The sequence below is a fragment of the Protopterus annectens genome, chromosome 10.part0, assembly GCF_019279795.1.
Source record: "Protopterus annectens isolate FY-2018-M chromosome 10.part0, PAN1.0, whole genome shotgun sequence".
NCBI classification, from domain to species: Eukaryota; Metazoa; Chordata; order Ceratodontiformes; family Protopteridae; genus Protopterus; species Protopterus annectens.
The window spans coordinates 1,523,796,796-1,523,868,884 of NC_056744.1; positions in this window are offsets into that span (position 1 = coordinate 1,523,796,796).

Sequence of the window (72,089 nt, forward strand, 5' to 3'; positions counted from 1 at the left end):
TCCAGTAATTCGGCCATTAACACTCTACCTGAAATGCTTTGGGTAGTACACCTCCTATATTGCCTTTGTATTGATTCCTACTATTACATGTTATATTTATTTTAGCACTATGTTCTTGTATGGCAGTCATGGCTTAGTGGTAGGTCATACAGACTAGTGTTACCAAGGTCCTGGGTTCGCGACTGGCAGTTGGAATTTATTTTTCTTTCCAGGTTTTCAGAATGAGTACAGGACCTGTCAATCAAAGTGCCATAAAGGCACTTTTAAGCACTTAAAACCAGGTCTGCGCTCGTTTGCGCGGAGCTCACGCATGCACACTGGCGGTGAGCTCCGCTAACACACGCGCATACCCGCGCTATTTTCTTTGAAAGAAAAGAAAAAGGGGTGACAGGAAAGTGGTGAAAAATGGGTCACAAAGATGGTAAGACAGTAGGGAAACAAGAGTGGGATTTGCAGGAAGGATGTGGGTAAGGCCCATAGATGCCCATGTCTTTAGCAGCAACAGCTGAGTATTTCTATGAATTTTGGTGGGACATTTGAAACCTTCCACCCCTGAGAGAGGTGTAAGGACAACATTAATATTTGTTGTAAAGCCAATTGTAATTAACAGTTTCAATGTCCAGCGGACATGTGTGCGACATGGACAGCTATGTATGGGGCATAATTTTTTTGTGGGTACAGAGTGCCCTTTTTTTTTTTTTTTTTTTCAGGTGAGAGTGGTATGTCAGGTGAAGGAAGTCGGTATAGCTGGGGAGGTAGGCTGGGTAGGTTAACTGACAAGACAGACAAGACGCATACAGGGGCGGTGTATGACACAAGTGGGGGGTTAAACAATTGACGGGGACGGAGGTTGGGATATCCAAGGCGCATGAGCCCACAGATGGCAACAGTGGAACTGATATCCCCACCCATAGGCAGTTGCCACTGTTCCTTCACAGCCCAGGATGGGGCTGTGCTGGGGGCTGTGCAGGCGGGACTACGGCCGTGGCCGTAAGCTGTGCCACCCGAGCCTCGAGCTGACATAGGGGCCCAAGAACAGAGTCTTGGGTCTCCCTTCGCACCACAGACCGGACATCTTGGAGGGTGAGTGGACGTACTCCTCCGGCCACGCTTGCAGAGGGGGGACGGGCCCCATCCCCTGCAGTGCTTCCACCCAAAGGTGGCACAGGGCCACCGGAGGAGGGTCCAGCCTGGGCACTAGTGCCAGGTGCAGTCGCCAGCTGAGGTGGGAGAGGTGGGTCCGCTGGGACCTGCCTTCCCAAGCGTTCTAGGTTTGTGGGTATGTTATGTTAGTTTGGGTTAGTGGCATATTATTCCATTCCAATTAGTTGTAACAGCATGCATTGGTATTCCCATTAAACAAACACCCAGATATTAACACCATTGAACAACGGGCATATCAATATCACATGCATTATTTGAATGGAAATACACAATCAAACAACATGCAGGGTTGATTAATGGCAACAGGCCATCAGGTTTGCAGGTATGAACAGGGCACATGCACAAACAGACATGCATATATTTGTGAACAGGACAAATGTCCATGGTTAATGAAATGTTCACATACCAATATTTAGTGAGTGTTTTAATTTCCAATTATAGGGTGGGGTGGAGAAAGAAAATGATGACACATTCATAAGTTACACATTGATATACATTTGTAATAGGTATACAATTAACTTGAGGCTGATGTTTCAAAATGATTTTTATTTGACTGTCATGCTAGACCTGTTACAGTTACATCACTATCCTAGTTATTTTGAATTTGATCAGATACATCATCCTGCTACACTTCGATGACAGGACAGGGGACAACTATGGCTGTTTAGTTTGTCAGACAATCATTCATTCTATCTGCAAATTGTTTACTGTCATCACCATATACAGATTTTGGCTTAAACATTCAAGATTCAGACACACTGAAATCAGTTTGGGATGTTAATTTGTAATTCCCACATGCATTTAGTTCTGTGGAGACACACTCAGGCTTATATATTCGGGGTTATTACTACTTTATTTATTGATACATGACCCTTTCTGTCACTCTCACACATCCTGCAATTTCACAGTTCAGGTTGGTACTTCTAGGCTTTGTTCACATATTAGACCTGTGGTGATTCAAACACTTTCCAGCAGCCTCACTTCTGTCATGATTCAGCATTTCAACAGGGGATAAATCTCACATGTGATTACCTCAGATTCTGAAGCTGTACTCTTGAGACTACTGTAGGTTATACTATATTTAATTAATGGTTGGACATCTGTATTACAGCACTATTTATTTCTATCAATTATATTTCCAGTTACACTTGCATACTGCTGAACTTGTTGCAGCCATACCTGCAGACTTTTACTTCTTGCTTGCACATTATATTTCTTTTGATCAATACAGTGCAGTGCTCTGATACGTGCTACACTATAATATTTATTTACAAGTACTATGTGGGGTTACTAACCTGCATGGTGGCGCAGCCACACCAGCCTGGTCATGCCCTTCGGTTCACAGAGCGGACACCTGCAGCTGTAATACAAAACAAGTAATATTGGAATACACATCTCCATGGTATCAGCTAGTTTAATTCCTTACATACATAAGTAAAATGTAACTTACTCAGTAGTGGGGCGTTGGGCATATTCCGGGCCTCCTGGATCCATTGGGTCAACTGGTCTTGCTTACGCCACTTCAGGTCCGCATGGTGGTGATGGACCTGCTCACCAGTACGTGGAATGCCAGTTGCACTGGTCAGATCATGAGCAAACTGGTCCCATGCCTCCGCCCTGTACGCTCCCCATGAGACCTGGCCCTGCATGAGTTGGGCCTCATGATGGTGAACTAGGAGCCAGACCATGTATCTGGACTTCTCAACGCCCCACCGCTGTGCTCGAAAGCAACGTCCCTCCCCTACTCCACTCATTCTGCCTGCAGGTCTGTTCTACAATCGGTTCTGCTGTGTATTCCCGCCTATGGGGCTTATATATGCCGATTTTCCTGCACATTTCTATGATTGGCCATTTTGGAATTGTATCTACTTCACAGAAACTGCTTTATCATGCTCCATTCTGGATTATATCCTATATGTATGCTATTTCTGCATTTCTAAGTACTGCTGTCATGACCTAGTGGTTTGGTACCTTGACTCTAGTGCATGGTATCCTGGATTCGAATCTGATCACTGATTTTTAATTTTCAAGACTGTCTAGACATTAATTGAGGACCTGTCAATCAAACATGCCAAAAGCACTTTTAAGCACTTAAAACCAGGTCTGCTTCGTTTGCGGAGCTAACGCATCGCACTGGCGGGTAGCTTGTGGGAAGCGGCGCCAAGCGGTGTGCTGGGATAAACCTTAATTGGCTGGTGACACACATGTTAAGCTGAGCACAGCTAGTTGCACACAGTTTGAGCCTGTTAAACCAGTGCTTAGCTACGGGCAAGCAATTTGCAGCTTTTTAAACACTACTCAGCTACAAGCACTCTGTCTCACTGCAGCTTAGCTATCAGTACATTTCTAAATATTTTTATTATTGTGTTACTTCAAAATATATGCTCCATTTTATTCCATTTTACAAAAGGGTATACTTTTACATTTGTACAATACTGTCAGGGGCCTTTTTAGTGCTTATTTATAAAAAAAAAAAAAGGTTGTTGTGTGGGCTCGAACCCTGCCTGCTCTTAAGCCGGCAACTCTACCGCTAAGCTATTTCTTTTTGGCTTACTTTGCATATTTAGTTCTCATATCCTTCTCCACTGCCTGCTAACTGCAATTGCGCTAGTAGCACACCACAGCCTAGCTACACAGTAGCACACATTTACGGGGTTTTAAAAAATAAAACAGTTTTTATTTTCATTTTATAGCCTCTGTTCACTTTGTACACTGATGGTCTGTGGGGGAATGTGTTGTGTAGTGTGTTTATTTACATTTCCATGGCCTCTCTCGTGGCTGTTTACTTTCAGCCATTCTACACTTCCGGGGCGTGTCCGCATGCAGGGCTTAGCCTACGGACACGCCCTCTACTCTCTTACATGGATCGTGTAAGAGTTACAGTGTGATTCAGCATGCCTCATGCACCTCATGCATATGCATGACATGCTGACATCACACCGTTTAACTGCAGCCTCCGTGTAAGAGTTATAATTCTTACACGGAGGCTTCCTGAATCTGGCCCAATACCTAAAGCATGTCTTACATACTGTCTGTATAATCATGTGTGCTCCCTGCCAGAGCTATGTTTAACACAGACCACAGAAATCACATATCATATACTTTTGCCTAAAAATAGTCATTAGACATAGGTATTCCATCTCCTTATTTTCCATGCTGTGATACATCATAATTGCTAAATCACTATCTACTTTGCTGTAGTCTCACAGGCTATAGTGAAGAATACTGGACCCTAAGTAAGTGTGGGTCTATCTACTCTTCAGTAATTTTTTTCCAGTGTCATTACAGCACCTAACAAAGAAGAGTGTTGCTCAGTAACTGCTTTTTTTCACCCGATGTGGTACAACATTGTATGCTTTTTTTTTTAGATAGACAGCTAGGCAAACAAACAGACAGACAGAAAGACAGGCTGAATAGATGGAAATTTCCCTGCATGATCCAGCATTATTTTTATTTAGATAGTTACGTAGATAGACAGACAGACAGACAGATGAATAGACAGGATACACAGATAGGACAGATAGATATGTTGTTACATTAATTCTATTCATGGGGGGAGTACTACTCCTCCATTAACTATTCCTGCACTTAGCATATTTTAAAGATGTAGAGTGGGGTGTTAAGGGAGGCACCGCTCCCCATTAAAAACAGAACTTAAAAGAAGATATGTTCTTATCATAACATTTCATCTGTTTTCCATCTTCATTTTCATTAACCTGTGGGTAATGGTTCGATCCTTGGATCTGACTTAGATGCATTTTCCAGACTTCAGATCCTAATCTTGAGCTCCTTCCTCTTCCCATAATGCACCACACTACCTCTAACTCCTCAGATCGAGTTTGCAAATAACATAAGATCTAAAAATTTCTATCCTGTATAAATACAATCATCCAGGACGATAAACAAAGAAGTCAGGAGCTTAACCCAAAGGAACAGAGGTTACTCTGAGAGTTCCACCAGGTCTCCCAAAGACTGGACAGGGGAAGGGGGGGCGGATGGTTAATGAAAATGAAGATAGACAACACAGATGGAAAATTACAGCAAGAACGTAACTTCTTTATTCGATGTTCATCTTCATTTTCATTAACCTGTGGGACAGAGTCCCCAGCTACTGAAAAATTCTGGGTGGCTCTCATGGAAGAATATTCTGGAATATGGCACAGCAAAAGGCACTCCTGCTTCTGGATAAAATATCCAACTTATAATGTGAAACAAATGTCTGAGGATTTGACCAGGTAGCTGTAGCACAACAATCTTCAAATGAAATCCTGGACCAAAAAAGGTTTTGGAAGTCATCACAGACCTTGTAGAATGAGCTTTAATAGGACCTTGCAATAATATGATTCTGGATGAATAAACAAGGAAACCCAGTCTCTCAACCATCTAGACAGAGTAATCTTTGTAATGGCTTTTTCTTTTTTTCCCTCAATGAAGGATAGGAACAACTCCTCAGATATCTGAGTAAAGTATATGTATTAGCCATATGTCTGGTAGAATGGGCTCAAGGAAGAAGAAGGAATTAAAGGCCATTTGGGGAACATGAGGGAAATTTCAGTTGGTAATCTATTTGGCCAGTATAGTCCTGAAAACTGCTTAACATGAGCAGACAGCAGGACAAAAGGAGATAAACAGCTGGTTAGACCTGCTGTACTGTTTCATCTCATGCCATATGAACCCGGGCCGGCCTTAGCTGAAATGGCACCCTAGGCGAAGTACTACTCCAGCTCCCCTTAAGCCCCACCCACACCAGTGCCCCTTAAGCCCCACCCACACCATACTCCTGAAACACCCCTATAAGGCACACCCACATGAAGGTCACGTCCCAAGAAAGCCACTCCAGTCATTTCCTTCAATTATTTAAATGCACAGGAAGAAAGGATACTTTGTAATATAGTTAAACTGCAAGTGAAGTGGAATTTGTTTTAATAAGCCTGCTTTATCTGTTGCTCCTTCACACATTTTACTGTAAAAGTCATGTCCTCAGAAAATACAAGCCCATGTGCCTTCTTTCAAAGGGATGCTTAAGTTAATCTAAACAGTTTAATTTACTTTGGGTAGGCGAGCAAGCCTTACAGCTCAGTGAAAGTAGAATAGCAACCTCTCTCCTCCCTGTGTACAGTAGCTTAAACTAGAACAGCACAAACACAGATAGACTTAGCATACGCAGTAAACTTCTCTGTCATTGAAACATCATGAAAACCAACACTCATAGAAAATGTATCTGAATAGTGGAGGATTAGGTTTACTTTTGAGTCGTTTTCAAAATAGACTCCTTGCACACATTTTAGGGAAATGCATACATGAATTTGTTCTTTTATTCACCTTCTTGATTGTATTAAATTATATTCCTTGTATAATACAGCACCACTTGTTAGAATGTGTTTTAAAAATTGTAGTGTAAAACATTTTAATAAGCAGTGAAACAAAGTATAAACCAATGACAAAATTACCCATTTCAGAAAATTTCAACCATAAAAGGTAACCCAGACTTCTGTCATGACAATCCACCAATATCACTCGATACACAGTCTCTACAGAAGTAAAATCATTGGAATAATTCCACATTAAAAGAAATCTGTAACTAATGAAGAGGAATGAAGATGTTGCTAATGGCAAACAACTTTACACCTCAATGTTTCATATACAAATTCAGTGTATATTGCCCTTGCGTTAATCTATATTACATTTAAAAAATGGTAAACTGGTAATATTGCAATAGGAAATGACTAAAATCGACAAGTTCATAGTTACTAGGCATTTCATACAAAAGGAGGAAACTCAGGAGTGTAGAACCCCTATTGCTCCTTGTAATACATCAAATAATCTGCAATCATATGGGTACTGCGATATCAGCACTTCCTCTACATGGCGTAGGAGTAGAATCCACAGCCTTCTGCACCAAAGGCAATTATGCTACTAACACTGCTTTCAAATTCTACAACAGTATGCTATTTGATAAAACAGTTGCACATTGAAAATGGACTTAGCATGAGCAACAGTAAACTTTCTTTTGAAACGTAATCCCTTGAAAATGCACCGAAACTCAATCCCTTGAAAATGCACTGAAAACTCCATTCTGTGAAATGCACTGAAACACAAACTCCTTTCAGTCAGCAGACTGGTAGATGGCGTAAAGCAGTGGTTCCCAAACCTTTATGGACCAAGACCCACTGTTGAAAATGGTAATTTTCATGACCCCATTACCCATATCAGTATGTGTAGCTCTCCTGTTCCTCCTTAAAAGAGAGGACGCCGGCACCATGGAGTGTTTTTCTGGGATTTAAAGAGGCCATGTAAACTACTTTCATACTTTATTAGCAGAGAAAATCATAGTCAAATGGGACCCTAGGCAGGGTAATAGATTGGGGCCTCCCGAGCAGCCCCTCTTGCAGCAGCCCCCTCCCCAGCCATACTAGTATTTTGTTACTTGGCTATTTCTCCCCAGTTACTATGAACAATGTTCAAACCTCAGTGTGTATACAATTAGGTATTTTCTGCCACTGAAACAAAATTAAAACCTTCATTCAAATGAAATGCATCAGGAAAGTGGAAAATATTTACCTTTGGGCTATTTTCAAATTACAGGCTCCTTGAACACATTTTTATGGCCATGCATTCATGCTAGTATGTATTAAATTTGTAATTTTGAACATTTTTCCAGCAAACGATGAAAAAATGCATGACCCAATAATGATAAAACTGCCCATTTCAGAACATTTTAACCATAAAAGGCCACTCAAACTTGTCATTACAATCCACCAGTATCAATCAATATGGAAGGACGACCGCGGTGGTGCAGCAGTTAGCATTGTCGCCTCACAGTAAGAGGTTCTCCGGTTCAATCCTTGGCTCAGCTGGGGTGCCTTCTGTGTGGAGTCTGCATGTCCTCCCTGTGGTCATGTGGGTTTCCTTCAGGTTCTCTGGTTTCCTTCCACATCCCAAAGACATGCTGTAAGTGGATTGGGCATGCTAAATTGGCCCTAGGCGTGAGTGTGTGCGCGCCTTCCGTGGAAGGTTGGGTGCCGGGCTGGCAACTCGACACCATAAAACTTTACTACCAATCATGAGTGGACATGTGATCTGCTGTGGTGACCCCTAACTTCGAAAAGCCGAGAGAGAGTATAAATCAATAAGCACAATCTCTGCAGAAGTTAAATTCATCCAAATACTTCTACATTAAAGAGATCTGCATATCCACAGGACAAACAGTACCAGAATTACCCATTCTAAAGACTTAAACCTTGCCTGTGATATAAACAGGACCTGCTGGAGAGATAGGTATGTATCCTAGAGACTACCTTGTCTATGGAACAGGCTCCCCATCCATGTAAAGCAGAGTTCCTCCCTAACGCAATCCAAGTATAACTTGGATAATTGGATGGGAAACTGGAAATTCATTCCTGGTTTGGCACCTATGTCCCTGATGCAAACAGGTAACCTGTAAATGGTTCATCTCCCAGGACCATGCTTACACTTATCAAGTGTATCAGAACTCGTCAGAGATTTGGGATTTATGGCTAGGCATAAAAAGGCCCTTGTGGTCGTTAGCCTAGTAAACACCTATGAACCTATGAACCTATATGAACTCTAATTCCTCTCCAGAAACAAACACATTTGATAAGTTGCAAAACATGCCTAAACCTTGTGTGGAATCCTTGTAAGCTCTAAGATCTAGAAAGGTTGTTATAAAAGCTGAATTTGTAGAATGTCCTATATGAAAGACAATACCAACTGATCAGTAACTTGCTCCTCACCAAATAGTTCCCAAGTTGATTAATTGTAATTTCTAAAATGTTATAGATAAGGAGATACTAGAGTAGAAGGAGAACAACTTTCAACTGTTTAAAGGAACAGAGGAAGGAAACCCAGCAGAAGGTACCCAAAAGGCCTCTCTGTAAAAGGTAGACTCCACAATACAGTACGACATCACCTGCCAGCCCTTCCAGAATTACTTTCATAGCAATAATACCCCACTTAAGAACTGCAACTTGTCAGCATCCTTCATTCAGCAACAGGGTGCTTTCACATCTGCTACCTGTAAAACATCTTTATCAGTATGAGCTATGAGCTATATGTCCTTTACTCTGGACACTTTAAGTGCTATCCACTCACTTTCAAAGAGCACATGTTACTTTCTTCTAGGGTGTATACACAGGTTATTCTGATGCTGATATGGACAGATAATTTAGAACATTGCTATTTGTTTCTTCAAAGTGAAGGTTTAACTTCATGGTAACATTTACTTAGGATAAGTGATCACTGCAAGATATAATATGATCTTGTCCTCACATATGCTCCCTCCAAAAATGCTAATATAATATAATATAATATAATATAATATAATATAATATAATATAATATAATATAATATAATATTATAGTAACATTCCAGTTGTGCAATGCTGCAAAGCTTGGCAGAGACAGCTTAGCTAGTTTGCTTACTTTGTATCCTGTATGTAACACGTCATTCTTTCATGCCTCAGCTTCATAAATATACATTACTTAATGATTTAAGGACAATTTTCTCATCCTGTCAACCCATAACTGAATGAGACAATAACTGACTGTTATACAGTATAATGTAATTATGCACCTGGCTAACACATCCTCCACTAACAATTAAAGATACTGAAGCCTCCCTTACATGTCCATTTTATGTTTTACAACAGCTGAAAGTGTAGTTTGGTAGTACATAGCCTTTGCAAAAATCATTTGTAAACAGTTCAAAAATCTATGAGCAACACCTAAAGTTTAATTCACAATGGTCGACTATAGTTTACATATACCTTTGGCCTTTATCCCACTTATTTATGTTATCACACACACACACACAGACACACACACAGACACACACACACACACACACACACACACACACACACACACACACACACACACACACACACACACACACACACAAACACACACACTCGTCTTTAAATTCCGCACACTCCTACTCTGCACTCATAGAACACACACACGCACACACTTTTCTCTCATACAGAAGTGAGCAAAACCACTAGTTTAAGTTATGCACACACGCTAGTTTAAGTTATGCACACACACTAGTTTAAGTTATGCAGACACACATCTAGCACAGCAGCACATGCATACAATGACTCTCTCACAAAGCAACACACAGACGTACACACAAGCCCACACCATAAAAAAGCTACTTGGTAAACTTAAACCAACCTGTCTTGGCTGCATATCACACACTCAGCATAACAAAATGGAACCTCGTATACACACACTCCTTACCTCAGCCTGCATAAAAACGAAGCTTCCTTCCAGACCAGTGCAGCCTGCATAAAAATGGAGCTTCCTTCCAGTACATGAACACCTCAACCTGCATAAAACAGAGCTTCCTTTCTGCGTACTTTTGTGTTTGAATGTTAGCGTGCAATGCACACATGGATCCTATAGGTCTTACTGCTGTAAAAGTGGTGGTGGGGGGTACTCGCTCACTCACTCACTCCCTTCCCCCTCCCCTCACTCTATGGTTCTGGCGCCCATGCGTGGTGGATGAATCGTGCTTTTAATTACGGAAGTAAGGGAGGGCGCAATGCTACAGCTGAAAAGTGAAGAGAATTAAAGCTTGCTAACTCACTTAATTTGCGCCCTTTATGATGCCGGCTTTTATGGCGCCCTAGGCGGTCGCCTAGTTCACCTATGCCTAAGGCCAGCCGTGATATGAACAAAATTGTTATTGGATCTCAAGAAGATGTAAAAAGTGTTAGCCGACAATTAGAAAAATTAGAAATGGTAAAGAGCAGAGTAAGGATGATTAATGCTTGCCTCTGTGGCTACCTTGATTAACAAGGAGGGATAGGTCCTGACGAACATCCTCTATTTAAGAAAAAGAATGTAAGGAGGCGGGTCTATTAGACATGATCGAAATTTCAGAAAGCTGAAACCCATATGGATGAGACCATATGCTCGACTTCCGCAATTTTGAACATGTAAAACAAAACAACAGTAACTCACTTTCTAAGTGTTAGCAGGGGGGCTACACCCCCACAGTTCCCGCAACTTTAATATACCAACTCTGAGATCGCACTACAGTGCGGAAATGGAAATATTTCCATCCCGCAATGCACAGAGATGTCCATTACACATGGTTGGGATTTCAAAAGTCGAACATATGGTCTCGGCCATATGGGTTTCGGCTTTGTGGCATTTTGACAATGTGTAGAGGACCCAAGAAGGCCTGGCAAACAAAGTCTCAAGCTCTGAAAATCAGCTGCCAAAGTAACAGCACTCAGGAAAAAAGTTTTCCATCATGACATCAACCTCTTAGGCCAAGGTAGAAAAACTAGGAAGTTGTTAGAGTAAGAGGATTTATGTTGACATACATTTTCTGAAGTATTTGATGTCTGAAAACTCAAATGTATGTCATTATTCTGTGAGTTTAAACCTCAGATCATCCCAGTGATTTGTCAGAAAATCATAATTTTTAAGAGAACTGGCAAAAATTTGAACATTCATCAAATATCCAGAAAGTTGAGAGGTATGCCCAATAAATAAATAGATTTTAAATGTTGCTCTAACAGTGAGATTGTCAGTTTCAAGAGAAGCATCGCACTCGAAGGAAGTGTTTGATTTCCATAGAATGTGTGCTGTAGTTAGAAAGCAGTTTACAGAGAACAGCCATTGTCAAACTTTCATGGCCTCTCTTTACAATGGGTAGGATCATGTTCCTCCATTTGTTGATATATTAAGATATTGACATGTCATTGATGTGCACTGCAATAGATGTCAGAGGGAGGGCATCCTGAAAAATCTGCCAGCATTTGTCAGATTCCTTACTTCTCTTTTTTTTTGAACCTGCACTGGCTCAACAGTTCGGATCCTAAGGTGTTGTGATACAAGAAATGCATGAAACTTACTAGTCGGATCCTACACCTAGGATCTGAGGAAGAAAAAATTAGTTTGTTCGGTAAAGAAAAAAACTGTTAACCTTCAAATCCTGGGATCTCTGATCTGAAAACAGACTTACCAGTTCAAAACTTTGGTTCCCAACAAAAGAAACACCTCAGCTGCCTGTGGGAGGCCTGATGTATGTTGGAACCCAGATCTTCAGATCCGAAAAGAACAGGATTCACTACAAGCTCTGGATCCATGTGTACTGAATCCCAGAATGGTACTGCCCCATAGCACATCAAAGAATGGATCCCAGAAAAGATGTGCCAGCAGATCAGATCTGAGATGAAGCATTTTCGAAAAGCATGCCTCCCCAGAAGAACTCCAGTCAGTCAGGTCTGGGAACTAGGATCTGATGATGGAGAAGGTAAGTTTGGAGGCTGATTGTTTCTACTCTTTGGATCTGAGGGAACTTTTGATATGAAGGTAGCTACCAGATGCAAGATGATTTGTACAGCTCACCATACCTCTCAATGTCTTACAATCAGAGAATGTATGTTTCCTCTGTAATGTGAATTGAGCCCCGAAGAAGTCAATAATGAGCCTATTTTATTAATTTTAAATACATAAATTTGAATTCCGTACCCTTGCAGATGGAGTAGGTCAATGACAACTTGGCTCTTTAGTCCTCTTGTAAATCAAGGACTTATCAACATTAAGCAGAAACCAACTTCCAGTCCATTCAGAATTAGATAAACACATTTAAATAATCAAGAACCACACAAATAAACACCAGCAGTCCACGACATACCAAGTCCCGATAAAGCCAATAACTCAAAAACATCTTGTACCTACGAGGCAAAAAAACAACCATTAAAACAGCCAAGTTCACTGTCACTGCTGCTATGACTTTGAAACTCTTTACATTTAAGAAGCACACAGTTCTTGGGTGCTGCCCTGCATCCCACTTAACGGACCAGTGCATTGCTTCCCATGGACATATCAGCAGACTGAAAGCCACAAAGTCTGAAACTTTAAAGCCTGTCAGAACTTAGAGAGAGAAAAACATCAAAACGTTAGGAAAAAGAAAAGAGGGGAAAAGAAAACTCCACACAGTCTAGAGAAAGGTCTGCGACAACTCTTACAGTCTCACACAGCCATAAAAAACAAAATCAATTTCTTATAAATATTACTAAGCTAACTGCCCGTGGGCTACTATAAGCCTAACCAGATCCTTCAAAAAAATAAATAAATAAATAAGTAGTCAACAATTTCTAAAAATGAGAGGAGGTTCGATGACTGAAGGTCAGTAAAACTGCATAGGATACACTACACTAGAGAGAGCAAGCATATGATAAGAAAAAAAAACATAGCTCTCAACACCAAGGGAGGAAAGGAGAACAACAGAGTACAGGTTAAAACAAATAAAACTAGTTAAAAAATTAAACAAATGTAGCTGAAAAAAAGGTTCTCACTGCTCGAGATTTGGATTCCACCGTCTAGCCATGACAGTGGCAAACAAGTTCTGAGGAGTAAGAGGTAAGGTAGTGCATTAGCTGAAGTCTAGAAAATGAGGTTGAGTTTGATCAGAGGATCAGATCCGTTACCGTAACCCACAGGTTAATGAAAATGAAGATGACAACATCAGATCAAAACATAGGCTTTATATAGAGCCCATTGTGTTTTCTTGCCAGGAAATCATGCCTCCAGTTGACATACCTGTCAGAATGACATACATCTGTCAAATAATGCTGCCAGTGTAACATCCTGACAGCTATAAAGATTCACTAGTAGAAATCCAATGTTCTCCATCTTCTCCATTTAATACTCATTCAGGATGTTTTTCTGTTCCACGTAATAATGTGGCTGCTTTTCAATTCCTCACCTCAAACGTAAACGACTACTAATTCAAATTTTCAGAACTCTCCCAAATCACAGATTAAACAGAGTTTGTAATAAATCTACAAAAAAGCACCACATCAGAAATGTCCAATTTTATAAAACTGTACCTATAGCAAGTTTTAACTAATGGTCATAATACAATGTTAGCAGAACTTGTTCTCTCAGTCTGTCAAGTATTTTCAGCTGCACAGCTGTTCCTTTCATTAGAAATGCTTTTACCCAAGTTTAGTTCTTTAGATTAATGAGATTAAATATTTCTGATCTGTTTCACCCTCTCTTAAAACCACCTGCTTCTTCTGTAGCATGCATTACCTACAGTGTTGTGTCATTTGCTCATCACTGCCTTATTGTGTAATGAATGATAAAATAATTAAGCATTAAAGTACTGCAAGCATAAGCATTTGATGGCTTTAATTTCACAATTGCAGAATATTTGGAGATAGGCCTCTTCTTTGGTACTATGTTAATCAACAGCTAAGCCACATGCTTCTGATGTCAGAATAAAGGAAACATCAGTTATTTAAATAAAAATGAGTGATGTAAGGTGCCATTCATTTACAATCTGTACTCAATAAATTAACTTCTTTAACTGTCAAAAAAATTCACAGCAAGAGGTTCTCTGGTTCTATCCTCGGCTGGGGTGCCTTCTGTGCGGAGTCTGCATGCCCTCCCTGTGGTCGCGTGGGTTTTCTCCGGGTGTTCCGGTTTCCTCCCACATCCCAAAGACATGCAGTAGGTGGATTGGACGCTCTAAACTGGCCCTAGGTGTGAGTGTGTGTGTGCCTTCTGTGGAAGGTTGGGCACCGGGCTGGCAACTAGACACTGTAAAACTCCACTACCAATCGTGTGTGCGGACTGATGATCCGCTGTGGCGACCCCTAACTGGGAAAATCCGAAAGAAGAAGAAGAAGAACTGTCAAAAAATCTGATTGAAATCAATTAGGACTGCATCTCAAGTATTACGCTGTGTGTTATGGAAGTATCATTAACCATTCACAAGTGTTGTTGTTGTTGTTCTTTTGGCTTTTCTCAGTTAGGGGAGGCCACAGCAGACCTCTGGTCTGCTAATGATTGGCAGTAGATTTTTATGGTGCTGAGGTGCCAGCCTGACACCCAACCTTCAACGAAGGCATGCCCATTCACGCATGTCTTTCAAACACCAGTCAACTGCAGGGAGGATATGCAGACTCCACACAGAAGGTGCTCCAGCCGAGAATTGAACGAGAGAACCTCTTGCTGTGAGGCGATAACGCCACCGCTGCACCACCGTGGCTTACTAACCAATCACAAGTGTACAACCTACTAATGCCATACCAGTTACAAAAGTGCCTCAGTGCTATATTACATCAACATAGGGCCCTACCTAGACAGCTCACATTCTAAATGAGAAGTGAAACTGACTAATCAGCTTACCTTTCACAGAAGCTGACCTACAATTCTAGTGAGTCTTTGATAACTTATCATGCACCCAAGAGCAGCAGGAGTTTAGAAAAGGTTCAGGCAAATGATTGGACTTCAAAATACCACTGTCCACTTTTACAAAAAATAAATCCAATCTAGATGATACGGTTTCTTTCCTTATTAACTGTGTTCCTTCTACATTATTTTAATTGGCCCTGAATATTAATATACTAGTTTTGGTGAATAAAGCATAATGCAGTGAATAAAGTATAATAAGTAGCTATGTATTCAAAATATGAGTATAAAGAAATTCACCTCAAATGAAATGAAGTTTGAGAGGTGAATCTTGACATCCCTGTCAACAATGTATAACACAGCGGATTATGATTAGATCTCCAGTCATATTTATATGTTTAACATATGTATGTCAAGAAATCACTCACAAGGTGAATATTGAATTACATGTCAGAAACACATAACTACTTTGTTACACAACCGAAATTATAATTCTCTGTAGTACATGGAGCTTCATATGGTCTGATTTACTAGTTGTTAGAGAAAAATAAAGGGAAGGCGTGCAAAGTTCTTTACAGCTTTGTTCATAGGTTCATAGGTTGGTACTAGGCTATCAGCCCTAGGGCCTATACAAGCCTAGCCATAACAATTCCCTGGCTATTTCTTCCCACATTATTTACTTTCCTGGACCCCTGTCTAGCAGGGCGACTGACGTGATCCCTGGGGTGAATTTCCTTTCTCCCATCCAAGCGTCAAGGTTCCTCTTGAAGAGGTCCAAAGAGGCACTCTGCTTGACATGTATGGGCAATCTATTCCAGAGTCTGGGGAGTCTCTGGGTCAGGAACCTATCCCTCCAGCATGTTTTGTTTATTGTGATGACAAGGTTTAGATCCCTGGAGCGTGTAGCTCTGAGGGATTGGGATTTCTTTAAGTGTAGCATGTCCAACAGCTCTGGGTTTGACATGGCCTTGTATGTTAAGCAGAGATCGCCTCTGAGTAGACGATATGCGACAGAGTATAGCTGGAGTTCTTATGGTTGGAAGCCATAAGGCACTTAAAGGTGCCACACATACAGCGGACAGAAGTAAAGCGTCCCCCTGATAAATGAGTGGCTTTAACAGCTTTTAGACACATACATTTTCCACAATTTTATTCATGTATTTATGTGTGTGCCACAGTGGTGTCTAGTAGTTTTTAAAACTGCAACAAGAAATGTGGATGCTGTTCTGCAGTGACTGTTGTTGTTCTGTAGTTCAAGACCAGAGCTTAACAGTGTTGAAAGGGAATTATTTTGTTAAGAACTTTTCTTATATCAGAAATACATATAATATAGTCACAGAGCATGGAAAATTGATCATGCGTCAAAATCAGGAAAAGGCAGGCCCTTTCTGCTATTAGAAATGTGCTTAAGAGGCTTTTATTAAACACCTGTAAATGTTGAGCTCTAGTCTCAGTTTAGAGTGTAACAGTGGCCAATTCTGAGCACACAGACCAGTAGCAGATGCTAAAACAACTTGAAAGCTGTGATATACTTCATTCTGCCACACTTTTCAGTAGAAGCTAAGGCAATAAAAATATCTCATAGCTTTTAAAGAAATTAGTTCCTCAAAGGAGCACTCACTTTTGCCAAATATTGAGCAACAGGGCTAAATAGTTTTTGGCTTTCAAAGCTGCAAAATACTTTGCACACATACTTTTTGCATACTAGGCTAAAAGAACTAATATTCATAACACAGGAAGCTCAGGATCTGAAAAACGTCCCCTGCTCCACAACCAAAGATGTGCGACCTGCAAGGAAAAGGTTCATTACTTGACCTGGTTGTGTTCTCTCATCAACTATTTAAGTTGTCATCAAGCAGGAAATATTCATACCCGATTTGTCTAATGTCTTATAGAGTAAGTGGTAAATATTGACTTCAACACTAAGAAAGTTCTTGAGACGTGAGTTTTAAGGAACAGTTACAGTTTTCTGCCCACTTGACATTTACTAAAGAAACTTCTACTTTCATGATTGTTTCTTTGCTACAACTGAGATATATCTTGCTTTGCTACCATTTGTACATCTTTCTGCTAGAATCCCATGTACTCCCTGCTACAAGGGCATCAGATTCTAAGAAACCATCATTCATCCCATTCCATAAAACCAACAGTGAAAGACAGAAAGTTAAGGTTAAAGAACAGAAATGTCCAAACTCTCCACTCCATCTCACTGCATTTGTCATCTAAGAAAAAAAGTGTGACTAACATTGCCATGGATACCTCCCAGATGAGATCACTAGCTGACAGCTTGATGCCCAGAAACATCTATTCTGAACACTACTTTGCTGTTCAGCCTGTACAGTTGTCTAAGCAACTCTCAACCAACTTTACTACTTTGGCCATGGGGTCAGCTACTAAGAAGTGGTCAGTGAGTGTAAACTAAGTAATAAGCCCTCTAATCACCTTACAGCATACAATATGATGCAGTCATTTATGCTGTTTAAGAACTCTTTGCAGGTTGTTGATACAGTGATTTATATTTGTCCAGTGTTTCCACACATTGCCTCCTTTTTCTCTGTCACTCCTTATGAACATCATGCACATATGCATGACTCAGTATAAGTCATTTTATAAAGAATTGTTTTGCATAGTCAAACTTCTAATGTATGTAATTGCTGCATCACTTTGCTCATATTTAAGGCACTCCTCCAAATTGCCCATAAGTGTATGTCCTGTGTGAAGGTGAGTGAAGTTATATCTTCTGTTATGGCCGGGTGTCCCATCTAGCTCCTCCTGCTTGCATTCACAGAGTACTGGGATGGAATCCAGGTCTACTGTGATCTTGAACTGGATTAGGAAGATAACTAGAGAATGAATAAATTAATGAATTAAATATTCATTAATCTCATCCTGTAACAGAGACTTCTGAAATAAAGTTTTGTGTTTGTTTGTTACTTACTGACTATACCTAATGGTATAATGTATGCTTTCTCAACTGATCAGTCTAATTTTTAAATATAAATAAAGGAATAGTATTGAAATTTGTCTGTATGTTGGCTCTTCTAAATTAAAATATGGAGACCAATGAATGTCTTTCTCTCAGAGTATAGCAGGAAATCTAATGGCTTTATTTCTGTCTGGATGAGAGTTCTCTTAATTTAACCCTAAAGTCTTCATCTTGTATTACTGGAGCTGCTGTAGGATTACAGCCAGAGCTTTGTTGCCCGTTCTTAATTAGGTTAACCTTAAAATATTAACCTTTATTTCTTTATAGTAAAAATACACCAAAAGAACCAGTGCTCTTGCCTTGCAGATAGCTTTAGTGACTGGTAAACCCTGATGATTATAAGCCTTTTGTCTTCTTTTGATGGAGCAAACAAATATAATAAATTATTTCTACCAGTATTACTGTATCTGCTATTGTTTATACTTCTGTAGTCCAACAGACTTATTCTACCACATGTACTTTTTTAAGTCAAATGTTTATTGTTCTAGGTTTTCCAGTAACAAAATAAAATAAAAGTCTATTAATATTTTTTGCCAGCATTTACATAATCCTTAATGGAGATTATTCTGACATCAATGTTAACCTCTTATATTCTTGTCAAACAGGCTTGAGTTGCTTTGCTTTAACTGCTGCAGTACTTATCTGACAGTTTCTTGAAATTTCTTTCTTTCGTTTTCTTTTTTTCCCTTTTAGTTTATTCCCAGCAAACTGCCAACTACCACCCCCATAGGTTCATAGGTTCATAGGTGTGTTAGGCCAACGGCCCTGGAGCCTTTGCAAGCCTAGCCCATAGATGTGCCCTGGCATCATGCTGTGGTTAGTTCCTGGTGCCTCTATCAAGCCACTGGAGTGATAATTGCAGTCATTTTGGAAGATTTTTTCTCCCTTCAATGAGGACGTGAGTTGATCCAAAAAGTCACCCCCCAGGATTAAATAAATTCCATGTAGGCATAGTGTAGAGCCTACACAGAATTTATCTGTGTACACGACCAAAGTTCCCCCTCGGCAGTGCATCATTCATATTAATGATGGCACGCTGCAGAGGGAGAGCTGAGGAACAGGGATATTGAATCAGTGTAGGGAGAGGTGTAGAGTCTACTTGTGCCTGTGGATGCCTGGTCAGAGGTTAAGTAGAAGGTGAGGCCCCCATTAATGCACCCCACCACTGTTGACATGCTGTGAAGTCTGTCAAATGTGTAATATTCAATTTTTATTTTATTGTGCTTTTTTTTTTTTTATATTTATGTTTGTGAGGCGAGGTGCGGAGTGCAGCAATGCCAAGTAGAGATCACATAGAGACAGCTGGCATCTGCTACAAATCTAAAGATAGAAAATGGATGTAATCAATTATTGTAATTAATGTAATTATTTTATATGCTTCTATTTTTTATTTTTTGCAATTGCCATTTGTGAGTCGTGGCGCAGTGCACCGCAGAGCCGAGCACCACTTATACAACAATTGCCAGACATCTAAAAATAAAAACTGGATGCAATTAATTATTTATTTAAAATGTTTATGCATGTTTACGTGTGTTTGTGCAGCGTGGCCCAGTGCTCACCAACAGTAACAAGTAGCTCAGTAGTATATGTGAAGTTATAATAGTTTTCATAATATCCAAGTAGTTAGATGAGTAGAGTTTTGGCTTCATGTCTAGTAGGTTCTGTGTTCGAATCCATAGTGGGGAGAACATATATGTAATTTAAGGTAGTACTTTTGTATAATTTAAGAACAAAATTATAAAATATGATACTGCTGTGCTCTGCTGAGCTCCGGTCCACCATGTTAACTACTGCATAAACATGATAACGGCTGCCAATGTTTGCGCTGTGCTAAGCTTCACTAAAATCACAGTTGTGTGAGTTTTTGCTCTGCTCAGCTCTGCTTAGCTGGTTTGCATGATGCTAAATAGTACTGCACTTTTTTGAATGTTGCTCAATGATGTGTAAGGGCAGGAAAACAGCCTATATTAAGTGCAATAGGTGGGACCTCTGCAGTATTCATTGGAGTTTAATCGACTGTTGATATGACAGATGGTTCTAGTGAAGGTGCACACTTTTGGGTACAGAAGTGAGGCATTCAGGAGTACAGGGTCATGGTTGGGCTCCGTGTTAAAAACCATGAAGCCAGGCTGATGCAGGGTGGATTCCAGGGCTCGAAGTATAAGGCAGAGGCCTGGTCCCAGTTGACCTGGGAACTCACCAGTGTTACTGGTATCCCCCTCACAGGTGAGCAGTGTTGTCACCACCATGATGACCTGAATGCAAGCTGAATGTCTGCAAAACTGATTTGCATAATGATGTGCTTCTCTCCCAACAGCTGCAGCTGAGAGGGCTCGCAGTGCCGAGTCCCATGTTGGGTGCTTGGCCAAGTTGCATCGTGAGTGTGGTGAGTATGGATGTATTATGCTAACTGTAGTACAACAGGCACAAAATAGTAAAGCATTAACTGCAACAAAATATATACAAGAAAATCTGTACTGCAATAAATGGGGAATTAGATTTGTAGTGCAATAAATGAATATAACAGCTGTAGTTCAATAAAACAAGAAACAATAGTAACAACAGTGAGCAAAATGGTGTACAGCAGGATTGTGTTGTCATAACCATTGCAGTAGAGCTGTATGCATTGATTCTGTAAAGTAAGGTTGCTGCAGTCAAGTAGAACACCGTAGTAGTGGTAGAATGCAAGTCTAATGGCCAGCAAACTGTATTGCTTTATTCATAGTACTATTCAAGGCCGTGTCCAGGCCAATATCAATCACATAATGCTCTTTCTTCCTCAGACTTCAGGTAATAAAGGTATATGGGTGAGGTAGCCCACTCCATGAGCTGATATTATGTGTGAACTTCACAGATATTTTAAACCAATAACAATAAAATGTGTTCATCAGCATTGTTGATTCTAAAATAAAACCATATTAATATATGCAGTATGGTTGTATTCTCTACATGTGTGTTAGTATAACACTGTAACAGTACTAGAATGCTAAAGGAATGTCCTGTAACTTGTATTGCTCAATTCATACTATGGTTCCAAGTGATCTCCAGGTAAGTATCAGTCACCCAGTAGTCAGCAGTGGCTCAGTAACTCAATCTGTTAAAAGCCTTGTACACAGTACATTCTGCCACACACAGTCCTGGGAGTGAATCCTGTGGTATGTAGCATAACATTTTCAGTATCAGTCACATAATGCTCACATTTTCTGTCCCTCCAGGAACACAAAAAATATATGGGCAAGTTAGTCCATATTATAGGTTCATAGGCTCATAGGTAGGTACTAGGCTATCGCCCCAAGGGCCTACGTAAGCCTAGCCAACAAGGTTCCTTGGCTTACACCACCCAAGAAAGTTACTTTCCTGTGCCACTGTTGAGCAGAGACAAAGAAGTAATCCCCGGGGTGTATTTCCTATTTCCCATCCACTCATCAAGGTTTTTCTTGAAGAGTGCTAATGAAGAACTTTGCTTGAAATAGATGGGTAGCCTGTTCCAGAGTATGGGAAGTCTCTGGGACAGGAATGTATCCCTCCAGCATGTCCTGTTTATTGTGGTGACAAGGTTTAGGTCCCTAGAGCGTGTAGCTCAGAGGGATTGGGATTTCTTTAGGTGTAGCATGTTCAACAGCTCTGGGTTTGCATAGCTTTATATGTTAGGCAGAGATCACCTCGGAGTAGGCGATATGCTATGGAGTAAAGCTGGAGTTCTTTGAGATGGTCAATGTATAGCATCTATTTGAGGCAAGTAATCCTCTTTGTGAGGTACTTCTGTGGCCTTTCCAGCTGCTGCAGATGTCTTGTGAGGTACATTCCAAAAGGGGCACTGTATTCTATAATGGGTCTAATGAGTGTCGAGTAGAAGGGAACAATGACCTCTTTTTTCCTGGATGAGAACCCTCTTATGATGAGGTGTGCCACGTAGAAGGAATTCCTGACTACTGTGGCGATCTGACTATCAAAGGACAGACTACTGTCCACCTGGGTCCCAAGGTCTCTTATCACACATTCGGTGTTAAGTAGACTGCTGTCTATAAAGTAGTTCATGGGTACAGAGTTTTTACCAAAGGGGATGACAATGCACTTTTTGGCAGTGAGTTTGAGGCCATGCCTCTGACACCAGGCATCTGTCTCAGCGAGGCCCTTCTGTAGGATTTCCACATCATTTGGGGGACTCGACTATGGCTCCTAGTTTGCAGTCATCTGCAAACTTCATTAGCCAGAGGCCTTCTGTGTTAGCCTGTACTTCAGAGAAGTAGATACCAAAAGGAGAGGTCCCAGGACTGAACCCTGTGGTACTCCACTTGTCACTGGTTTGAGGTCAGATTTGGAGTGTGCAACTTTTACAGTGTGGGTTCTGTCAGTGAGTCAGCTGGCAACCCATCTTGTGACGTAGGGATTTATACCTAGTTTAGTGAGTTTAGCTATAATTCCAGAATGGGGGATGGTGTCGAAAGCCTTGGCGAGGTCAAGATAGGCTGTGTGAACCACCTTCATTTACGGCTTTGGTGACTGCCTCAAAGTAGTTGATCAGGTTCAGGAGGCATAATCTGCTTTTCACAAACCTGAACTGGGTGGGATCCAGGGTTTGGAGGTTACCAATGTCTTTGTTTCTGAGTTCCATGATGATACGTTCCATGGCATTGCAGACCAGGCTTGTCAGGCTAATAGGGCGATAGTTCCTGGGATCAGTGGTGGCTCCCCCTTTGTGGAGTGGAATAACTGTTGCTGTACGCCAGTCAGTGGGCACAAAGCCTGATGTGAGGCTATAATTGAACATGGTGCTTAGGTGGGGAGCCAGTTCGTTCTGAAGTTATGTGCAGATATTGTCTTTAGATCTCACAGAATGTTACAATTGATGCCAAAAATGTGTTCATCAGCACTGTTGAGTCATAAATAAAGCTGTGTAATCCCAGTATAGCTGTATCCCTGGCATGACTGCACTAAGTTGCTGGAGTCAATTATTACATTATTTGCAGATGTCCCCTGCAGTCACAGCTATTGGGTTCTACTCCCATGCCTGCCAGCTAAGCCATGACGGCTGTCTAGTTTACTTACTGTACACAAACATGCCTCTCAAGTGCCACAATTTCTCATAATATAATTAAAACTGACTAATCCATCTGCCATATGATTACCAGATAAATTATTACCTGGAATGCAATGTATTACAAAATCCATTTACAGAACACTTTGGCAGTTATGTAAATCCACATTATGTAAAACTGTTCTGGTAGTTGTGTACCTGCATTTGTTAGTGCTTGGCCCTTACTGTCCCATGCTATGAGCTTGAGAGGTATGTACGTGCAACAACAGCTGTAGGGGAATTTTTGTCACTGTAATCACAACTGACAGTACACACCTGTAGAAGTGTGTATTACCAGTGTTTTCAGGGATATCATCTGCAATGTCACTAATGGAATGTTTTTCTCTCTCTCTCCCCACCTCTTATCTTAATTTATTCATTACTGTTATGTATTATTATGATTTAATATTAACATAATTTGTTAAATTAACTCTATTTTCGAAAATGTGGTTGATTATTGTCATGTATTATTATGATTCAATATTAACATATTTTGTTAAATTAACTGTTGTGTTGGCATTATGGTTTACTTCACACAGGCATGCTGTTACCATACTGACTATGTCACTTAATGTTGTGTTGCACATAATATACATTAATATGTGTTTGGATTAATAAATATGATGTTCCATTATGTTAATACTAAGAATGGTTTGGTTATTACTAACTGCAACTTATTGTTATACCTCATTTACCACAGCACGTCAAGGTAGGCCAGTTCCAGCTGATCTCCCTACCTTGCCTCAACCGGCTGTGGCACCAGGTCCCAGCATGTCTGGGACCCAGACTGGTAGTGGTCCCTCTGCTGCCCCTGCACTACCTATGATTTTACATGGTACCAGCCCATGGGACAGGGCCGGGCCACCCTCTGACAGCAGTGGCAGAAGGGGAATTGTCACCCAGGATGAGCTGCTGGTCCTGGTGTGCAGAATAGTTCACCGTGGCTATGATCGGTGCCTGTGTCAGATTGAGGACATGCTGGCCAACCTGGTGGGGAAGCCTCACAATGTTGCCCAGTCTCCAGCACAGCCACCCTCGGGGCAATTAAGGAGTAGTTCTGACAGTCCCATGGGTAAGGAAATGCGTCATGCTGCTGCCATCTGGAGGCACATGGGACTCAGATTCCACAACACCCTCCCTATCCAAGGTGTTCACCCCCCTCATGTGTCACACACCACCCCTGTCTGCTGCCTTGTCTGCCTTGTCTGTTTGCAAATGCATCCTCACCTACCCAACTTACCTCCCCCATGTGTATCTATGTTCCTTCCCAAACATTCCACTCTCGCCTTAAAAAAATATATATATGGGCACCTGTCTCAAAAAAAAATATCGTCCCCATACATAGTTCTTCATTTCACACACATGTCCACTGGACACACATAATTTGGTCCAGTTGGCATAACAACACACTTATGTTGTCATCACCCCTCTGTCTGGGGGGGACAGTCCAACTCTAGGGCACAGTTGTTGCTGTTGAAGAAATGGATAGCTATGGTTCCTTCCTACAGCCTTCCTGCATATCCCTACCTGCATTTCACTATGATTTTTCCCCCCTGCTTGCCCCCATTTCACCACTTTCTTATCTTCCCTTTTTTCTTTATACTTTTTTAGTGTGGCAGTATTTGACATGCTTAGCCCAGTTAAATAGAGCTATAATTACTGTATGTGTTTATCACATTGTAAGACACATGTACAAAAGAAACACCTCTGCCATGTATCGAACCCGAGCCTGTCATTCTAAATTAACCCACCACACCACACAACCCTTTATTAAAACAGGTGATTTAAAGAAAACATAAGTAATTGCCAGTAACAGCCATTAGGCATGTTTCAGTGGAGCTGCGTGCTGCACCATACTATGTAAACTAGAATAAAAAGTAATGGAAAAATGGGTGTGTACCTTGGACTCTGGTGTAATAGCACACCACTAGACAGCCAAAGACATGAGCATGGATGCAAGTGGGGCCTGTGATAGCAGGTAAATGTGCCCTTTTATCAGCAACATGTAGGAAAGACACCTGTTAAGGCATCAATGGCAAAGTACATTTACTACTGGGACCCTGGTGCAGAAATATAGCCATAAAAAGCCATGTACATACTGATGGATGTTGAAAATGTTTGTCACAGCCTGTGTGTCCACATATATGTCTTGCAAATACACCTGCATTACTTATGACTCAATAGCTCAGTCTGTTAAATGACTTGCATACAGTGCATTTTGCCACACATGGTTCTGGGTTCAAATCCAGTATTGTGCTGCATGTCAAGTACATTATTGTGAAGACAGCAATTAATGAATTACTTATGCACTCTTTATCCACCGAAAGCATTGCAAATGTAATAACTGCTTTTCAGTGCTGGAAGCCACAGGCCTGCAGGTAGGGATACAATTCACAGATCCATATAGCATAACTGTAGTTAACCTAGTACCCTCTTAGTGACACAGTTGACTAACACATGTACCATAAACACATGCCTTAATTGGAGTGTAAAGGATACCCTCACTCTGGTTCTACCTCTACAACAAAGCTGACACATGTACACCTACAGCTTGTCATCCTCCAAAGTGTTCACACCCTCTGCCTATGTCTAGTATCTGCAGGAGCAGCTGTATCCTATGGTACACACAGCTCTATGTGAAGTTTTCTACTACAGACCTACCCTCAGTGAAGATGCAGTCTCCTCACCCCAGTAATGCCCATCTCAACAGCTAAGAAAGGGGTCCTGGTCTACATGAAGCCCTTATATATTGCACAGTGGTTCCATGTCATTGGCTAATGAAAGTGCAATTCAGCTGATTAGGCAGCAATTAACATATCAGAGCCACATATTGATTTATAGGCAATTACCTGCTAATGAACAGCATGTTAAAAACAAGCAGCTGGCTATGGGGAAACATTCTGTATGAGACTTTCTCACACAGGGCATGCCTTTGTGAAACTTTACCAGATGCACATTTCAACAGAGGAGTACTGCACTCCAGCAGGTATGCAATTGTTGTTTGTGTATAACGGAATACAGATGGGAGGATAGTGGTATGGGGAATAGGGATTACAGCAGTAAGCCTGTCTTAGACCTATGGCAATGACATGTAATTGATACCCTGCTAACTTACACCTACAGGGGAGGTACAATACATCAGGGTTGCATTGTCTTTTGTCAGTGTGGCACACTTGTGTTGTTGGACTGTCCCTATGTAGTGGTTGTAATAGCACACTGCTATTTGTCTGGCATTGGTCTTATGACATATTATCGGGTGCTTGGCCTTAGGGGACACATCACAGTGGACTGGAGTGTTGGATGTATGATCATACAGCAGAATCTCTCATGGCACACAGGAAAATACCTTCGTAATGATACTATCTTGGTTGTATCCACTCACATAGTATGTTGTCACACTGTGGGGTATGACATGTGTGAGCAAGCAGTGGATAGTGCCGGCCATTTTGTTCTTGCTGTATCTGTACATAGTGGATGCCCATATATATGATCTTGTAATGTGTTTCTCTTTTGTTGTCTTTCAGGACTAAGGTATCATAGATACCATGCTCCCTTCTCAGCTGTGGAGAATGAACTAATACTTGAAGGACTCCAGCAACAGCACCACATTCACCTATCCAGGTGGAGGAGTAACAGGGAACAGCGAACTGCACTGTGGGCAGACTTTGTCTGGGAGCTGAATGCCCATGGCCATCAGGACAGAACATATGTGGAGGTCTGACACTGCGCTATGACATGATGAATGCGGCAAGATGAAGGGCAGTGGATGTAGGTAGGGATTGTGCCATCAGTGGGGGAGGACCTGCAGCAGAACAATCACTGACAGCCACAGAGGAATATCTGGCAAACCTAGGGATACACAACAGCTCCCAGGCATCCATTACACCATACATCATGAAGGTGGGTGCCACAGTGTCCACAGCAGAGGGGTGTGTAGGTAAGCTTACTGTGATCACCACTGTAATACTGTAGCAGTCATTCTGTCAGGCTGCATTTACCTTTATGTGGATGTCAGGTCTAAGTGCTTTAGGGGGGTGGGGTTTAAGCTTAGTTGTACACTCATACTCAAGATGTCACCAATACATCAAGTAATACAGTAGCTACAGTATATGTGAGATATATGCAGGTATTACCTTGTTGTGCTGCAATATGCAGTAGTACTGAAATTACCTCACCCTCACCTTTTTACAGATCTGTCAGGTATTCCCCTAAGCCAAGGTCCTGCTCTTAGTAAACTTGATACTGTTTTGTTATGGAACATATATATGCTGTTAAAGTTAAGGGCCAGAATAATGGCCTATGTACAATTAATGTTGAGTGCAACCAGAGTAGAATGTTTGTATGTTCCAATGTGGAACATTAACCCCAGGTTCCTAGAGTGGGTAATCACAGGGCTTTAGCTGAATGAAAAGAAACAATTGTGCAGTTATAATTAAGAGTGAATAAGCCTCTTGGGTTACATGAGGCAATTAACCCAACATGCTTTTGAAAACAGAAAAGGTTGATGATATATACCTTAAGCACTGAAATGTGTATTTCTATATATTTGTTAATATAGGTGTACTGGGTTTTATGTGTTGTTTTATCAAGTATCATGTCATATTGCATAACTAAAAGGTAAACTGTACTGGTCAAGTTTCACTTGATTTACCTGATGTGCTTGCTATAAAGGACTTGAGTTGAATGTGTAGTTTGTTGTGTGGAAGTCTGTTGTGCATGAAAGTGGAGGTGAGAAGATGTGAGACTGGTAATGCAGTTGTGGATCCCCATTATTATGAGTCTTTGTGGATTTTCCATACATAATAGTGCAGGTAGTAATGTACTGCTTTGTCTTGGTTCCCACAGGTGACCGAGGAGGTTGGGATCTGTCCCCCACACAACCTGATGTCAGTGTTTCTTTGGACACTGATGATGATGGTGGGCACAGTGAGACACAGGTGGGGTTGTTGGGGGCTGAATCCCTCCCAGAGGTTGACATCCTTCTTCTGCCACCATTGTCACTGCACACAGTCAGTATGGCCATACATACCCAGTTCCCAGAGGCCGGATATTGAACAGTCAGAGGGTGGAGACATTGAACAGGACAATGTAAAAACTATAGCTTCAGTGAGTGTAGACAGTGGCCATAGCCAAAGAGCTGGTGAGGTCCCACACAGGCAGATTGACAGGGATGCTCATAGGAGGACTGCTGCCCATCCAGCACTTGTTGCAGGGGTCACATCATGGGTCACTTGGTGCATGTTTCAAGCCATCATGGAGGCACAGGCATGTTCTGAACAGAACACCAGATGTATGCCTTGGGTTATGGATGCAGCACAGTCTGATATCCATGACTGCCTCCACTGCATATGAGACAACCTGGATTGGTTTACTGATACAGTGGACAGACGGTGGGCTGAGACATTGTTTGTCTTGGACTGCACAATGTGCTGGAATGTGCCGTTGGAGTAGGGCATCGGACCCATGGATTTAGGTCAGCAACAGCATCTGCTGACAGTTCACATGGCCATGCACAGATATGCTCCAGTAGTGGCAGTACATCCACTGTTAATGAGGGGAGTGTGCTGTCTATACCACAACATGACAGGTCATGAGCTTGTGGTCCTGGGCTGTCTTGTGAGAGGCATAGTCCCAGCAGACAGCAGTCACCATCAGGTAGTAGTACTGTGTCTGACCTTGGGCATGATATTGCCAGTGCAACTCCTGGGAGAGCCAGTTCCCATGTACAGGGCCAGAGATGGTGAACTGTCAACTCTAGCATGTATGGTCCAAAGCTGTCCAACATACACATGTGTAGGGCTAGCACTGAGACTGACTGTGTTCACTCACATACTCACACACCACTGTCACATGCAGGTCACCTATGGACACACATGACGCCTCTCCATGGTCCATCTAACCTGCTCCCTTTCTTGACTCACACACATGCCTCAATTGTTTGGGCCAGCCTAGGTCTTACGACCTGTGCAGGTGATGATACCTGTGCCACATTCCTGTCATCCTTCCCTTCAATGCACAGAAATGAAGCTATTTGTCTGATGCACAGGTTGATTATATTACTTGACATGTATTTATGTAATGCACTATTGTTATGCCATGCCGCTTGTACTAGTCACAAACATACTGTATGCTGGCATGTGTCATGAGTATGCAACATACTTTTCTGTACCTGATGTTGTATGATGTTGTACTGGTGGCATTGTTACACAATGACAGGTATGTCTAAAGACATGCGTCTGGAGCATTTCTCCCCGGGCCTCCGCTGAAAACAGGCTCTATGGAACCTAGTTGGACTATCCTGATAAACAAATGTTAACTAAAATAAATAAAAAATAAAATAAAATAAAAATAAAATATCATGGATCTGTGTATGTTTCTGTTCCAGGAGTCTGAGGGGATGGATAGGCAGCACAGCAGAAATATGACTTCAGCAAGATATAGCAGTATATGTTCATGGCTCCAAAGGTTTATATGTGTGTGACAGTCTAACAAGGACAATGGCAGCAGTTAGCGTACTCATGCATTCATAATTTGTGATAAGGTCTGCTACCCTTAGTATGTGTCACCTGTATTTTCAGAACTAACACATATAGAAGCTGTGGTGACAGAGTGTACAAATTTCCTGTGTCCAGTTTTGACAGTTGGCCAACATCAGTCATGACTGTCATGTTCTGCATCCCATTGTGTAACCTGCACATGATGTGTGTTACAGCAGATGTGTGCTTTACATGCATTGGGGGGGGGGCTTGTTTCATGTAGGGTGTACTGTCTATGTTACTTAGAAGTCTCCCCAGTATGTGCTATGTTTACCATGTTGATGTTGTAGGTGTGTAGAACAATTGAGGCATGTATTACCCCTGTCATGGCAAAGCGGGAGGTACATGGTGAGATCTGACACCTCCCTGTATGGGGACATAGACATTCTCTTCAAAGCATTTAGGACACAGACTACATTTGTATGGTCATGACACAGAATCCATAGGACATGTTATCTGCACTGTGTATTGGTGTACCATGGCACCTGTGTGGCTGCTACAGTTGTATGATATGCCTGTGTGGCGACATGTCAAGAGTGCCACTGCACACAATGATATGTGTACTGTCTGCTGCATTCAGTATAGCAGTGACAGTCTGACATTTACATCCAAAACCTGCTGGTATAGGTCGTACAACAGTGAATGCATCTGCACATCATAATGAACAGTGATAGTCAATGGGTATAGTACAGTGTGTCCCTACCTTCATGTGCAATGGCTCAAGTATGTGCGATGTGCAGACACTAAAATATTGTGCTGGAGTAGATGATATCCCACAGGGTAGTATCATGCAGTGGTTGGAATGTTCTCTGTGTCAGTGGCTCAGATAACAACTGATTGTGTCATAGGCCATCCTGGATAACTGTTGGGTCTGTGTTGGAGTCAGTAACGGCTCCCAATATGCAACCACTTGCTAATGTACCAGTCAGAGGTCACTGACAGTGGCTGTGACTGCAGGGAGGGAATACGTAGAAGGGACACACCATTAATGGTGGATGGTGAATCCCACAGGCGAGTGCTGTCAGTGCAGTATAAGCCACCCAATGCTATGTTCCCAGGGTATGACTCACAGACACATGCCTATACACCAGCTGACATACCAGTCTGAACATGACATACACAGTTTTCAGCATGGCCTGCTGCCCTAATGTACACATTAACCTTGCCAGGCCAAGGATGTTGGGGTGAGACTGCTGTCCGACATTTATCGCGTAGTGTAACTGTCATAGGGCTCCATCGGTCATAGTCTGTAGGCATGATCTGGCACTGAGCAACATTAACAGTGTTTGGCACAGTCTCAGTAAGTGTATGACAGTGTTAGTGCTGGCATCCATGCTAAACCCTATCATGGCATTTCAGGTGACATGGCTCAGAGATCTGGGGACTGCTTGGCACACATGCTAGTTGTCCTCTGTGCAAGTACATTTTTAAGGTTGCTTCCATCATGTTGCAAGAAGACAGTCATGCAATATATATGTACAGACCACAGACAAACACATTAGGGAAGTGTAATATGTGCACACTGTATTGCCTACTCATACTGGAGCTCTCTTGTCTGAAGCATGGTCCAGATCCTTACCTACACTGCCCTGGAGCAGTGCCGTGAAATCCCCATATGGGGAAACAACATATAGAATCATGTGTGTACCAATATGGGTGACCAATACAGCCCCCCCCATGTGAGATCCACCCTGATGGGATCTGGCCACATGGCAGTCTCCTTAGAACTACCAGCACATACCCCTTTGCAGACAATACAGACATATATGTTAAGAAAGACATTTATTACCTCTTGTAGGATGCTTGACATATCATGACTGCACCTCCCTCTTCAGTTGGGACAGGCATGTCTGCCGAGCTCTACTCTCATGCATTTTGTCATCAGCATTACAACTGCATGAACTTAGCTGTACAGGACAGGAGGAACATAGGCTCATCATGGGTCAGCACATCTGACTGGTGGACAAGTGCCATTAGCAGGCTGTGCAATAACAGGTGGACATTGCTGTGTGACAGTTGGGGTGGGAGTGTCCCCCTAACATGGTGGCACAACCTCCACAGGTAACAGCAGCACATAGTGCTGTTGTGATGTTAGGTAGACATGGTAAGTGACATCTGTCGCTACTCACACAAAACTGAACTGGAATACACAATGTAGTTACATGTGTAACCCCAAAGGACAGGCCCAGTTAGTCACTGACCGCAGACGTCATAATGCCACATATGATGGGTCTGTACTCATAGCTAAGCTGTACTCCCACACTGTCTGTATCATGTACACTCCCTAGCCCCCACCACATGTGACACATGACATTCCTATAACCTGTCCCATAACCACCATATTGATAGAGCAGTTCATAACTCACCTCATAATGGAAGGCACACAGCATCTATTGCACATGCTAACATTTCAGGCAGACTCCCACCTGTGATCTGACAAGGGTTACTAACACCATTGGGATGCCCTTGCATTCATATTGACACCACTATCTGCACACCAGCTGAGTGGACTATGGCACCTGTTCTACCCTTGCACAGAGGTGGTGCATCCACTGACCAACATAACTATATAGCTCGTTGTGTAAATATCCATATCTGTATGCCTGTAGGGGTGATCATCATGGAGCTGATTAGCACACATATATGTGGGTCAACACGGTTAAGTGTACACAGTTTGGATGTATGACAGGGGGTGCATGACTGTTACACATGGTGAGTATTTCCAAGGCAGTCAGTAGGGACATGGGTGAGGATATATCAGGCTGTACAACCCCCAGACTGAGCCAAGCTATCTAACTAAACCACCCACTCAGGCAACATGTGGCAAGCACCCACTTAGGCATCCACGATACTGTTATTGTAGGGGCAACTACGTGCCCCACTGATGGCAGACATGTGCAACATAGGGATATCCTACTCCAATAGCTGATCTGTAAGCAGCAGTGTTCAACAGGGCACAGTCCTGGGTCCTCTAATGCTTGGACTGCATGTCACCACAGTACACATGAGTACTGAATGACTGTGGGTAACAATGTTGGCTGCTTCCTGCTAATAGTGAGCACTCATAGAGTCTCTGTGGTATGTCAGTATCCTGCAAGAGGTTATTGCTAACACATGCCTAGTGATGTATTAATGGCCATAATCTCCAAGTGAATATATATGTAGTATAATTTCCATCAGGTAGGCCTATGTCCCTGGTTAGTAGCATAGCAATCCCAATGTGTGATGTACATACCCAAGGTTGAAAAGTGGGCACACAGACCTGGCCACACAGGTTTACACCTAATGTGCATCAGATCACTATGTCTCTACAGCGGTATGACAGGAATCATATGACATAGTTGAAACCACAGTCAACAGTAGATGACATATTCATAGTCTTCACATACTCTTTCCTCAGAATGCCAGTATCTGAGTACAACAGCCATTGTGTGACAGGAATCATATGACATAGTTGAAACCACAGTCAACAGTAGGTGACATATTCATAGTCTTCACATACTCTTTCCTCAGAATGCCAGTATCTGAGTACAACAGCCATTGTGTGACAGGAATCATATGACATAGTTGAAACCACAGTCAACAGTAGGTGACATATTCATAGTCTTCACATACTCTTTCCTCAGAATGCCAGTATCTGAGTACAACAGCCATTGTGTGACAGGAATCATATGACATAGTTGAAACCACAGTCAACAGTAGGTGACATATTCATAGTCTTCACATACTCTTTCCTCAGAATGCCAGTATCTGAGTGCAACAGCCATTTGTTGGCGTACCTTACCAAGCTGTACTGGCACTTGCACACAATAGTATGGTCCCTCACAAGGTCACTTCACATCTTCAGTATGTACTCACTGCTGATCATCTGCAATGGGTGTCATTGCTGCCTGTGGCATATAGACTACTCAGAGGTGATCTGTGCCTTGCATATTGGGCAAGGTGTGACCCTGCTGGAGTGCACATGCTGCCTATCTGTAGGAAGCATAGTAGATGGATGACTCACTCTAAGAACATTAATGAACTATATGACGTTAGTACTACATGCTTGTGGGAGACATTTGTCTAGCAGACATAAACACACCCTTGAAACAGATCCTGCCTAATGGTACACAGAGCACCTCAGTGCAACTCAGCAAATGCCATCTCTATAATTGGCTGGGCGACTGTTATGTCAACACACAGCATCTTCCTGTGACCCTCTTGGACTGGGGAAATATGTGCTGATCTTGTACCGAGGGGTATACAGATGTCTCTGATTGTGAGGGATGAATGGCCATTATGCTAGTTAATTTCACATGTCCTATGGCTCTATAACATGATGTATAATGTTGTAAAGGCCTCACACACAAACATGGCCACATTCAGGCTAGCACCCCTTTCCCTCACTGCATACAGGACAGGCTGTATGTCGATTAGAACACTTACCTATGTACTGGTACACATTAAAGATCACAGTATACAATGCATGCAACACACCACATGTCTGCTAGCACTATCAGTTTAGAACATATAATGTTTGTTGATATCAGCGCATCTTGTTGTGGTCAGTCATTTGGGGGGAACATCACCTGGTACAAATAAAATAATGCAAATCCATATAACAACGTTACAAAGGTTACCATACGATATGGCTATACACTTGCACCAAGTTGGAGGGAGTGAGATCAGAACCCTTACCTATCTAGGTTTATACACTATAAATCACAGTACTTATCGCATGTACCAGGGCTTACACCTGATGCTACATTATCAGCTGGTAGTCTTAAGGTGTCTGACATCATCAGGCCTTGTCGAAGAGGGCAGTTTGGTAGCCAGCAGCAGGTTGCGGGCCCAAAAAGGGCATATCCATTGCAAGTGGATAGACCATGAGAGTAAGTATGTTGTTATGGTTATACACCATAGATCACAGTACCTATAGCATGCACCATGGCTTATGTTGGATACTACACTCTAAACTGGTAGTCTTAAGGTGGCTGACATCATCAGACCTTGTAGAAGAATGCATTTTGGTAGCCAGTAGCAGGTTGCAGGCCCAAAAAGTGCATAACCATTGCAGGTGAATAGTGCATGAGGGCAAGTCTGCTGTTTTGCAGGGGGGATATACACACACAGACACACACCAAGTGAGCTGGAGCAAGATTAGAACCTCTACTTATTTAGGCTTATACACTATAACTCAGAGTACTTATTGCATGCACCACAGGTTAAATCTGTTGTATATGGAGCAAGATTAGAACCTCTACTTATTTAGGCTTATACACTATAACTCAGAGTACTTATTGCATGAACCACAGGTTAAATCTGTTGTATATGGAATTGCAGGCACTGTACTTGTGCATTACATACACTAGGTTTGTGTTGAACAGCATCTGTGGCCTGCAGAGTGATATTGCTTCATACTGTTATCTGCATCTAGTATCCTAGCAGTGAGATAGCTGTTGCCATCCTGGCTATGTGTGTATAGTTGCCAGTATGGCCATATGTGACTGCCTGCAGTTAGATAGGCGAAAACGTGGGTAGGGACAATGTGCCCTGTCCATACGTGCTTTGACACTATTATACATTATACCACCTGTTCACCTGTGTCTGTCTACATGGTGACATCCAGCAGACATAGGGGTCTATAGGTAAGTGGATTATGTACTGTTACGCCCTTGGTTTGAATCCTTTGAGCATTATGGCTGTATGATAGTGCAGATTTCCTCACCATTATTAGGGCATATCTTACAATGCAGACATCTACACACATATTTCTGTATATAACACGGATGTATATATAAATGTAGCTGTGTGTGTATGATATGTATATGTGTTATGTAGATATATGGGAGAAGTCTATGTGTCATTTTAATATATCACTATATAGGTCAGTATATATCTATTTGACAGTACATAGTGATAGATATGCTAGGCATGTGAGAGAGAGAGATACTGACAGACCGATATGTATATGTCTGCATGTATAGAACTTTATACATAACAGGTCTTTTCAATGAAGGGGCAACAGAATTGTGCTAATTTTTACCAAGGGTATGGACATGCCCAGTGGGACTGTCAGTACTTATAATGTGACTTGAGGCCACACCTACCTCTACTCCAGTCCTGGATTTTGTATGTTACAGACATTAACATTCATATCCACACCAGTCCCCAGCTGTGCGCTGTACTTAATATGTGACTGAGGCTGATAATGTTATACCACCAACATACTAAGAGTCTGTATGCCTCTCGATTGTCCTGAGTTTCACAGAATGCCCAGTGTTTTGCTTGATATATTTGGTCTGTTCCTCATACATTTCTGCTTTATTGAATGTTGACATCAATACATTCTACTAGCTACAGACAGACATTTGTGTTTCCGACTGTATATCCTTCAGGAAATATGTAGTAATGAAACACCTTTATATCCAGCAACTGTCTAGGTTTATGTAACCAATATTTAATATCTGTCCCTATGTTTGTGCCTTTTCCCTCAATCTTTTTGGCTTTGCCCAGATGCCTTGCACTAAGAGGTTGAGAGATATGACATTCTGTTAACACATGCAAAATATGTGTGTAATTTCAGATTAGAACCATCAACACCATCACTCATGTTAGCTTCCCTAGTTCATTGAGTCACACAGTTCACTAGACAGAGTGGATGCATTCATCACACAATCAACAGCTTACATATGTACATTGTTATTCTGCATGAAGAGCGGCATACAATGTGTGATTGATATCTACATTATAGCCCTGTGATTGCCTGGTCCACTGATATACCACAGCTGATTTTCTGTTAAGGCGGTTATATGGGTACACTGCTGTGTTGGGGGTGGGGGAACAACAGCACATGATCAGCTGGGGTAGACGGTAGTCCACATATCATGTGTGCCCACTGTTTAATATTTCCCTTGCCTGATGTCATGAATATTCCAACCATGAGGCCTAGTGAAAATTAAGGAACATATACTATTGGATTGGGTATCTGTAGTCCCATGTGGATGTTAAATCTGGCTAAATAGCCCACTTTATTTACATGCATAACAGCAGCAGATCCATGCATACAATACCATATTATAGTAATCCTTACAATTAGTGTGTAGGTTAGAGATTTACCTTGAGATTGCAGCAGTTGACAGGACTGTAGTTCAGGGCTGACTCTGTGTGCATGGCTAGGTATAGGTTGTCTGGGTTGCCTGGCATCAGCTGTTTAATACATCTATGTGAGTAGGAGTATGTGCTAATGTGCTATGCGTTGTCTCTTAACCAATGCCAGGGCATACTGGGTAAGCCTACATCTGTCTACAGGGACATCATCAGGGTACTCTTGTGAGTGTGGCTGTGGAGAGCTAGGCACTGGTGGGGGACTGTGTATCCCTTACCTTTTCTGATCCTGTTGCAGCTGCATCCACAGGATCATATTGTAATAGCATGGTACATACTGTGACTATATGTGCACGTGTGGCTGGACAGTACTGCAGGGGTCCACCAGATATATTGAGGCAATGGGACCGTGACTTCAGCAACCCAAACACATGCTCTATGATGTTCCTAGTTTGTGCATGTGCCTCATTATGGCATTCTTCCATGGGTGTGTGTGCATTTCTCATGGGTGTCATCATCCATGGTTTCATGCATAGCCAGCATCCCCCAGTAAATGGCCATGTTGGATGCCACCCCTAGCAAACATCTGGGACAGCTGTGATGCATACCAGATATGGGAATTGTGATAGCTTCCAGGGCTGCCAGCACACACATTCATGATAACGCCCTGGGCATTCACACAACCTGGCAGTTGATGGAGTGGTCCTCCACACTGGGTGGTGACTTGATGTGTACATGGGTGCAATCTATGGCACCCAGTACCTCAGGGTAGTGTGCTACATGATAGAAGTGCTGTATATTGCTGGCCCTCGCCTCAGGGGTGAGGGGAAAATAAATGTGCTCACTGGCATATGGTAGCATGGCATCCAGGAACTGGTGGAGCACCCTGGATACTGATGCCTGCGAGACCCCCATCATGTCTGCAGTTGGTCTTTGGAATGTACCTGTGGCTATTATCCTAAGAGCTACACATACCTTTGTTTTCACTGGGATGGGTTCCCCCCTGTTGGCTCTCGGTCTGAGTTGAGGGCGGCAGAGCACAGGGAGTTCTTGTAGTATGTCCCTGCCCACCTCATAGTGCTCTACAATCTCCATCTCATGTATCTCCTGGAAGGTTACCCTGGGCCTGAACACTCTTCCCCTTCCCTGCCTAGGCCTATTGTCAGCAACAGCAACATTGACTTCAGCATCTAACACATACAAATGCAACAGACCTGCAGTAGCCCTAGCATTCTTTCAGTTAAAATTCCCAAATCTGTACTCCAATGGTACAGAATATGGGGTAAGAATCAGATTGTAGGGTGTATGCATACTTTATAGTGCTCTACTGTAGGTGCTGCCTGTGTCATTGGCTACCTATGATGTATTGTACCTGTCTAGTATATCATTAACTTCATTTAATGGCCCTAGTTTCAGTTAAACAAGGATGAAGTGTAATTAATGCATCATTTGCATTTTAGATACTCTCAGCAATGCGGTGCACCTCTCAAACATGCACCTCATATGTAAACACTGCTTAGTAGTGACTGGACACCCCCCAGACTTGAACACTCAGAATGGTGTCACACTGGGCAAACAAGCAGAAACATGTGCCCCAAATATAAACAAAGCTTAGAACTCAGTGCACACAGCCCACCAGACTTGCACACTCAGCATGGCGGCACGCAAAGCAAACCGGCACAGCTAAGTTCCAATCAGCTTAGCAGTTAATGGGCACGCCCTCTCCTGATGTCAACTACCTCCTCTGTGGACACCAGCGTATTTCTCTGCCTACACGTAGGCGATCTATGAACACGATTACCCCATTATGCTATTCAATAACTTTACTTCATTTGCATAGCAATCTGATCTCACAACCTGGATACTACAAGCTTCCAAGCCATACAACATAAACAACAGCACCAATGCACCATTGTATATACTGCACGCAGGGTCCTGTAATACATTTCTGTCTCATGATATTAATTTTGATTTTTCCTCATTTCTTAATTTTTTTATATAAGGCATGTTTGCACACTGCAGCTTGCCATGCAAACATGAGCAGATTATTAAAAGACTCAAAGTCTGTCCTTAACCGTAGCATGCACGGTAGCAGCCTACAGTAGTTCATTCTCTCCCCCCACAGCCCCACTTGCCTCCCAGCGTTTACTCTTAAATTATCCATAACCACATTAAAGTTCCTACTTTAGCCACTTGATGGCAGCATTACTCCCTATCATTGATACATTTTGTATTTAATTTATACAAACTCCTATACAGAATAGCTGTAACTTTTCTCTAAACCTTTATTCCCCCTGCCTACTTCCCCTGCTTGTCTCAGACTCAAACTTTCTCACTCACCTTACTGCCCAGCTGCATCTTCCCACCTCAAAGAGCCACTGATTGTCTTCTTTTTGGGATTTTTCACTCCTGCCCAGCTGTATCCCGCTCCCTTCACCCTGTGGGCTCACTCCACTTCCCTACCCTGCCCAAATTTCCACCCGCCCCAGTACCTTTACATTTATCCTTACCCATCCCACACCCCACACACACTTAAACAATCACATACACCCTCTATCAAACCCCTCCCACTTCCATACACATACCAATTCTCACACACCTCTCCCACTCCCAAACACACAGCAATTCTCATACACTCAAACAACAATGCCTACCTTCCCCCCACAAACTATATTACTAGCTACCCTGCTATTATCCCTAACCTATATTACCAAACTTAACCTACCCACCAAGACACACCTACCTCAAACCCCACATACCACCACCTCAAACCTCCCAAACAAATCCCACACATATTCACAAATCTCCCCTGAACTCTATTCCTCCAGCCCATCCCATCTGTTCACACTATACTGCCCACCCCACCCTCCCCACACCGTACTCTAAGTGCTACCTCAAAAAAAAAAAACCCTCCCCCAGCAAAACCATATTTCACTATCCCCACTACACCTCCTCAGGCAGCTCCTCCCCTATATCTCACTCTCACTCTCAGGTGATATCCACCCTAACCCTGGTCCAAACCCCAGCATTACCCACACAAACCTAACTTTCAAACCACACAAACCTAAGTCTATCCACCTCACCACCCTAAATGCACAAAGCTTCTGAAATAAAATTCCCAACCTTCATGTCTGGCTCTCTCATAACCAGCCTGATATAACCGCAGTCACCGAGACCTGGCTTAAACCCTCCATCAAAGACAACAAAAGCCTCCCCAGGCTACCATATCATACGTAATGATAGACCTCATAGAAAAGGAGGTGGTGTAGCTATAATCTACTCTTCTACTCTCACATTTACTCCATTGACCAATCCCATCCCAACCTTTGCCAAAGCTGAAATGACTGCAGGCTTTTTAAAACTTAACAACTACAAATGCATTTGCATCTGTTCTATCTACATCCCAACTGGAGACAATACCAAAACACTAGAAGACATCCTCTCTTGGTTTAGCTCCAACATAAAAAATGAAGCTTACATCCTCGGTGACATGGATATTAACTGGGCCTCCTTCCTCTCTGATATCCCAACTCATTCAATCAATTTTTACAATTTCACCCAACTTATAAAACTTTCAAACAGGCCAAATAAAGATGGTACCTCCGGTACCATCATAGTTGGATATTAACAACCCACCCTAACCATACCACTAATGCCGGTATAATACCAGACCCCCTAAGAGACCACCTAACAATCTTCATAGACCGTCTACCCTCTCACATAGAAAAACAACACCAATTCACCCAATCCCACAACTTAGCCTCCTTCAGCCCCAAAATCTTCTCAGAATGCCTTAAGATTACTGACTGGTCTGCCCTAAGAAGCCTTCCACTAGATAACTATGTATTCTATTTTAACCATACTTTCCTTACCCTACTAGATATACTAGCCCCCTTCCAATCCAAAAGTATCAGAACTAATCCCTGCCCCTGGCTATCCCTGGAAACTAAACAGATAATGAATCAACGAGACAAAAAGTGGAAACAGTACCAAAAACAGAAAAACCCCAGCACCCACCCAGAATTTAAACATCTACGTAACCTAGTCAAAAAATTATTAACAAAAGCTCACAAAACCTACAACTGCAATCTGTAATACAAGCACTCAACTAACCCAAAGAAATTCTGGACCTTCATCTCCTCAATTCTCAACCCTGGTAATAAAGCCAACCCTTGCCCGGATCCTAAGCTCACCAGCCTTGAAACAGCCACAAAATTCAACACATTCTTTATAGATTGCATAGCTAAACTGTCTTCCTCCTTCCCTAACCCCCCAACAGCACAAACCCCTCACCCTACCCCCTAACTCACTCACCCTTCTCCTTCTCCCCTCTTCAAGCTTAGACCTGTCTCCACTAACACAATAAAGAGACTACTCCTAAAGCTAAAACCATGCCACAATGCCCCAGCCAACCTTTCAGCAAATTTCCATAAACATCCGCTGAATCAATAGCCTATCCCATATCTATTCTTATAAAAAGATCTATACATGAATCCTATGCACCAACCATCTGATGACATGCATTCATCATCCCTCTCCACAAAGGCGGTAAGAACACAGACACAACCAACTTCTGACCCATAGCTATACTCTCTCCTCTCTCTAAAATTCTAGAAAAAAACATCCTCTCCCAACTCATGCCATACTTACCCAGCACAACCTCATCTCTCCTACCCAACACAGCTTCTGCCCTGGCCACAGCACCATGACAGCCCTCCTTTCCTTTCTTAAGACAGTCAATCTAGCACATGACAGCGACAAATATATATCATCACTGTTTCTAGACCTCTCAAAGGCATTCAGTACCATCTCCCACTCTCTACTCATGTCCCAGCTCTCACACTTGCACCTTTCTTCCTCAACCTTAGCCTGGTTCTCCAGCTACCTTTCCATGCGCCAACAGGCTGTGCAATGAAAAGAGTCAACCTCCCCTTTCTTACCCACACCCACAGGAGTTCCACAAGGATCTGTACTGGGCCCACTCCTCTTTAACATATTCATCAACAACTTCCACCACTCCATCCCTGATGCCTCAGTTATCCAATATGCAGATGACTCCACCATCATCTGCTCATCCTCCTGCCCCTCCAAACTTCTACTCAAAACCCAAATAGCCTTCTTCAAAACAGAATCATGGATGCAATCCAATCACCTATCTCTAAATGCTAACAAAACAAAACTAATGATTTTCACTCCTATCAAGAACTGCCAGTTCAACAGAGACCTATTTTCTATCAAAAGCCATAATAACACCCCTCTAGAAATCATTCCCAGTACTAAGCTACTTGGCATTACCATTGATGAAAACCTAAAATTTAACTCCCATATCCTCTCCACAATGAAGAAAACCCACCAGAAAATCAGTCTCCCCTACAGACACAACTACTACCTCAACCCCTCCTCCCAGCAAACCCTTGCAGCTACCTTCCTTCTCCCCTCTCTATTGTAGGGTGCTCCCCTATTCTCCAACCTACAACTTGGCCTTTGTTCCAAACTTGAAGCTTGTTACAACAAAATCTGCAAATTCGCAACCAATTCTAAGACCAATTCTCATCACTGCCACTCTCGACACACCCTCAGTTGGCTAGAACTCCCCAACCACCTAAAATACCTACAACTTACAACAGCCCACAAACTCATCCTCAAACCAACAGAATGCCCCTCTCTTGCCAAATCTCTAATACCCTACACACCCAGCCTCTCCCTGAGATACGAAGGCCAAAATCTCCTACAAGTGCACAAACGCCTACATCCACCTGGTCAACTACTACTATCTTACACCATAGCCAAACTGTGGAACTCTCTACACCCCCACTACATAACTTACCAAACCATAACAACTTCAAATCCATGCTTCTCTTCCATCTGTCCTCCAAATGGGAATGTCCTTCACATGCTCCCACCTAAAACACCCCCACCACTAACTTCTCACCTATATCAACTTTTCTTTCTCAAAACTAACGAAATGTCATATGTTTTTGTCTGTACATCCTTCTTAAAAATATTATGCATGCAAGCCTCTGGCTTATCTTACACATATTCTCAAAATGACATTCTCTTACATGTAATGTAACATCTATTTTATTTTATTGTAAAAACTGTGATTTCTGTACAGTTTGTACTATGTAACTTATATTGTCTATAGTAATGTTGTGACTTTCTATATTTTATACTTTCTACTGGAGCTTTTCTCCTCGGGTCTCCACTGAAAAAGGGCCACAAGCCCAGCTGGACTAACTCAGTTAACAAACAAACAAACAAACAAACAAACAATAAATAAATAAATATATTTTATTTTAATATATTTACTGCAGCTTTGAGACACATAGAGGATAGTTTCACTCATATCTGTGTATGCTATATAATTTCTGTCCATGTTACCACACTTTTACAGCCCCTTTTGTCTGTCTACAGTCCTGTACATGGAGTTTTTCCATGTACACTATGGACACTGACACGGGGACTATAGGGCTGCCTAGCTGCTTGCTGGATCACTCTACCTGCCTCATTTGCATGAGATTAATCTGCTTATGAGGTGATTTGCATGCCACGGAATTTCCCATGTTGACGTGTGCATGCAGGCTGCCTAGCAGTGCTTACTGGATCGCAAACATGCTTACTTTTGTGTAAGCACTGTAGCATGATGCCTACACAGTAAATAAGACCATGTAGGCTTTATTAACCACCCCCCATCATTTAGGTAGCCATCAGTGTTTTTTTGGTATGATCTAACTCCTTAACCCACTCACTGATGAAATGTCCGTGACTCTACATTTCGGTGGCAGGATGTGGACTCTTTTCTACATGTCCTCTCCAGGAAGATATACCCCCTCGGAGGACTACAGCAGAAGTGGCCTGACAGCCGCACAGCAAATATCTGCAGTCCATAGCATACCTTTTTTCCCATCCTTCAGAGGGTTGCAGCATTGCAGCAAACAGGATCCCAACCCTCATAATGGATGAGCTGATGTAAGCTTATTACTCCTACCCCTTTCATCACCCATGCTACTACTTAACCTCAGGTCATCTGGGTCATAGGCAGGGCTTTATCACTGTATACCAACAATCCAGGCTTCTTATTTGTTACGTGTAGTAACAGGTTAATGCACTTTAATTGTTTTCTCCTTTTTTGGAAAATTTATTTTTTCTATATGTCATATCTGAGTAAAATATAAGGTCTGACAGTTTTAATATACTGTCAGCAGTAAAGCACAGTGTCCAATGCAAATGGAAGCCTGATAAGAAAGACAATATACCTTTGACATCAGTTTAAAAAAAAAAAATCAGAATTACAATAATTCAATTAAATTCCCATCAGCTGACAGAGCGAGTAAAAGAAAATGTCAATTATAAATCTATGGGCAATGGAAAATACATTTTTTAATTTTACTGCCACTTCAAAAATCGTAACCTTACCATGCTATTTAGTTCTGTTAACCAGATCAGTCCTACTTAGCTTGATGCACTGCAGGAGAAACTAAAGAGTAAATTTCCACGGGTACAGAATACTGCAAGAAAATGTAATACTATTTTAGTACATACCATTAAATGCTCCATTGATTTATTTATTTTTATTTATTTTATTTAAGTTTGATGACCGGGGAAGTCCACTGGACAAAGAAGAGCCCGTTTTCAGTGGAGGCCCGGGGAGAAAAGCTGCACAATAATTGCCAGTTACATTTCACATGTTACAAAAGTTCATACAACTAAACATTTACAGATAAGCTCCATGATATTTGCAATTGATTTGTCACAATGTTACAAAAATGAAAAGACATAATTCAACACAGAAATTTCAACAGTGACATAAAATGAATATTTGTGTTATAAACTCAATTGTAGGTTTAACTTTTCAAAATCTATTGCTACTAGCCATTAGTAGGTTAGGAAATTTTTATGTATGGAGAGGGTAATAGTATATTTGAGACTGGAGAGTATAGTACAATAGATATTAGAGAGAAAATTAGTTTTTAGTAGGTGAGGAAGTGTTTTGGTTGTGATGAAGTAATAGCAGAGGTAGTTGAATGAGTCAGTGCAAGGTGGAATCACTCTCAGGTGTCAAGTTTTCATGTGGGATTCTAAGTCTTGAACTAAAATTCTAACTATTCAGTGCTCAGCTTCTTTTTGTTGTTTATCTTTTCCCGGTTATGGGTTGCCACAGTGGAACTCCGGTCTGCTAATTATTGGCAGCAGATTTTTATGGTGCCGAGTTGCCAGCCCGACACCCAACCTTCAACAAAGGCACACCCATTCACACATGTCTTTTGAATGCCACTCAACCGTGGGGAGGACATGCACACTTCACACAGGAGATATTCCAGCCGAGAATCAAAGAGGAGAACCTCTTGCTGTGCGGCAACAACGCTACCTCTGCACCACTGCGGCTATTCAGTGCTCATCTTCTAATGGTTATTATTTAGTTGGTGTATTTACTCCCAATAAAATATGTTGGATGTGGCTAACCAAATGATCTTAAAGTGTATTTCATTTCATCTGTATTATCTTTGCTTTACAATTGATTTCATTTTCAGTCATCTTCCTGGTTTTAACATTGCCAGTGATTTTGAAGGGGAAAATTAAGATAATATTGTGCTATTTGATTTTTTTTAGTTTCGCTGTTTGATCAATTTCTTCTCTGTAACCACATTCACAAAATAATATCACATTAGGTATTTGACAGTGATTGACATATACCTGCAACGCATTGTGGGTAAACAAAATTAACTTACTTCTTTACAAGAGCAGCTTACATTTTGGATTCACTACTACATCAACACATATGCTAATTGTCCAAGTAAGTTGTTCCACCTGCAAGATCTAGTTGACAGTTTGTCTTTCTAGGAAATAAGAAACTCATGCTGACACATTTAACATGGAAACATATTAGCCTATATTTTAATTTAGGTTGTGAGGCATTGTGGGTCCAGTCCTTCATAGTGTAATAGCAGGTGTTTTCAGCTTCAAGAAAATGTCAGGGGCCACCATATTAACAAAATACAGTATAAAAATAATAAATGTTTGGCACCTGAATTCCATAATTTGCCACTGTAGTTGATAAGAGTTGTTTTTTACCAATCTGTTGACCAGGTAAGCCTACTGGATATAACTGTTCTTTTTCAATAAAGATCTGGAGCCACTGTCTGATTAAGGGATTTGCTTGTGGTCACACAATTGGCAAATTAAGGTAAAAAAATCAAACGTCATACCTTGGGCACAATAAGCAACTGATAGATACAGTACTGTATGTTGCCAGTTTTCAAGGCCATGTCCAACTTCAAAGATTTGTTACTTATACTTACTTTAGAACATGAGTAATACACTTTAAAGTTTTGCTAAATGCATTTTAAAGAGACATGGTGAATGCCTATGGACTTACCATTCAAGCTGTCTTGCTTAACAGTGGATTTGTCACACAGCTAATAGTTATTGGATAGCCTTTTCAATAGGCACCACATATAATTGTGCTGCCAGTGTTTTCATGTCCTGCAACTGGTTGGATGCAGTAGCAGTAGCACTGTGATGCAGAGTTCTGTTTGCTGAGCTATGTACCTTATATACTTCTTAAAATGTAACATATGGAGGAAAAGACACACACACACACACACACACACACACACACACACACACACACACACACACACACACACACACTCACATATATATATGTGTGTGTGTGTGTGTGTGTGTGTGTGTGTGTATGAATACAAAGAGAATATATATAAAATGCTAAATCAGTTCAGTAACATGATTTAACTAATGTGAACTAGTAATCTACTAATGTAGATTGTGATTAAATGGGAATTCTGCCAGTTGGAAGAGGGAGCCAAGAGTATTTCAATATTTGATTAAGTTTACACCATTACTTTGTTTAAAGTGAGATACAGGGAAAAACAAACAAAAATAAGCTGGAAGGTTTAAACACTGGATTTTACATGGAAAGCAAGTGTAAAGAAATCTGAGGTATAAAAATTACTAGAAAGTACTAACCCCTATAGAGTGAAAAATGTGCTTCTGACCCTCAGTGTAACAAAAAATAAGGGTTAGTTGCTAGTATTAGGTCTAGTCTCTCGAGTGGGTCATGTACTCACTCACTCACTCACTCACTCACTCACTCACTCACTCACTCACTCACTCACTCACTCACTCACTCACGCACTCACTCACTCACTCACTCACTCTGTCTCTCTCGTTTATTTCCCTTCTGTTTTTCTTATTGATAGTGATATCAGAATAAGCAAGGAAGGCAGACCAGATTCCCTTTACCTAGCCATGAATTCCAGCTTATACTGAGGCTCACCAGGTGTCTCAGGTCATCCAAGAGACACAATGCCTTCAGCATTTCCTGGTTCTGCTATGGAGTCTACTTTCACAAAGTTGTGCTTGGAATACCTGCAACAGGATCTGCCAAGAGTGTGTATTTTTATCATGCCCAGAACCCCTCATCTGCCTCCTCCTGATATGACGCCATGACTCTTCCAGAACATCAAGATTCTCACTATTTCTTGGTCAGTAACTGCAATGATGAATCATATTTCTGCCTGTTGTATCTGCGGTCTCATTCATGTGGTCAATCCCCACAGCTCATAACCTCAGGTGACAGTGGGGTCATAGATCATAGCTGCTTGAAGGGAGGCATATTAGGAAACCATTCTATTTGACTGAGGATGATTTAGACTTGACTTTACAAGTTTGAAGCTATCATTCATCTACTGCTGTCAAGCTGCATCCAGTTCTTAGAGAGACCCCTAAAACAGCCATCTCAAGTTACAGAATTTAGTAGGTGAATGGGAAGAAGAAGTAGATTGTCAGGTCTTTCTTCCATATCAGAAACACCAAGTGTACAGTTATGGAGAATTTAGAGTTGCCAGTGCAACTATCGTATACCTTTGGGATATGAAACAAACTGGAGCACCCAGACAAAGCCAACACAAACATATGGAGGACATGCAGACTTTGTACCAAAGGTATCTCAGATGAGAGAAGAACTAGAGAACATCTTACCATTAAGTGACAACGCTACTTACTACACCACTATACCATCCGATTCAAACTATAAACCACTGCAACACCTCTGAATGCTGCACAAACTAAATGTGGACTGTTACCAGCCATTATCACATGTGATATGGCATGCAAAAATTATTTGATGTGCTTTATAACTTAATGAGCAGTGATTTCTTTTTCTAATGGTGCCATTTCAGAATAATACATGCAGTAGTTAAACACAGCCCTTTCCTTTCAATGTGAGTAAATCAATGTCCACTTTATTCCATGATCTCATTAATATTTGAGTCATTGATCCACACTGGAGTACTTGGTTTGTTTAATTAGTATGTATTTATGACAGATTTCACAGTCTCTTAACCATTGTCTCCATGCCTTCTTCTAGGTTTGGCCAATACAGGGCAGTTTCAGCCATTCTCCTAAAACTTTTCCATGCTAAAGTGCTTTTGTGAACTTCCAATAACAGAATGTTTCACAAAACCTCTGGAACTACTACCCTTGCATGCTTGAACAATATATATTTATTTTTCTTTATTTTCATTTGTTAACTCATGGTGACTCACTGATCTATTTGGATTATGTTCAAGTTCTGCCCAGGAAGCAACATGAAAATTAATTAGCAGTTCTGATACAATACTGCATCAAAATTAACAGTTCTGCTACTATATTAGAGAAATTAGCTATTTACAGTTAGGCAAAACAATCACAAAGAAGCAGTAAAGAGACTAGTAAATAAAATTAGTTTCATCCATTACACAAATAGCACATTTCACTCACTGATATGCAAAAGTCAGTGCAAACTGTGTAGAAGGTAAGGGTACCACATTTCAAAGCCATAATACTTTGGGACTAACACAAATGAAAATATTTACAGAGGTCTATAAAGCTGCATATAAGCTGATAAGTTAGTACTAGGAAATCAGTCTAGGACCATTTCAAGCTGAGCCAAGAACCCTATTCAAAATTTCCCTCTAGCCTCAAGGAGGGGAAGACAAGATAGACTGGGTGGAGACTTTAAGTATGCCTATCAAATTATCTGGGTTTACCTTGACGGTTGTAAGGGTGCTACACTGCTTGACATTTACTGCAAGTTTGCCCCAGAGGTGAGAGATATGTTCAGATATGAATCTGTTTATTAGATCACGAGAGTTTTGTTTCTTTAACAGAGTATTTGAAGTACCATTAGTTCTGGGAAGGAATAGGAAGTCAGATTGGGTTGGATGTTTCTTGACACAAAAGAGTAGATATGGAGCCCCACAGAGTAATCTATAAGAGACTAAGTACAGAGAAAGGGATGTCAGTCTGTCCTGATAACTAACATTTTTGAGGCAGCTGATCTTTCAGAATCTCTGAGGTATCTCAGGTCATGTGATATTTTTAGTTAAATACATGCCAAAAGGTACATTATATTCAATAATGGGTCTGATAAGATAAGAGTAAATGCGAAAGAGATAAGCAGTGGAAAAGGGGAGAGAATAATTATGAAGTGATATTAGAACAGAACTATATAATCTATGATATATGGAGCATTAGATATGATGAACTGTATGCAACTACATCTGATTCAAACACTGCAGTATCTCCAGTTTACTGAGGTGTGAAAGTGATTTAGGGATTATGTTAGGTGATGTTACTTTTCTAAAAGTATTGACAAGCAGTCTCTTGAATAAAAACTCGAGATGTTTTTAGAATTTGGTGAAAGAGATTGCCTTTAGTTTTGAAAGTACTGATTCTCATGTGTGGAAAGCTGTTGCAGTGAAACTGTGGTTGGTGCACTGCAGGATGTTTTCAGAAATTTGTAGACATGAGGTACACATAAATTGGGATCCATGGTTATATATGCATATCTGACCTTTCAGCCTGCTGCCAAGAAGTGTTGAGGTTTAATAATTTATAAGTCAGGGATGCTACTAAAAGCATACATCTTTTGGTAGCTGGTTTACTTTGGTAAGTACTATGTAGTGATGGTGTTTTCGAGGTGCCACTCTAATAAACATATAAATGCTGTAAGTAGTTGTTTGGAGAGCTGATGGATTCTTTTTGGAAGCAGAAACTTCAATAGGTAGACTATATTCAAACCAAGAGAGAATAATTATTTCTCATATGACCACTCTTCCTTCTGGTGAGAGGAAATATGGACAGCTGATATAAATACCACACATACAGTACATGCACATCATGTCCTAGTAGGTACCGCATTGTTGTTTGAATACTTTTCTGTAAAGTTTCATCCTGTGCTGTAGCTGTAGCAGTGATAGTTATCATATCCCCTAAGACTGGCCAGATTTCCTTTACCAGACTGACATAAATGACTTCAACTTGTTCATAACATTGAACAGGTTATATATTGCCAAATGCTTCACAAAGTATCTCCCACTAGTAGCTCTTTCCCTCATTTCCAAGTTCATAGGCTTCTTGAAGATGAGCTAATAGTTCAGAGAGTTCAGTTAATTTGAGAGGAATGGTGGTGGTGCTGTGGTAGCATTGTTGCCTCCCCGTAAGACGCTGTCCGGTTCGATTCTCAGCTAGAGCGTTTTCTGTGTGGAGACATGCGTGAATGGGCGTATCTTTGTTGAAGGTTGTGCATCAGGGCTGGCAACTCGGTACGTAAAAATCAACTGCCAATCATTAGCGGACCGGAGCTCCACTGTGGCGACCCCTAACCAGGAAAAAGTCAAAAGACACAACAACAACATCTTTTTAACTTAGCTCATGAGATTTGGTTGTCAAACGATAGTCTAGTGACATACTAACCCAAGTTCATGTTGACTGTGCCAGATTTAAGTGGAATGTTAATGTGGCAAGCAGAAGTGATGCAATATTTACCAAAGGAAACTATGCTGCATTTCTTGTTGAGGGAAAGCCCATGATTGATTCACTAAACATTTGTTTGGTCCAACCCTTGCTGGCGAATTTGAGTATCAGGATGAGATTTTATAACTACCCCAGTTTAGTTTGCACACATCATCAAGCTTGTTTAGTCAGAGTCCTTTGATTATCAGATTTTATGTCAGAAGACTGTATAACAAAAAAGAAGAGGCCCAGGACAGAGGTCTGTGGGACACCACTGGTGGCGTTTTCCTGTCTAGAGCAGCACCCCTCTCATTAATGGCATGGGTTCTGTCACACAGACAGTTACTTATCCTGAGAAATATGTATACGTTAATTTTGTGTTAGGCAAATTTGGCAGTAAATCAAGTATGTGGGAGTGGTGTCAAAAGCCTTGGCAAGGTCCAGATAATCATTGTGGACTCTATGCAGCTTATCTGTGGCTTTAGTAACACTTTCAAAGAACTCATCCAGGTTGATCAGGTATAAACCTTGTATACAAAGCCAAATGGTGTACATCAAAGGATATAAGGTCACCTATATCATTGTTTATTACCTCAGCTGTAATATTACATAAACTTTGAAGTAATGTTAGTGAGACTGATAGGCTTGCATTTCCCAGGGTCAGTAGAGGGAACAGTTTTATGCAAGAACACCACAACTGCCATTCTGCACACCTCAGGGACATACCCAATATGGAGACCAGGATGAAGACGTAATGGAGGGATTTTGCTATGTCGGACCTACCTTTCTCAGACGACATTCAGAGACATTGTCAGGATCAACTGAAGTAGTATTTTTAATTTTGGAAAGTATCAACCATACTTGGCCTAAGCTGCCCTCAGGAGGGGTGTGTGAGGGGAACAGGATGGAATAGAGGGATGGGTGGGTGGAGTGAAGTTGGAAGAGAATATTAGCAATGTCCTTAGGGTCAGAGAAGGAGATACCACTAGAGAGAAGTGCACTACAGAACTTTAGGTTACTTCTAACGTTACAAAGACATGCATCTGGAGTGTGTCTCCCCAAGCCTCCACTGAAAATTGGCTCATTCCAAGTCTGACTTTCCCGGTTAACAAATAAATAAATTAAAAATTAAACATTAAAATTCTAAGCTTCCTTGATATAGCTGAAGAAAGCCAACTGGTTGCCTTTTGACTTATTTGCACCCCCTAAGTTCATATTTAGCCTTACATTTCCAAATGGGAAGTCTAAGAGACTTACTTATCAGTTTTAAATTATTTTCATAATAATTAAGCTGACATATTTTGGTGATTGCTAGGAGCTTTTTCTTTTTATTATCAAGTTTGTTCAGGTTGTAGTTATACAACATAGGTTTAGTTTTAAACTAGCCTTTATGGTTTGTTATGGATGCTTTAATGCATATATCAATGGGGGAGTACAATTCAGAGCAGTGGGTAGCAGCCTCAGGAACAAAGGTTGCTGGGGACCTATAGGGACCTATATTATCTGTGATTATCAATAAGGTCAGTGAATAGTAAATAACTAGTTTTGGAGTAATCCCTGAATGTGCTAGAATTATCACTGGCCGCAAAGCAGGCATTTGTAGGGAAGATAACAGTGAGACTGTCATATCTGCCCAGGAGGGGGTAACAAGTAGAGTTGTCTGACTGGGAGAAATTTTTGCAAAGACAAGATCAAGAAGATTACTACCTCTGTAGTGTAGAGGGCCAATTTGGTCAATTTATTGACAATTACAAAGTCCATAAATCTGATTATATTTGTTGTTGGTTGTATACACTTGCCAGTTTATGAGTGGATAGCTGAAGACCCCCATAATGAGGATATTTGGTTTGATTATTAACTTTTCTAACTAATTAAGATATTCTTCATGCTCTGAATTAGCCATTCATGGGGATCTATAACTGGGTAAAATTCATTTTATTAAGTGTAACTAGGCATTCAGCTGGTTCCAGATTTGTATCAAGTGAAATCATATGAGAGGCAGTGGAGTTATGGATGAATATGAATATTCCCGCACAACTGACACTGCATCCAAATGAATGACAGGCATTATGCCCTGGAATGCAAGGAATGCTATCACTCCAATGGAATCAAGTTTCTGTAAAGACACAAGTGCTGATGTCTTCAGGAGTAAGTTCTCATAAGTTCTACAAATTGATTATACAGTGCTCAGACCTGAGTGCCATCTAGGAACACTGTTTTACTGAAAGCTGTGTTATATTCCTCATCACTCACCCAGGAATGCAGCCTTAGTTTAAATAAATCCATAGTGTCAGGGAGTCTAATCTTGCAAGAAATTTAATTCCAGAGTATGGTTATTGTTTGAGTGATGAATTTGTTTTTAATATTTGTTTGGTTTTTACTTTTGTAAAAATGTAAGTTATCATACATGTGAACTATATGATAGGACTCAAGTCAAAATCAGTCTGTAATAAGTCAGTATTATGAACTCTAGAAGCAAATGGAATTTTGCTCTTTGAATATCTGTAGTGCATGGAAAAAAAAAACTTTCCTTTGAACATTTTCTATCATAAGTAACTAACTGTGTTCTAGTATGTATGCAAAAGGCATTATTAAAATCAAGACCAGGATGAATATATGTTTTATAAACAAGTGTTAGACTGCAATCCTCCCATAATTAAATAGATTTAAGTAATATCCTAAATGATGAAAAGCCTTTTTTTTCCTGAGGCTGTTCACATGATTGTCAAAGGACAATTCACACATAATCAAAATTATAAGATCTTTATATTAAATTGCTTTTCGTAATATAGAGTCAGTCAGTTTAAATGGACATTTTATGACTGGATTCTCAAAATATTGTACCTGGCATTTATTTCTACTAAAATGTAAGCCTGTTGCTATTGCCCATGCTGGAAATGCTTCTAAAATGTGTTAATTTCCAAATAATTCTTGTTAGTATTAGCAATGAATCCTATCTTGAAGTGGTCTGTGCTTTTAGCAAGCCAATATTGTTTGATGGACAAGTTCAGAAATGCTATTGCTTATGCTTCTGGCATTCAGCAATGCTACCATGATATTATACAGACTGGGGTTTTCTCTGTTGTGATGTCCATCAGGAGAACTCTACCTAAAACTGCACTATGGGGGTAGCACATGTTTTAACCAGTATTTGAAAATGAATGGGTGAAAATCATAGGCCATCCCAGGCAAATCAAGTAGGTCTGCTGACCATTTCACTCCATGCAGGCACACACTAAATTCACCTGGAATTGCATCAATTTATAAGCCAATTATTTTATCTTGAATTCCACCGGATTTCATTATTGGTGATGGTAGAATGCTGCTCAATACCAGGGCTTTTCTTTGCTTAAAAATATGAGCTCTCTATCTGTCCTAAGATTATTCAATAGCTCATGGTCAACTGCAAGGTGGTAACTGTATCTAGGTTGGTGCAGGATCCAAAAAATCCAAGCGACTCCCCTAATCCTTGCAACACAGATGCACCTTACTCCACCCCATTATTTGGTAACCTGTTTAGTGTTGTGACTGTATGCCTTACAATGGAGTCACCAATGACTAAAAGATTCCTTATACGTGCTGCAGGCTTATGGGACCTTATGGTACAGGCTTGCAATGCAGGTGACTCCCAATAACACTGTGGTGCAGATGTGGATGTGGTGGTAGTATATGTGCTACATGGCTGTGGTAAGCCAGTAGGATGTTTAAGAGGTCTAGGGCCCTACGCAAGGATTTTATGAGTAAAATGTTGGTACTGTAGTAGTGCTGTAGCACTGTTTACTGACAGTGGATGGGATAGAGAGAATAGTCACCAATTTAGAAATATGATATATCTCTGACAGGTGGGACCAGTAAGTGTTAGAAGAAGAGGGCTGTCAGCAAACATGAGGCAGTTATTACACCGTCTTAAGAAAGGAAGTGCCAGCAGACTGGCTAAGGATTAAGCTAAAGCAGACTTGCACTCCATGGTCACAGGTAGATGTGTTTTTGGGAGGGCTACTAATTGCACAGATAACAACTAATCAAATTAAAAAACAGTAAAGAGCTAAAAATAAGTACAAAACAGTGATGGTTGAGGGCATACAGTGTATAACCAGCTTGGTTTACAATAGTAAAGGGATAAATTTTGAGTGTGATTTTGTCTGAGGATAATTGTTTACACCCATATTTAACTGTGGGAACACTGGATGTGTGCAATACATTAGAAAGATAAATGTTTGTGTCTTTCAGCTTTTCCCGGTTATGGGTTGCCACAGCGGAACTCCGGTCTGCTAATAATTGGTAGCAGATTTTTACGTGCTGGCTTACCGGGCCTAACACACAACCTTCAGCGAAGGAAAAGGTAAATAAAGAATTTAATTGATGTAATAGCAGTGCCTGCAAAAAGATACCTATGTGCTTACTAACAAGAGCCAGTGAATAAGAAGTGGGAAGGAACCATGAGGTCAAATTAACACAAGAAGTAGACAACTCACGAGCCACTGGGTTTAAGAACACAGCAAGAACAGGGTGGAAGAGTGAAAAATATTTTCCACTCAGCAGTCTGTTCTATGGCAGAGGCTGTTCCAGTGAGTTTTCTCTTGAAAGCCTTGGAATGTTATCTTTTCCCCTAGATAAAAATACTGGTTTCTAGCTTTTCCTAACCAAAGATTTTAATATTTCAACATATTTTAATAAAAATATTGTAATCAGACCAAAATAATAAATATGACATAATATAATATAATATAATATAATATAATATAATATAATATAATATAATATAACCACTTGGCTGGCAACAAACAGAATGGTTCCCAGGAGAAATGCTTACTTTGACAGGTGTCAATGACAAGAGGTGGAAGGAACACTTTGAGGAAGTTCTGAATCTGGAGAGCAAGTCCCCTTTTGTAGAGTGCCTGAAGTCAATAGTCACATTGCATCTAGTTCGGTAGATGAGGTCATTGAGGTAATAAACAGTTTCACTATGGCATGGGTGTGGGAGTGGATAAGATCCAGCCAGAAAAGCTGAAATGTTGAGATGTCATGGTTAACATTCATTTTCAGTGCTGTGTGGAAGGTGGGGAAAGTACTTTAAGACTAGCAAACTGTTGTAATGGTCTCCATTTTAAAAAGGAGGACAGGACGGTGTTTTCCAATTACACAGGAGTCAAACTCTTCAGTCTTTCTTCAATTATATATGGCAGGATGCTAAAAATGAAGTGGAATCTAGCAACCAAGGCTCTAATTAAAGAGGAGCAATGTGAAGTCTCTCCCCATTGTGGAACAGAGGATCTACTCTTTGCTCTTAGACAAATATTGGAGGGGACATACGAGTTTGCCAGTGTTGTCTACACATTGGATTCTGCAATGTTTTGTGGGAAGTGCTGAAATATTATGGGGACCCAGGGTCACTGGGCTTTATGCCAGATAAATTCAAGGTTGGCATGGCTCCAGCAAATGTGAGTCTCCCTTCATGTTTATGATTTTCATGGACAGAACACTAAGGTATAGAGAAGTTCTGCAGGATATCCAGTATGAGGTTTGTGATGGGTGCATCATTGTTGTTTGCAGATGATGCTGTTGTCTTAGCATAAACTGAATGTTATCTCTGGCATGCACTGAAGAGATTCACTAGTAATAGTGAAGTGGTTGGGATCACTTACAAATTAGAGTGCATGGTTCTCTCTTGCATAAAAATGGATTATTCTATATAAGTACATGGGAAGAAGATCTCTCAAGTGAAAAAGTAAGCACCTTTGGCTCTTGTACATGAGTGAAATTAGTGACTGAAAGGTTAAGACTGCAAATAATAGCAGAAACTAGTCTGTTTCCCAGAGTTGCTGAGCCCTCTTTCTTGTCAAGGGTGTGGTGCTGTACAGTCTGAGAAGATCTTAGAGTATATGTACTACTTCTCTGTTCTATCAGTAGTCAATTGAGGTGGTCTTGGCATGTTGTAAGGATGCACACTGTGTGTGTTCCACTGGAAATATATCAGACAGTTGTGACTGGAGCATCCAGTACATTTTGAGGAGATTACATTCCTCACCTTGCCTTGTAATGCCTGGGGTCTAACATGATAATTTGCAGACTGTTGCTGGAATTAGGGAAGTGTGGTTTGGCTTGCCAGTCTTATTATCATCTTTACCCACAGCAGAACAAGTGGTTTAGAAAATGGATGGTTGGATGGCTGGGTGGACTGAAATTTGTTTGCATTCAGATTTAACCAAGAATTCTGGCTGTTTCAAGAGCCACCCTCAGTCTGTGATTGTGCTTGTCTATTGTCCTGCACTGGAAAGGATATTAAAAGTGTACCCCTTACAACCTGGCACATTTTCAAAAAAACATGGACCATTCTATGGAAAGCTTCTGTGGAATCACATACTTTAGGAAAATATTTGACACTTGAAATGACAAATATATCTTCTTGTAGGCAACCAAAAATGTACTCTTTTCACAGTTATTCAATTCAAAAGAAGTATATTCATAATCAAATTGAACTATCTCTCATCTCTACAACGAGGGTGGAATGGACCCAGTAAGTCATCTCTTCTACCTCTCAGTAATATTACTGGGTTTCAGTCCACTGAGCTTTGTCTTTAGTTTCTATCTCAACACTAAAGGTACTTTCCTGGGTGCATATATTACAGTTTCAATTTGATTTCAACAAGTCAGTCATGTGTAATGTAAATTTTGTCATACTTTGAAAGACATTAGCATATTCATTTCTACATTTGTCCTGCCTAATGTGGTATTTTCTGTTCCTACTTCATTGATTTGTTTTATCAGTCGTAAAGAAACAAAAGTTATGTACTTTCCATAATGAAAGATATGGATGAACAGGATCATTACGTGAAAGACTAATGCTATCAAGCATTAGACAGCTTAGCATCTAAAACTATCCCTAGCTACCAAACCTTTCTCCTTTATTCATAGTGCTCTACCTTGAGACATTTCTGTTAAACTGCCTAGTGTACTACATAAAATAGAGGAACACATAAAAGTCGACCATTAGATCAAGTCAGCAAAAGAAAGGAGGAAGTATTTGTTCATGTTAATAAGGATGCACCTGCACATCCACATCTATCATGTTAAGTATATAATATGATAGGAGGAGGTCCAACATCATAAAATGCAGGACAGGGTCTCAAGCAAAACTTTCTTGGGTGGATTCTATCATGTAAAAATACATATGATAACAACATCTACAAAGACCTCCTACACTTGGATATCAAATTCAGCTCAAAGTTTCTTGCATAGGTATTCAGTGGAGAATTTCAAGAGATTTTCATTGTTCCCCATGGCAGGGCTGACACCAGGTTTTCTGGAATGTCAGCACATTCACAATATATCAATGTTAACAACTCATTCTTTCTTGAGTTCCTTTCTTGCCTGAGAATAATATGTCACAATACAGTCACTGTGAACTTCTGCCTGGGGTCCCTGCAAATCCTGGCTCCTCCAGAGGTAACCAGAGTAGCTAAAGACAGAGCCCTACAAATACAGTGGTTATGAGAAGCTATGTCAAAAGGTGACCTGATTCCCACCTCAGTCCAAGGATACCCCCTAAGAATTGAAAATGAGAGGGGTCGGTGTAAGGAAAACTGTACTTTCATGGTGATCTTATTTGAACATATGCTGTTATGGCAAGTTTCTTAAAACATTTGTGCTATAGTCTTTGTATGGATCACTGGTGCAGTAGTCCTTATACCCAAGAAGACTCCAAGAAGTATTGTATCTTTGCTGGTTGGTTAGTGTTCAGATGCAGAATAGTTATAGTATAGCCTGCCATGACCCCAGAAGCAATGTCCAGCCTGTAATGCTAGGAGAAGGTATGTACAGGGAAATAAGCAGATGAAGTCACTGTATCTGTAATGACTTTGTGGTTATCCCTCTCATAAAAGTCCTTGGGTTCTCAGGGCCCCTTAAAGAATCTGGCACAATGTTTCCTTTCAGTAACTTCCCATGAATAACAAAAGGTAATGCAATGAGCCAGACATTAAGAGACATTTTCCAGAGGGACTGTTTTCCCTTCCTTGTTAGTCAAAAGGACACAGGGTTGTTTTTCCAATGCCTTTGCTTCTGTCTACATAATACATCAATTGTTTACACAAATACAAGGAATGTAAGTATTCTCTCACCCCTGTTTTGAGTATTACTGTAAAACACTAGCACTCAAATGATATAGTTCAAGAGTAATTTCTGTTACCTCTATAGCCATAAAGGACCAATTTCTTCTCAGGCTGACAATAGAGCTGTGAGGTCCTACTAGCTGAAGTGATATTTCTCAATAGATCTGTCTTCCAGGTCATAAACTTGACAGAATCTGCTTGACCATTCTGGAATGGGCAGAGATATTCTATGGGTGTTTGCTGACATGTATCACTCAAACAAAAACAGGATCTGGAGGAATACAAACCTTCCTATACCACTGGATAACAAGGTTTGTGTATTTCCTACTATACTAGCGACAGAATATTTTTTCTTTTCTGAACAAATACAGCCAAGAACAATAATAACTGATAGCAAGCCAACAATTTAAACACTGACTGCTTCAAGGTTTGATATATATCTCCTCTCACTTCTCATCATTTATTCACTACACAACAGCCTATATATACAACATGATTATAATTTTTATTGCAAACATATGAGTTGTTAAAAGCAGTCTTACTTCAGCTCTTTAGCTTTGGTTACATCCACCTAATATATCATAGCGGGTCTACTTCAGAATGTCGACAGGCCGGAATGCCGACTTTCTTATGGCCGACACCATATGATCGACAGTCCGGAATGCCGACATCCTGAAACAGAACCACCTACCTACCTGGAAACACAGTACAACGGTGTTATGCAGGGGGCAAGCCCCCCCCCCTGCACCCCCACACCACCTACTACTTAAATATTCGCACTCCGAAATCACACTACAGTGCAGGAAAGGGGAATCTCCCAGTCCCGCACTGTAGCGGGATCTCCAATATCAGTTGTCAGCCTTTCAAACGTTCAAACATATGGTGTCGGCCATATGAGTTTCGAACATTTGAAAGTTCAAACAACTAAAGGGCTCCCATCATAGCATATAATCTTAACTGATATTATATCAGGATTGAAAATTAGGGTATCACCTTCATTATCCAGCATGACCAAGTGCATATATCTACGTAAGGGTCTAGTATATCTGGAAACCATCACGCTTTCTTGTGTCTTTCAACAGGAGGCTACATACAGCATAGTAACCAAGACAAACTAACAGTGACATATTTTTAAACAATGATAATATTTGTAGGGAAGTGGTTTTCATAAGACCTCATTCTGAGGGATTTTGTAAGTCTATCTTTCCCAGTGCCACATGCTCTAGATGAAAGGTGATGGACCATATGTCTGCTGTGTATTTCACCCCCAATATTTATATTTATAAGAAGAGTCCCTTCACCATCACAATAAGAGCATACATCTGATTCCAGGTATCTCATTATTATACTCATTAAATGGGGTGCAATACCCATGATAGACAAAATGCAACATATGCTCCTTCATCTTGGAAAATGAATAAAAGCCATGTATTCTACTAAATCCATCTCAGGGTGGGATGTTGGATACTTCTGAATGCAGGAACATTTTGGAGAAAAATGGGGGGCCTGCTGTGTACATCACAGGCTTTGGCCTGCACAGTATGCTATATATTTTTTGGTTTACCTCTTGTGCATGTGGAAAAGCATAGGATGCTCAGGTAAGAGCTGCCCTCTCCAAAGCAAAAAACACAGCATCAATGGGACCAGACGGTGTCCCGGGCTGCGTCCTACATGAACTCCAAGAAGAGCTAAACCCAAACATAAAACTACTGTTCAATCTCAGCCTTACTACAGGATATGTACCCAAAGAGTGGCATATAGCAACAGTGGTCCCTCTTCACAAAGGTGGTGCCTCAACGGATCCTGGAAACTATCGCCCCATAAGCCTGACTAGCTTGGTCTGCAAAGCTATGGAAAATATCATCATGGACCTCATAAATAAAGATATTGGGGACCTACAGACACTGGATCCTACCTAGTTCAGCTTTGTTAAGGGCAGATCCCGCCTCTTAAACCTGGTTGATTTTTTTGAAACAGTCACCAAGGCCATTGACAAGGGGAAGGTGGCCCACACAGCCTACCTGGACCTCGCAAAAGCCTTCGATACAATACCCCACTCGGGCATTATAGATAAGCTCACCAGCTTAAATATACACCCGTATGTCACTAGATGGGTTGCAAACTGGCTCAAGGACAGAACCCACATGGTTAGAATTGCTGGAGCCATGTCAGACTCCAAACCAGTTACAAGTGGTGTCCCACAAGGCTCAGTTCTGGGACCTCTCTTGTTCGGTATATATTTCTCGGTGGTACAGGCCAACACGGAAGGACTGTGGCTGACCAAGTTTGCAGATGACTGCAAACTGGGCGCCATAATCGACTCTCCAGCCGACACAAGCATCCTCCAAAAGGGCCTCATAGAAACAGACAACAGGTGCCAGAGCCATGGCCTCAAGCTAAACGCCAAAAAGTGTATAATCATCCCCTTTGGCAAAAACAAAGTGCCCACAAATTACCACATAGGTGGTAATCCATTAAGTACAGAAGAAGTAATTAGGGACCTGGGGACCCAAGTTGATAGCAATCTCTCATTTGACAACCACATGGCCAAAGTGGTTAGAAAAACATTTTATATAGCCCACCTAATCATGAAGGGATTCACATCTAACTCAGGGGAGGTCATCGTGCCTCTTTACTCATCCCTCATCAGGCCCATAATTGAGTACAATGCCCCTTTTGGGATGTACCTTACCAGACACCTGCAGCAACTGGAAAGACCCCAAAAGTACCTCACCAAGAGGATCAAAGGGCTCAAACAGATGCCATATGCTGCCCGGTTAAAGAAACTCCAGCTCTACTCAGTGGCATACCGCCTGTTCAGAGGCGATCTGTGCCTGACGTATAAAGCCATGTCCAACCCGGAATTAATGGACATGCTGCACCTCAGAAAATCCAAATCCCATCGAGCTACGTGCTCGAGAGACTTGAACCTCAGCACTGAAATAAATAGGACATGCTGGAGGGACAGATTCATAACCCAGAGGCTCCCTTCACTCTGGAATAAAAATCCCAGTCCAGGTTAGACAGAGTCCCTCATTAACTGTCTTCAAGAGGAATCTTGATGAGTGGATGGGAGATCGTAGGTTTACCCCAGGTATCACTTCTGTGTCACTGTTAGACAGAGGCACAGTATACTAACCTCAAAAAAGGGCATAGCAAAATTAATTTAAAATGGGTGGCGAGAGCCAAACGTATTCTGGCTAGGCTTATAAATGCCCTAGGGCAGATAGCCTAGTATGAACCTATGAACCTATGTTTCTCCAAAAACACCAACAGTGAGTTCCTCCATAATGCATTGTTTCTCTGTGACATTGCCTCTCACCCAGAAGTACTGGGAGCTATAAACTGTATACATGTGGCAGTAATTGCCCCACCTGGTGGCTGTGGATAGCAGTATGCAAATACAAAGGGCTACATATCATTTGTCAAGAAGAGTATAATGTGGTAATCAATAAGTGCAGACAACATCCTGGCAGTGCCCCTGATTCACATATTTGGCATGTAAGTCATCTGTATTTCTGCTTCCTGTATAGTTAAAGTCCATAGGACTGCTTAGTTGGTAAGCGCGGAAACTGTGATAATCTGGCATGGATTCACTTTAGAAGCTCGAAATAATGAAATATCGAATTACAGTATTTTGAGCCCATAAAGCGGAATCCCGAGAACAGCAAAAGCTCAGAAGCGCGAAATTCAAATCCTCAAATACTGGTGGTTTTGAATTTCACGCTTCTGAGGTTTTGTTGTGGATATGGATTCAGGTAAGTGTGTGTGTGTGTGTGTGTGTGTGTGTGTGTGTGTGTGTGTGTGTGTGTGTTAAGGGTTTTGGCTAGGGGCTGTGGTGTGTGTCAGTGTGTTTTGTTGCTGTGATGTGTGTGTGTGTGTATGTGAGGAGAATGTAGCTTGTATGGTGGTGTTTTGTGTGTGTTTGTGTGTAGTGCGACTTCGGAGTGAGAACATTTAAGTAGGGGGGTGTGAGGGCCTGCCCCCCTGCTTTTATGTTGTAGAGAGCTTTTGTTTGTGTCTAGGGAGGATGGTGTGTGGTGTGTGGTGTGTGGTGTGTGTGTGTGTGTGTGTGTGTGTGTGTGTGTGTGTGCAGTAGAAGCACGAAATTCAAAATCTCCGGTGTGTGAGATTTTGAATTTTGCGGTTCTGAGTTTTCGTGGTTTCAAAGATTTGACTTTATAGCTTCGAAATACTAAATTTTGATATTTCAGTATTTTGGGGACATAAAGTGAATCCATCTGGCATATATAGAGCCAAAGACAGTGTGTACACCTGTCTCACCAGTCATACATCCTAATGTGTTACGGGTAATGCAGGATGCTCACTGGCTCCCTGGTTGATGGCAACTGCATGGAACCCACACAAGATGGCTGCACTGCAGTATAACACCACCCACATGCAGATCTGCTACATCACAGGTATGATAGGTACTAATGTCTTTAATGCTGACAATATTTCATGTTTATTATCATTGCTTCTACATTACTCATCATGAATTTTCAGATGAAAATTTAACTCTGTCCAGTTGGCTATGTTATTAAACAGACTGTAAACAAACAAATTGCCAGAATAGTCATTCAGATATTATAACTTAGCTGTCATGCCATTGTATATTATGAACTTTGGTGATATTGCACTATGATTTTCCTTAGCCCCATGACAATTATTTAATCATGGTGTGGATTGTATTGCAACTGGAATAGGACACTTTTTCAAGTCTCACCCTGGGTATCAAACTATCTTGAAACAGCCCTGCACATGATATTAGTTTAAGTTTGGTGCTGGTAAGCTACTACTCCTCAAAATGGCCTTCTAGGTACCTTAATAATTCCCCTTGTGAATGCTGAAGTTCCCTACTAAGACTAGAGTTATAAGTATCCTTTCACGCACTTCATCCACTTTCTCTAAGAAACATAGCTACTTAGTTTGCATAGCTGTTTTATGCAAAAGTGCAAACAATTTGTTTTCTTCTTTACAGCAACACTAATGTAACTCTATCATCTAGCAAAAAAACATAATGTGTGGTCTTCAGTTGTGATCCTGCTAGTATCCCCATAACAGCCCAAGGCCTCTTATGGGAAGTAGAGACCACTTTAAGCCAAAAGTCTGGTATCAGAACACACATTGTATTAAGAGATGAGTCCAAGCATACACACCAGATCTTTCAGCTTATAAAAAAATGAAAAATCATGTGAGTTTATGGGTTTCAAAGTACCACTTCTATATCACAGGACAGAGTACATATGTATGGAGCTTCTGTATTTTTACAGTCTTCAGGAACATTAATAAATATTCTTAATCTTCCCCTTTTAACAGCTTCAGTTTTGGGAATGGAAACAAACTTTAAAGTTTTTTAATTCGCACTAATTATCACAGATGTCTTCTTCTTAGCTATCATTGTTTCTTAAATACAAGTAACAGAAAGTGAGAGAGGGAGAGAAAAATAGAGAGACAGAGAGAGAGGCCACAACAATAAAAGAGAAGCTATTTAGAATTCAGCATTACTTTTTTACCGCAAGCAAGCCACCCTTCCCCAACAATCAACCGCAGTCACCAGAACAGTGCAAGTGATTCCTGGCACTTGCAAACCTATTAAGATATTTCAACCTTTTGAAGTGTGACTAGTAAAACATAGGAGGATGTATATTTATGATATTATCAACAGCAAATGTCTTTAGGCAAAAAAATGGTTTACTGAACTTTATGTTTTAGCAGAAGATTGGGTGAGTAAGAAGTATAGCAAAAAGTACTAGTAAGCAATACTTAAAAAAACTTCAAGCATACAGAAACGTTTTTGCTCCTCTGGTATTTTTAAATGCATCATCCATTCACTAACGTCTGTGCCTAATGCCTCCCGAAGTCTGGCACTTTAATCTGTGCATACCTATGTATCAGGGCACTTAGAAAATGCATACATTTATAAACTAGTGTTTTAATGAGTGCTGGAGACATATTTTGGATACAGATTTGAGTTGTGTTATGTCTAGTGTATTGCAGAACAAGAAAGAACAGAAGACTGTCTTGTTTAGACCACGTTAGTGTAGCCTAGTGAGCTATGTTTTGCAATCTCTTGGAATTTTGCAAGATAGCCATGCAAGAATAAACAACTTTCGTCTGCATTTTTACTGTGTGTGTGGAACTTGTGGCGTCTTATTCTGCCTCAAATGATAAAGAAATTTACATCAAAAAGAATTTGCAAATAATTATAATTTACCTTTTAAAACACATTATCACAATATAGTTTCAAAATTAACCAGCCACTCAAATAACATTCAGAATGAATGGCTTCTATGAACGTTTTGGAAGAACGATAACAAAAAAAAAAAAAAAAAAGTTTACAGGAAGAAAATATTGAGAAATCACCATAAAATCACCTGATAAGCCAGATAGAATGATATTATCCCAAACACATTTTAGATATATTACCAACTAATTTTAAAGTCCCATCTTCAATCCAAAGAATAATATGTATACAATTAAGTAATTTGAAAGCTGCTTCTAACACCCTGCCAGATTACAAAGATACCTTGATGCCAGTAAGTTCACTATTGCAAAATGTATTGATAGATTCAGAAAAATTAAAAACAAACCAACTCTTCTCTATGGAAAAAAAAAAACAAAGTAGACAAAAATGTAATTGATACTAAATATCAGAAATTAACTGATAAATGTACACTGGTTTCTCTTCAAAATGGAGTCAAACACCTGGAATCTAAGCTGCTGAAACCAGAAATCAGATTCAGAGGAAAAAGTGGGGCACTTTTCCGTTAACAGGGCAACAGCAGTTTTCGCCTCGTGGCCACTTTCTGAAGTAAAAGCCATCTCTAATCTTAGTTGATGTCATTTTTTTTATTACCAGCCATTGTCATTTTGTACCAGGGACATTGCAGAGACACCACATGTAAGCACAAGGACAGGTACGGAGAGAGACACACACACAAACACACACACACGCACACACACACACACACACACACACGAACGCACGCACGCACGCACGCGCGCGCGCACACACATCTTTTTAGTTAGGTCGGACTTTCGGACTGATCCTAGGACCCTTTCAGCCCTGATCATGGGTGTAAAAACACAGAGTTAGAATGCAATTTGCTTCTTGCAGTCCTAAAGAGCAATCAGGTTTGATTGCAAAAGCATTTGCACATTAGACCACACTTTATTATTTTCTATTAGTGTTTTTGATATCAGTAACATAAGTGCCGAGAGCATTCTGTTATAACTGAAATAATGTGTACGCATGTGTACACATTCTTAGTCAGTGCAGACTGCAGAGGAATACTTGTAACGACTTACGCCTTAGGAGGTACCGCACCTACTCTGGACCCAAAGTAGAATGGAAATTGGCATCGGTGCACCAAAAAAGTTAGAACCAAGATCTCGCAAGTATCGTATCCTCTTTAACTTGCACTTCTGTAGATATGACAACTTTCCTTATGAGAAAATCATTAACGAATAAAAACAGCGGTTGCCGCTTTAACGGAAAAGTACCTAAAGTGGTATAATAACAGCTATTTCTGAACTGGAGATAGAAACAATCTTTATTACAGATAGCACACAAAACTGTACAGGAGTCAGTGGGGCCTGATGTTCAGGGATAAAGAATATAATTGAAAAGAACACAAGATAGTTCAATCCCCTCCACCAAAAGCCAACAATTTATATTCACAGACGTAACATTGTTGAAATATCAAGACAAAGGAAAGATAATGAATCATGTCAAAAACATGCATTTGAAGATACACAAATTAATAAGGATGACAATGTTTGTTCCATACAGCACACTATTTGAAGTGCATTGCTCACTTTCTAAACCAAATGTAGTCAACAACGGCAATGCAATACCATATTAACACTTTTTAATACAGATGTTATTCTTGCATTTTATTTTGTTGGTAAGGATTGCCCCCAAGAATATTTTTTGGAGCTGAAAAAACCTGCCATAACATCATGAAGGACTGAACCCTCAATACCTCATTACCAAAATCAGCACATTGTGTACTACAACTCCATGTAAAAAGTTTCAACAAGAGTTTCACTTCTTAAATGGGCACATTGGCAACTAGATCTTTTTTTTTTTTAATTTTTTGTCTCCTTTGGGATATCATTACCTTGGGGTCTACCAGCTTGCCTCTGACCCTCAACTTACTTCAATATTGCTGGGGCTGGCCATGGATTCTAAGGGCATCCTGGAGGCTCGGCCATCTCCGCTTCTGTCCTGGGAGTTTGTTATGCGCCTAAACATTCCCTGCCTCACTTCCCACACTTGTTAATCTTATTCAAGGTTTATTTCCAGAAGTCTTCACTTAAAATATTTTTGATATAAATAATTGTAATATGATGAATGAAGAATGGAATGATGAAGCATTTTGGTAAAACTGTGGAGCTACATGGCTCATTGGTGAACATGCAGTCATTTACAGAAGTGTGTTGGCATGCCATACATTTTCCTTTCAAATTACTTAATTGACTGATTATTTAAACAATGTATAATAAACTAAAATGGCTACAACTTTTTTTTTATTATGAAAGCAAGGCTATGCACGTTAGAGTGCACACTTTACTTGTTTGCTTATTTGTTTGCATTTGTTAGGAAGGTATAGTACAACTGCTTTGTTCTCAAAAATGTTATGTTAGTGGTTGTTGTTTTGTACAGGGATAGACCGAGTTGTGGGTCCAGTCTGGGTTGTGAGGCCCTTGAGGGCCTTGCCATATGGAAGATCTGGACGGACTGGATCTTAGATTATTCTGCTACTAGTCAAATAGACATGTCTTTCCGTCTGTCTTTCTTTTCTTATTTTTTTACACCCCTATGAAGAGTCTGGTGGCTTTGCAAAACAACACAGTAGTGTAGGGTATTGCTATATGAAAAAGCAGCATATGCAATGAAGTGCAACATGCAATGTGCATTCATTATTTTACTTCATTGTTATACTTCTTTACATCTTTGTAATAAAGATGAAATGGCTGTTAACACATTTATAAATACTTAGAAGAATTAAATCATCATACATGAGGTTCCAAAACAGAAGGGGTGCTTACTTTTTGCTGTATATAACAGTTTAACAGATTTTTTTATTTTCTCATCAGTGTTTTGTGTGTGTGTGTGTGTGTGTGTGTGTGTGTGTGTGTGTGTGTGTGTGTGTGTGTGTGTGTGTGTGTGATATATATATATATATATATATATATATATATATATATATATATGGGGTCCAGTGAGAAAGGTTGATATAGCTTTGACACAGTAAAATCAAATCACCAGGTGTCTTCATCAATTTCGTACTGCTCTGAAGTTGCTTCACAGAACATGAAAAACAAGCGTTTTTGCAGGGGTCATCCTCCCCTGCTCCCCAATATGGAGGCCTGTGCCTCCCACCCCATGCTAATTAAATATACTAATTTCAAGACTGCACAATCCCTGAGGAAGTGGTATATTGCCCTTCAGCAGGGATTATCCTTTATCGCACAACTGCTGACCATCTGCATTTTTGACAAAGTGGGGTAACAATACAGAGGTCAATCTTAGCCACAATCAACCAGTGTCACAGAACCTACATACAGTGGATATAAAAAGTTTACACACCCCTGTTAAAAGGGTCAATATTATATAATCAAAACTTTAGTTAATCAAATAACTAAAGCTTGATCACTAAATGTCGAAGTCGGAAAACCGCGAACGGCAGTTTCCACACAGTTAAACAATTTGTTTGGCCGTTACATGGATTTTGACCTTTCTACAATGTGGAGCGATCTTGGATTTGGTATATTTAGTTAGGGGGGTGTGGGGGCAAAGCTCCCCACTTGATTCGTATTTAGTGCTTTTTTTTTTTAAATGGCAGGTTTTTGTGATATAAAAAAAATTAGACTACAATAAATCATTTCACAGCTTTTCCCACTTTTAATATGACCTATAACCTGTACAATTCAATTGAAAAACAAACAAATATGTTAGGGGAAAAATACAAAAATAAAAAACGTACAATAAGCTGGTTGCATAAGTGTGCACACCCTTAAACTCATACTTTGTTGAAGCACCTTTTGATTTAATTACCGCATTCAGTCTTCTTGGTTAGGAGTCTATCAACATGGCACATCTTGACTTTCCAATATTTGCCCACTCTTCCTTGCAAAAGTGCTTCAAATCTGTCAGATTGCAAGGGCATCTCTTGTGCACAGCTCTCTTCAGGTCAACCCACAGATTTTGTATTGAATTTAGGGCTCAGTTCTGGCTGGGCCATTGCAAAACTTTAATTTTCCTCTGGTGAAGCCATTCTTTTGCTGATTTGGATGTATTCTTGGGGGTCATTATTGTGTTGAAAGGTGAAATTCCTCTTCATCTTCAGCTTTCTAGCAGACACCTGAAGGTTTTGGGCTAAAAGTGAATGGTATCTGGAACTGTTCATAATTCTGTCCATCTTGACTAAAGCCCCAGTTCCAGCTGAAGAAAAGCAACACCAAAGCATGATACTGTCACTACCATGCTTCACCGTGGGGATGGTATTTCTTTGGTGATGCGAAGTGTTGCTTTTGTGCTAAACATACCTTTTGGAATTATGGCCAAAAAGTTCAACCTTGGTCTCATCAGACATTTTCCCACATGCTTTTGGGAGACTTGATCTATTGTTTTGCAAATTTTAGCTGGACCTGGATGTTTTCCTGTGTAAGAAAAGCCTTCTGTCTTACAACCGTACCCCATAGCCCAGATATATGGAGAATATGGGAGATTGTTGTCACATGTAGTACACAACCAGTACTTGCCAGAAATTCCTGCAGCTCTTTCAGTGTTGCTGTACGTCTCTTGGCAGCCTCCCTGACCAGTTTTTGTCTTGTCTTTTCATCAATTCTGGAAGGAAGTCCAGTTCTTTGCAATGTCACTGTTGTCCCATATTTTCTCCACTTTTTGATGACTGTCTTCACTGTGTTTCATGGTATATCCAATGTTGTGGAAAATGTTTTTGTACTCTTCTCCTGACTGATACCTTTCAGCAAGGAGATTCATTTGGTGCTTTGTAAGCTCTCTGTGAACCATGGCTTTTGCTGTAGCAGGCAACTGAGTAAATGTAAGGAAAATCCTACTAGGACAACTAAATTTTATTTGGGATTAATCAGAGTCTCTTTAATTGATGGCAGGTATGTATCCAAGAAGACTGAATGTTGTAATTAAATCAAAAGGAGCTTTAACAAAGTATTAGTTTAAGGATGTGCACACTTATGCAACCAGTGTATTGTATGTTTTTTATTTTTTATATTTTTCCCCTAACAGATTTGTTTGTTTTTCAATTGAATTGTACAGGTTATAGGTCACATTAAAGGTGGGAAAAGTTTTGAAATGATTACGGTAGTCTCATTTTTTTTATATTACAAAAACATGGCATTTTAACAGGGATGTGTAAACTTTTTATATCCAGTGTGTGTGTATGTGTGTGTGTGTGTGTGTGTGTGTGTATGCACATGTGTGTGTGTGTGTGTGTGTGTACGTGTGATTTTGTATATATATATATATATATATATATATATATATATATATATATATATATATATATATATATATATATATATATATGTGTGTGTGTGGTATGCGTGTGTGTGTGTGTGTGTGTGTGTGTGTGTGTGTGTGTGTGTGCGTGTGTGTATAAGTATATATACATACATGCACACATACACGCACACACACACACGCACACACGCACACACGCACACACGCACACACACATACACACGCACACACACGCACACACATACACACACACACACACACACACACACACACACACACACACACACACACACACACACACACACACACGGTATGGAGCTGATATGCAAATGATGGTATCCTGGAGAAAGTAGAGTTGTACGAGTAAACTTATCTAAAACTAGATGTTCAAGTTATCACTGCTGTAGTAGCCTTACTTCTAAGGAACTGACCATCTTCCAAAACTTAAGGGCACCTTCCATGCACTCACAATGTTGAAAGCTTGAGCAGAGCTGTGGAAAATCAGTAGTTTCTGACTCCAAGTCCTTCAGAGATTTCATGCCAAATTAAGGATCAGAGCTGGAGTCTTAGGCACTAGGTAATTAAAAATCAATATTCTCACCCTGGCAAGAAAAAAACATACAAAAATAATTGAAATGGAGGGAGGGAGCAGCTACCGCAGCAGTAATCATTTGAACATCTAATGTTATGGTAAGTTTACTTACACACTGTACTATGGTTCATCATTTGATCACTGATGCAGTATCCTTAGCTATATGACTAGATGACCATAGCTTAAACTGCCTGGGATGAGGAAGAATGAGGGTGCAGGTGCCCCTGGAGAATGATCCCAGCAAAGCCTGGAAAAGGAGTCATGGAGAATGTTCCCAGCAAATCCTGGATAAGGAGTCTAGTTTTTAATGCTTTGTAGAAGTATGTACAAAAGACAAACACGCTGCCTCTAAAAAACTTCTAGACATACCTTTCAACCATCATACATTAAAAATAAGAACAAAGGCTTCTGAAAAATAAGAAAATCCAGCTAAAAATGTGTACATCTAATTAGCATAACATTTGAACAACAAATTGTATGTAACTCTTACTGCTTCTAGTAAGAATGTGTGATACTACTAAGAAACTCTTCTCTTCTTTCCTTCCAGTCACAGTTGTAGCCACACAAAAATCAATACTGGGCCCACTTCTGTTTAATATATTTGTAAATAAACGCCATACCACCACAAAAAAAAAAAAAAATTTTATATATATATATATATATATATATATATTTACACACACACACACACACACACACACACACACACACACACACACACACACACACACACACACAAAGAGAGAGAGTGTTCAGTATGCAGAAGATGCAAACCTCACCTGCTCTGTCCCACACTAGAAATTCTCCAGAAAGTCTCCCAAGAGTCTTTCTCATTTGTCAAATCTTGGCTGGGCACTGCAGATCTACTCCTAAATGCAAAAAAAGAGTAAACTAATGCTCTTTATACCAGAACAATTTAACATTGAAAAATGCAATATCCATATTGTATCATCTGATAATACAAAAATTGAAACCATGACAAAGGCCAAATTACTTGGAGTACTCATAGATGACAAACTCAGATATGACCAACATATTCTCCAA